Genomic DNA, 72,089 nt, shown 5'->3' on the forward strand with positions numbered 1-72,089 from the left:
GAAAGTGAAGTAATTAAGTTTGAGTTTGTATTTGTTGAAACAAAGATCTAACTTTAGGTTTATTTTGAAGTTAATAATTTAAGTTAATTAATTTGAAAAATAATGTTTAAGTCGATTTTGAAAAACAATTTTAAGTTAATTTGAAAGATAATTAAGTTTGAAAAAAAATAATTAAGTTTGATTAATTTGAAAAGTAATTTTAATTAATTTTGAAAGTTAATTTTAGGTAATTTTGAAAAGGTTTTTAAATAATTTTGAAATTGATTTTGAAAATAATTTTTTTTAAATAATTTTGAAATTGATTTTGAAAATAATTTTTAAATAATTTTTAAATTGATTTTGAAAATAATTTTGAAAATAATTTTTTAAATAATTTTGAAATTGATTTTGAAAAAAAAAAATTAAATAATTTTGAAATTGATTTTGAAAATAATTTTTAACTAATTTTGAAATTGATTTTGAAATTTTTAAATAATTTTTGAAATTGATTTTGAAAATAATTTTTAAATAATTTTGAAATTGATTTTGAAAATAATTAAATAATTTTGAAATTGATTTTGAAAATAATTTTTAAATAATTTTGAAATTAAAAAATAATATTAATTACGAATTTGATTTTTAATTTGAATTTCAAATTTGATTCTCTTTTAAATTCCTTAGTCATCTCACCCGATCTAAATTTTCAATCAGGTACTCCTATAATTGTTGTGAGATGAATTGAGGTTCAATTTAAGGGTTTGGTTTAACTTTGTGTTAAATTCAGGTTTAGCTTTAGGTTCAACAAGTAGGCGTTCTTTGGATAAACTTCTGGGCTATGGTGAGTCACAAGGACATCATTAAAGTAACCATGCCTTCGAGATTTTCTAAATAGTCCTACCCATTAAACTTAGTACAAAACATTGGTCTAACTAGTTAGGATCCATAAAGGGTAGCTTCGATCAGTTCCACTTAGCCAAATGCACCAGATCGAAGTCATATCTTCCTAGACATGCGATGACTAAGCTTCCCCAACGTACTATCATCCAATACTTCACCAGTACCGTGGGTCAAGTTAAACCTAACTCCTTTTAATCTAACCTTAATTACCCTGCCAAGTAGTCTACTCTTGTTTACCCATTTCGGGTAGATTAAGTTCGGTTACCCAATCGGGTAGTTTAGTTGGGGGTGCCAGCTATTCTGGATCCTCCTTCTATTTTTTTATTTGATTTAAGTTGAATTTGAATTAATTTGGAATTGAATTTCAAATTTTTAATTTAATTTTGAATTTTGAATTTTAATTTAATTTTGAATTTTTTTAATTTAATTTTAAATTTTAATTTAATTTTGAATTTTAATATAATTTTGAATTTTTAATGAATTCTTAATTTTTAATTTAATTTCAAGTTTTTTTTAATTGAATTTGAAATTATGTTCATTTTATTAATATTATTTTTCTTTTTGCTCCCCCTGGATCATAGCCTCGATATGGTCTATCGAGGTAGTGTATTTGATCCTTCGGGATCCAATATTGACCAAGTCCAACTTGATTAATCAATTTGGACTTGGAGACTCATGCTTGGACTATTTTTCTATTTGTTCTTTCTACAAGAGATAAGTAAGATTTATATTTCCTTTTTGGTTTAAATCCTAGACCAGTTCTATTGTAAACGGCTCTTTGTGTCCCAAGAATTAGGTCAAGATTCTTGGAACCTAAAGAAAACCGTTCTAGTGTTTTCTCCAGATCCTTGACTTGAGTTTTCAGGCTAGAATTCTCTTCCTCAAGTTTTTGGGCTTGAGTTGAGTTTCCAGTCTGAACTGGTTCAATCAAAAATTCAGAGTTAGTCACTTCTTTAAGGACAGCTACTTCCTTTAGAAGTGACTTAATTTTAAGATTCGACTTAGCTAATTTTCGTAATAAATAATTAACTAAGTTATTAAGTCTAGAAATATTCACAATGGGGTCTGGCCCTTCGAAAATGGATACGGATCCGTGGCTTCGCTCGGACTCAGCCTCCGACTCACTCTCGCTCTCGGACACGTTGATCTGGTCCCGGGTCATCAGTGCGAGGAGACTCGTTTGATCGAGTTCATCGTTGGTATCTTCTTCTGAGGATTCATCCCACGTCACCTTCAGGGCCTTCTTCTTTCGCTTCTTTGCATCCTTCAGACTTGGGCAGTTGGCCTTGATGTGTCCCTTCTGGTTGCACCCGTAGCAAATAACCTCGAACTTACCCTTCGAACTCGGTTGAACCTCCTTGGACTGTACTGCCTTCTTTAGATCTCTCTTGTGGAAGCCCTTCTTCTTCTTGTAGAGCTTCTTTACGAGGTTTACAAGCTTGGTTGTTAATTCATCTTCTTCATTGTCTGAGTCGGGTTCTTCTTCCAACTCTGGTTCAGTTCTTTGTCGTGATCTCGGTTCAAGTGTTCGACTGGTACCTACAACCAAAGCAACCCCCTTCTCGGTTGGCTGTGCTTTAGTCTGCTCGTGAAGTTCGAATTCTAAAAAAAATCATCTAATTTAATACAAGATAGATCCTTAGAGACTTTGTAGGCATCTACCATTGATGCCCACAATGTACTCCTTGGAAACGAGTTAAGAGCGTACCTTATGATATCCCTATTTTCTACCTTCTGCCCGATTCCGTGGAGGGAGTTGAGGATGTCTTGAATTCGAGCGTGAAGTTGGCTGGCCGTCTCGTCTTCCTGCATTTTCAAATTATACAATTTATCATTGAGCTCCTCCTTGGTAAGTCCGCACTGGAGGGTGCAGGTCGCTTTGGCATCAGCTTCCACTTTCTTGATTATGGTCGGTTCCATTTTTCGCAGGGTGTCGGCTTGCCGTCTTCGTCGGATGGGAGTTGTAGTCCGGTCTTGATTATCATCCACGTATTGAATTGCGTCTTCAGGAAGGTTTCCATTCGCCCCTTCCAATAACCGAAGTCTTCTCCGGAGAAAAGTGGGGGGCGAATGGTGCTGAAACCTTCTTGTTGGGCCATTTGTAATTTGTAACAACAAAAAGTAAAGAATGTTCCAAGACTAGGTCTTCGATTAGTAGTGCGGGAAATAGAGTTAAAGATTTGCGACCTCGAGTGGTGTTGCACCAGTCTCGAGCAAAATTCGATTCGAAAAATTAATTAGAATATAGCTATTAAGCTAATTCTAATTGACTCCGTAAAAACTGAAAATACTATGAAAAAATGTTTTGAATAGCGGTTGCACTGATTCAAAACGACCCGCTCTGATACCAAATGTTGGATCGAGAAGCGCTAGAGGGGGGTGAATAGCGCTCATGGCTATTTCGCTTTTCGAATTCGTAATTCGTATGAAAAACTAACAGAGTAATAAGCAGCGGAAAATAAAAACAAGTAAACACAGAGACACGAGGAATTACTTCGTTCGGAGCCTGTGACGACTCCTACTCGAAGGCCTACGATCCTTGATCATTTTCCGTGGGCAACAACTATAAGTTTGAACAGAGTACAAATATTACAATTAAGTACAAAAACCAGTTATACCGACAACAGTATAGTAATCTGAAGATTTCGGAGCTCCGGGTCATCGGTGTCAAGTCATAGCACTTCCGGGTCATCTTTATAGCAGCTAGTTGCAAAGGAATCGCTTGGTATAAGTTGTGTAGAGCTGCTAGTCGAGACCCTCTTATAAAGGGTGTTCAAGGCACCTTGAAAGTCATCCAAGGCGCCTCCATGCTGGCCGAGTCACACGCTGAGATAAGGGCTGAACTGGTCGAACCTTATCAGGTTCAAGGCGCCTTCTTTGCTCTCCAAGGCGCCTTCATCCACCAGTCCAAGGCGCCTTGAGCTTCCTTCAAGGCGCCTCCAAGCCTGCTTCGTAGCCAGCTTATCTTTTGCACCCGAGGCGCCTCCAAGCTCCATGGAGGCGCCTCGGACACTGTTTATCCGAGGCTTAACGTTGTTCTTTCATACCTGCAAGACATGTTAGATCCAAAACACAAACATATCCTGCAAAACAAAAGTTATCACATATAATATCATAAATATGAAGTTTGACAGTCATCGGACTGTCCGGGTCTGATTTCAGATTTCCAACCGGAAACCCTAGGTCGACCCGACGCCTACTGTTCCCTCTATGGGGAACGCGTCCTAACCTACTCCACTTAGGAGATTTACCTGTTGTCAGTGCGATCCTCCAGATCGACTGGACTTTTGCTCGGTGCTCGATGCTTCCGGACTTTCTGCTGGACTTCCGCTTCCCGGCTGGTCCAGTCTTTCACCTGGTTCGCGACACCAGGACTTTCCACCTAGGGTTACCCCCTAGGACTTTTGCCTGAAGCACTCGACCCACAAAGACTTTCCGCATAGGGTTACCACCCCCTAGGATTTTTACCTTGCCTAACCACAGTTAGGGCTTTTGCCTAAGTACACTTAGGACTTTCCTGCAATCTCATTCAGACTGTTAGATCACCACACACCTTAACTTTGAATCTTTTGTCATTATCAAAACTCAGGTTCGATCGTCGGATGCTTCCCGCACCAACATGGTCCATATCTTGAACTTCTTCAAGAACGAATGTACTCCCACTAGTTTTTCTAGAAACAAAGTCTCTTTCTAGAAATATCCCAGCCTTAGCCACAACCACTTTGTGTTGACTGAGAATGTAGAAGTAATATCCCTTCGTTTCCTTGGGGTATTCTATAAAATAGCACTTATCATATTTGGGTCCTAATTTGTCCGAGACTTGACGTCGAATGTAAGCCTCACAACTCCAAATCCTCATAAAAGACATCTGGGCATCTCTCCCAGTCCATATCCTATATGGTGTCTTTATCACCGCCTTGGATGGAACACGGTTAAGTGTGAAGGTTGTTGTGTCTAGAGCATATCCCCAAAAAGACATAGGAAGATCTGTGTGACTTATCATAGACCGTACCATATCTAATAGGGTACAATTCCTCCTTTCGAATACACCATTCCACTGTGGTGTTCCAGGAGGAGTGAGTTGGGATAGAATCCCACACTCAGCTAGATAGTCACAAAACTCATGGCTAAGGTATTCACCACCTCGATCTGATCGAAGTATCTTAATACTCTTGCCTAGCTGGTTTTATACTTCATTCTTGAATTCTTTGAACTTTTCAAAGGATTGTGACTTATGTGTCATCATATACACATAACCATATCTACTGAAGTCATCAGTAAATGTAATGAAGTACCTATAACCACCTCTAGCAGCGACATTGAAAGGGCCACATACATCACTATGTATAAGTCCTAACAAGTCAGTCACTCGTTCGCTGTGTCCACTAAAGGGAGTCTTGGTCATCTTGCCTAGTAGGCATGACTCGCATGTCTTGTATGATTCAAAATCAAATGAGTCCAGTAAACCATCTTTATGGAGCTGGGATAAGCGATTCTCATTTATATGACCTAAGCGATAATACCAGAGATAGGTTTGGTTCATATCATTTGACTTGAACCTTTTGGTACTTATGTTATAGATGGGGTTCTCTAAGTCTAGAATATAGAGTCCGTTCATCAGAGGTGCACTACAGTAAAACATATCTTTTAAATAAACAGAACAACATTTGTTCTTTATTACAAAAGAAAAGTCTTTCTTATCCAAACAAGAGACTGAAATGATGTTCTTTGTAAGAGCAGGCACATGACAACATTCATCTAATTCTAGTACAAGCCCAGAGGGCAGAGATAGATAGTAAGTTCCTACAACAACAGCAACAACCCGTGCTCCATTGTCAACTCGTAGGTCCACCTCGCCCTTCGTCAATGCCCTGCTATTTCTCAGCGCCTGCACATTAGTACAAATGTGAGAAGCACACCCGGTATCTAATACCCACGATGCAGAAATAGATAGATTGACTTCTATAATATTTATACCTGAAGTATAAGTCTCACTTCTCTTCTTCTTAAGATCTTCTAGATATACTTTGCAGTTCCTCTTCCAGTGTCCGGTCTGATCGCAGTGGAAGCAGGTAGCATCCTTGGCAACCCCTCCTTTAGGTTTCATTATCTTGCCTTTGCCCTTGGCTTGGGACTTTCCCTTACCTTTAGGCTTGCCCTTGCCTTTATGCTTTTGCACCATCAAAATGGAGTTGGGCTTTACCTTCTTAAGGTTGAGCTGAGCAGTTCGTAACATGCTAAGCAACTCAGGCAGTGGCTTGTCAATTTCGTTCATGTTGTAATTCATGACAAATTGACTGTAGCTCTCTGGCAAGGATTGCAAGATCAAGTCAGTGGCCAGCTCTTGGCCAAGTGGGAATCCCAACCTCTGTAGGTTCTCTATGTACCCAATCATCTTGAGCACAAATGGACCTACGGGAGTCCCATCTTGCATCTTGCACTGAAACAGTGCTTAGAGATCTCGAATCTCTCGTGCCTTGCTTGTCCTTGATATAGTTGACGAAGATGTTCAACCATATCATAAGCAGACATCAACTCGTGTTGCTTCTGAAGCTCAGAGTTCATGGTCGTGAGCATGAGGCATGACACATCTAATGCATCATCTTGATGCTTCTTATAAACATCTCGGTCGGCTCGCGTAGCAGTGGCAGGAGGTGCCTCTGGAATGGGCTACTCCAAGACGTACAATTTTCTTTCTTGTGTGAGAACGATTATCAGATTCCTGTACCAGTCTAGGAAATTAGCTCCATTGAGCTTGTCCTTGTCAAGGACGGAACGCAAGGAGAAGGTGTTCGTGTTTATCGACATGGCAATCTACAACAGAAATAATGCAGAAAGTAAATATCATATTCCATTTATCATTTAATTAGGCCTTTAACTAAATGATGCTCCCACTGAATTATAGAGCTTTTGTATAATTAAGTCATGGATGTGGTCAAACCACACTACAAGATTCTTACCAATTAGCTATAATTTTCGTGGGACAAGATCCACATCATACTATGACTTGAGTTAGCTTTGGCTAAATCACCCAAGACTTAGTATGATCGGTAGATAACGAATTATCAATTACATCTCTATGCAACTCTTGTTTATAAGATCAAAATTATCATTTATAAAAAACCTTGAGTTAGCTTTGGCTAAATCGCTCAAGATTTAGTATAAATGTGATTTGTATCCTATCTTCCAACTGTTGGAAAATTCCTATAGTTATACCCGATCCGATTGAGTTAACTAGTTATACTCAATCTAATTGAGTTTGTACTCACCCAAGCTTTGATAGGCGGGACCAAGATTGTTCCTCCGCACCCTACCAAAATAATATGCATTGCTCTGCTTTGGCAGATTCAACAACAACAAATGATCGAGGTAGTGATGGGTATCAAAACTTGGTAGGCATCTCGAGTTGACTTGATTAAGATCTAATCTAATCGTTAATGTGTATCATATACGCATCAAGGCACTAATTACCCTACACTAGCATACATCATATACACACAAGCAAATATATCAAGATATATACATATATTGTGATGAGGTCATGGCACTACTACGATCTTCTCAAGCCAATGAGAAGATCGGACGGTCAACCTAGGATCAACGGCTTCTTCAAGCGCTTCCTTTGACCGCCATGTGTTGATAGCACCCTCCTCGTAACTCCTTCTTGAGTGGACCTTCCATCGCTTCATTTTGTACATTACAAATATGAAACTCGAGTTACATTCAAGTCTAAAATATAATTACAACAGGAATATAAATAAAGGAGGCACAACGCGTAGGTCGCAAATCACATACAACATGCACAATACAAAAATGGCGCGCAAGCCATATTATGAATTACAACACAATTTTTTTATCCAATCAAATTGGGATTTTTGGGCCATGATCATCACAATATCATACATAATTCTAAATTATGTATTTTACATAAATTTCTATAATTTTACTACTATTTTTATGAATTTTATGAGTTATAACTTCTCGGCGGTCCCGTTTAGCGGTTTTCGGGCGCGATCGCGGGACAATGCCCCTTGCGGGGTTAGGGGCAGTGCCCCTTCTCGCGAAATGAATATCGCGAGTGTCCCATCTTGATATAACAGTGCCTTAAGCCGCTATCCCAAAATAATTTGGGTGAGACCTTGCCGTTTCAGAAGATTTTTCTCGGTAGGTGAAGCCTACAAGTGTCCAAGCACTTGTTGCTTCGCCTCTACGAGAAAAATACTCAAAAAATCCATAAAAATAGTAAATTTATAGAAACTTACAGATCTGAAATCTTTTCATAAAAACAAAAACAAAACATGTACACGCTTCGCACGTGACTCTGATACCACTGTTAGAAGTTCAAGCCGCAAAAACTGCTTTTTGCGTTGCGGAAACCTTGAATTCTAGCCACGGATCCGTGTGAAGATATATTTAAATTAAATCATGTACATGTTTTTACACTAGATCTACCTTAGATCTACATGAAAAGAGAGTATACCTTTGTAGCGAAGCCCTTTGCTTATCCCGCTCATCCAAAAGTTGTCGGATCTCGTAGAGTGTCAAGTAAACACTCCTCTACAAGTATCCACACGGACAAAAGGTGGAGAAGAACCACTTAGAGTGTGCTAGCACTCTTGGGTGGCTCGACAATGGAGGAGGAGAGGGAGACTAGAGAAGAGAGGAGGAAGAAGATGAATTGAATGAGAATTCAATCACCACAATAATGTGGTCGGCCACTCAATGAGAGGTTTTAAACCTCCATGTAATACCAAGAGTCATGGCTCTTGGTCTTACTCATGAGGTGGCACACAATGATGTGGCCTTGATGATGTGGAACACCATCATTGGCCGGCCCATGCCAAGTCACAAATGAGGTGGCATTTGGTCAAGTCAAACTTGACCCTTCATCTTCCCTCTCAAGTCAAGTCAAACTTGACTCATTTATCTCCCATGGTTGATCAAATCTAACCATTGATTCAAGTCAATTTAATTTAATGAATCTCTATTCATTGAATTAAATTGATTCAATGAGTCATAATCTAAATTAGACTCATTCAACACATGAATCAAATTGAGTCCAACTCAATTAGTCTAATTTGGATTACTCTTAATCCAATTTGGTTCATCATATGAACTTAATCCTCTTAGTCCATCATATGAATCTATTCTCCATCTAATTGCCCTTTGTGTGTGATCCTATAGGTTCTTGTAATGTTGGCAATGCTCCTAAACCCATTAGGAGCATAAGTAATGAGCGGTATCTAGCAACACATCATTACTACCCAAGTTACAAGAATGTTGAGATCCAACATCACCTTTATGACTACTAATTGTGACTCTCACAATATGTGACAATATCCTTCTATCCTTGACATTTAGATTGATCAATTGAGGCATAGACCGTATCATCCTCTAATCAATCTATATCTTGAACTCCAAGTAGACTCATTCTAATCAAATAAGCTCAATATCTTATATTGACTTATTTGGGCATGATCATGCACTTAGTGGTCTCACTCTATCAAGAATCATGATGTCTCTCCCATCATATAGGAGGAGATCTCATCTACATCACTCGCATCCCTCCGTATAATTTGTTACATACCCAGTAATCGCCTTTATAGTCCATCCAGTTACGGGTGACGTTTGACGAAGCCAAAGCATGCAACTCCTTATGTAGGGAACCATGGTGACTTCAGGTCCAAGGACTCATAGTCATACTAATAGTCACATGAGAAAGTATATGACACTCATATAACGATCCATGATACTTTCTCATGGCGGGTCATTCAGTATACATTCTCCAATGCATACCCATGTGTCAACTTGATATCTCTATATCCATGATTTGTGAGATCAAGTCATCGAGTTGACCTACATGCTAGTCTCATCACATTAACATTGTCCCTGAATGTTAATACTTGACTAGGAATGATTAAGAGTAGTGTTCTCTATATCATCTCACGATCGATTCAACCAATCGATTGATGTAGATAAGAACCTTCTACTCAAGGACGTTATTATACATAGTTATTTGGCACTAAAACAAGTAAGTATAATAACCATAAAGAAATGCCTTTATAAATATATAGGAATATGATACATCGAGTCCATACAACAATCATCATATGATTGGCTCTAGGGCTCTAACTAACACAAAGTTGGATGGAACTAAAGTTGGTGACGGTCGGAGTCTGTTCGCCACCAAAAAGATAAGTGTATATGCGGTCTAAAGTGATATTAGAATAGGGCTCGGGAAAAGGTAGACTGGTATAAGGAAAGCAATAGAATGTAAAGGTCGAGGGATGCAACTCGAGATGGTCCCAGATAAGGTCAAGTGTGAATATGATATCCATGCCTCCAGCCCTAAATGAATAAGTGAGGTCGTCCATCTTGGCCAAGTTGTTATAAAACTCAATACAGAGATCGATGTTTACTGCCTGGTGGCAGTAAACAAGCCTGGACAAACCATAATATGCTATGACCTCTTGGACATCGGCATAGTGGTCAGTAAAGAATTTCCTACTAAGTTATCTATTAGGTTTGGGAAGGTATATATATTGATCATGCCTACACCTATGGTCCTTAAAGGGAAACCTGAGGTCAATGGAAGGCTGCTGAGAGGTACTAGGCTCAGTCGTTCTATGTTTAGGTCTAAACAATTAAACAATTTATTTAAGCATACTAGGAAAGCAAGAAATATTATGCTTAAATGAAAGGAATTGAAATATATTAGTTAAAAACATATACCACGGCATGATGAAAAAGTAATGAAACTTGAGCTCGAGAAGAGGGTTGGAAATGGGCTTGAAGAAGGACTCAAAAATGAGATTTGGGGAAAGAAAATAGGTCTCGGATGGAGTTCTTGGTGGCTATTCGCAGTCGCCTATATAAAGGCTTACTGATTGACCAAGTGGGTATACGGTCGACCCCATACATTTAATCAGGGTCTTCATTCGAGGTTATGCAAGTGACTATATTAGGTATACAAGCAATCATATACCTGATTTTTACTGTCGTAATTAATTCAGTTTTTTGAATTTAGGTGACTGGTAGGGATAACGTCGACCGTGTATGGATTTTTCACCTAGCTTGGTCAATGAGTTTTGAATGTAGGTCGGTTGGCTACCAGTCACCTATAACCATGTCTGAGAGATTGAGAGTTAACAATGTTGATGTTTTTGAATTTTACCTTTCTAGATAGGTTTCTTCAATCCTGCCTTAGGTTTATAAGTCGAATTTTTGAAAGCAAGTTAACAGGTAATTCAAAAGAAGTGAAAACATGGAAAATGATATTTTATGAAAATATCTAAGTTTTTATCAAAATAAAAATTTTATACCATTTTCAAAATGTCAAACTTGATTTTGAGCTTGACTATTTATAGGATAGAAGCTGATAATCGATTGATCAAGTTAAGTAAGAGTCTCCTGTTGGAGTTACAAGGTTACAAACAAAATCCACATTGAAAATACATAGGAAAAATCATGGACTTTATAATTGAAAGATATCTCCATTGGAATGAGGTATTTTGGATAAAGTCTAAAAATAAAACTATGAGGGTTTAGGTTCAAAGTGGACAATGTTATACCAGTATAGAGATTTCTAAATTATTTTGGTCCTAACAATTGGTATAAGAGCTTGGACTGACAAAAGGTATAACCGCTGACTTTGCACAAGAATTATGGTCTAATTGAGTCATGTAAGTAGAATATTGACCTTGATCAAAGGAAGTAGGGGCTCCCATGCTTAGATCAAGAGGACCAAACACTAGGCAGGAAGTCCTAGTGGACAACCAGGCAAAGAAACCCTAATTGAAGCTAGGCAAGAAAGACCTAGTAAGTTAGTTGAACTGAGGGCCAAGGAAGTCCTAGTAGGTCGGATGGACTGAGGGATAGGAAAACCTAGTAGATTAGTCAGACCGAGGGGCAGGAAGACCTAGTAGATCGAGGATCGGATGTCAAATGGATAGACTTTCCACTTGAGGGGGGCTCTGTGGTCTTTCTTTTGAGGAGGAGATTGTTGGGGTTGGAAGGTTGCAAACAAAGTTCTACATTAAAAACATATGAGAAAAATTATGAGCTTATAAGGGAAAGATATCTTCATTGATATGAGGTCTTTTGCATAAAGCCCAAAAATAAAACTATGAGGACTTAGGCCAAAAGCGGACAATATTTGTAACGCCCGAAAATTCTCAAAACTATTTTAGGAATATTCTATGATTTTTCTGGAATTTTTAGATATTTTTCCGGAAAAATTCGAGTAGCGGAAGTAGCAAAAATAATTAGAAGAATAAAAAGGCTTAAGCGGGAATCGAACCCGGGACCTCTCGGGTCCGCTAAACCTTTAGTTAGCCTTAGTAATCGGTGAACCCAGCATGGTCGTGCTGAGAGAAAGGAGAATCAAATATATTTATAATTGAGTTGGGCCAAAATACCCACTTAATATAAATTAAAAACTTAAGTTGGTTTGGGTTATTTTTAAGTTAGTTCGGCAACCTCTTCCCCTCCAAACTCTCACGCCGAACACCTCTCCCTCTCCTTCCTTCTCTCGGCGCCAACACCCAAGCAAGCCTAGGGTTTCATCCCTAGGGCCAAAGGAGTGCCTTCCGGTGACATCTCGGACACAAGGACGTTCCCCTCCGCGAGTAGAGCACGTGGACATGAGCGAATCGTCGAGAAGTCGTCTCCACCAGAATTTCTAGCGATTAGATTTGTAAGAAATCTAGCACACAAGGTAAGAAACCCCTCACCTGCGGTATAAGTAGCTCTGTTTGGTTTTATACGCACTAGTTTAGCTATATGCAGTTTTTATCGACGCATAGGGTGAATTTGACCCTCCTCGCAGATTTAGGGATTTAGTGAGTACTTCTAGATGGGTCGGACACGTATTCCCTCTTCAGTGGGGGTTCCTAGACGTTGTCGGGTGCCTAGAAGTGGTCTCCCTAATAGAGGGGAGAGTTGGGGCACACTAGGTGTTCGATAAAATAGCTAGTTAAGAAAAATACAAATTAGACATTTTAATAGCTCAGTTAAATGCATTAGAAGCATCTAAATCAGTAAATCAGTTTATTTTAGCTTATATGGGACCACGGTCCAATGGGTGGGCTCCCACAGTCGCCTCTAGGTTCAGACAACCTAGTTCTAGGTTCAGATAACCTAGATTCAGCAAGTTAAACCAGTTAGCTATATTCAGTATTTTATTTTCAGTGACACTGTACTGGATCAGATATCCATTGGGTTGGACTCCCACAGTCGTCCCTAGGTTTAGATAACCTAGTTAACCCTACTAAATTCGGGACTTGCAAACCCGGGTCTAGTTAGGGATGCGCGCACAGCAAGTACAGTTGCCGGGCCCAAACAGCATGATTATGTATTTTCACTTATTATGAATTAGTTTTCAAAGCTCAAATTAGTTATGTTAGTTGAGTTGGAATTCAGTATCAGTTTAGCTACAGTTTAGCTTATTATATGTTCAGTTCAGTTATCTTTATTGATTCATATGATTAGTTGTCATGCCATGATTGTATGCTTATATGCCATGCCATGTTTAGTTTATTCAGTATACTCAGAATATTCTTTCAAACAGCATGATTTAAAGTCATATTTGCATCGTATGCATGTTTTAGTGAGGTAGATGGTTTCTTACTAAGCTTTTTAGCTTACAGATACTATTTTCCTTATACTGCAGATACAGGTAAAAGGAAAACGGACTAGCAGTGGAGGCTAGAGGTCAATACAGATCGAGATGGTGTGTGTGGCAGGAACATGGAATAGAAGATCCTTAGGGGATCTAGCAAGCTCAAACAATTGAACTTTTAGTATTTCTATTTACACGCACTTTTAATTGTTAAATGCTACGAATTAGTAAACCATGCTTTATATCCAGTTTAGAATGCCAGCTTTATGTCATTAGAATATATTCTATGGATTGTATAAGTGAGATGTGAGATTTTGGCACGAACAAGTGCTGAAATCAGAGCTTAACTACAAAATCAGAAACCCCAATCGATCGGTGGATCGATTGGGGAGTCCCAATCGATCAGCTGATCGATCGGGCAGATTGCTCTGCGAACAGTAGGTTTCTAGATCGATCAGTCGATCGATCCAGCAATTTATGTCGCGAACAGAAGGTTTGGGGATCGATCACTGGATCGATTGGTCAGTCTGGATCGATCAGCCGATCGATCCAGAATATCGTCCCGAGCACAGTAGCGTGCTGGATCGATCACTGGATCGATCCAACCTATGTCCCGCGTACAGTAGCCGGCTGAATCGATCCCTGGATCGATCCGACGTTCCAATCGATCAATGGATCGATTGGGAGGTCTGATAACAGCTGGAAAACATTTATTTCAGTTTCTTGACCATAGGGGATGTAGTATACGCTAGGTATACTTTAGATTACACCCTTTAGCATGTATAGGATCAAGAAATGTTAGCAGCTTAGAAAATTTCAAATTAGTATAGCTTCCGCATCTAGATTTTACGATGGTCCGCGAGTAGTTAGCACAGCTTAATGTGATGATCGGCCTTACAGCCTAGTTAGTAGAAGGCGGGTCGTTACAATATTATACCATTGTGAAGATATCTAAATTTTTTCGGTCCTAACATCTTCAACTCAATCTTGTGAAACAACTGAGTTATTAACATGTGGAAATAACCTAACTTGATTAATTTTTAAAAAAAATCCCCAATTCATGTTGATGAACTGATATAAGAATCTGGAATCAAAGGTTGTAACCCTAAGCATCTCGCACATTTCTATGTTTTTCAAACACAAGTTATCTCTTAGTGTGTTTGTGATATGATGGTTATCTGGATCTATAGGTACATGTTGTCTACGGGAGAGCCTAGATTAAGTCCATTTATGCATGAATTGAATAAAATAATATATTTATGAAGATAAAATATTATAATTTTGAAATTATATTTGAAAATAATAAACATGTAGATATGGTTTGAAATGATCCTAGTCTAATAGTTCTAAGAGAAAACTTCCCATAAGTTGGAACTCTAATTGATTTCAATTTGGCAATTGGGTTAACATAGCAAACATTAGCATTAATCACATGTATATATTGTTTGGGGTACCCCGATAGTAATTATTTTCAATTTGATTAACTATGTATGATTTAGGAACCCAGACAATCTTATTTTTAGCATTTCTTTTAACTAAGGTAAGGTAAGAGACATGATTTTAGCTCGAGCTAAATCTAAGTCAAGTCTTGTTGTATGCAGACCATCTAGTTCTAATCATCATATTTAAATATTTATACCCAAACGTAAACTTATTCAAGGTAGATTTTAACTTACTAACTTAGTTTTTCAAATTAAAATTCTCTTCATCAAGATTTGACACCTGAGTTGATTCCAACTTGACTAACTAGAGTCATTGAGTCCAAGTTAGTCATTTCCTTAAGGTCTTTGACCTCCTTAAGCAAAGTCTTAACCTTTGACTTTTATGTAGCTAGGGCCTTAATCAAATAATAGATAGTAACATACAATTTTTCAGTTAATGGTTATGCTACCTCATCAGATGACTCATCTGAGTCGTTGTTATGACTTGAGTCTGATGCTGAGTTGTATTATGATTTGGACTCTGAACTTAATCTTCTTTGATTGTCATTAGTGCCAGTAGGTTAACTTGGTCTGAGTCTAATTCAAATTCTAATGATGGCTAATCCTAAGTTACTTTTAGGGCTTTTTTGTTCTTGTTCTTCTTTTTCTTTTCAGGTTTATTCTCTTTTTCTTCTAATAAAAGGTAGTTGGTTATGAAGTGTCATTTCTTCTTGCATTAGAAGTGTCGAATATTTGCTTGACCCTTCTTGAAAATTTTCTTTTTCACAAATCTCCGAGTGGACTTTTTTTGTCAGATCATCCTTTTAACCAAGTGTGCAACTTCTGAAGAGAGACTGTCTTCATCATATGTTAATTCGGACTCTGATTCTGACTCGGTTTTTTCCTTGGGTTTGGATTTAGACTTAAATTTCCCTACAATCAGGGTTATACCCTTCTATTTCTAACCAAGATTAGTTTGTTCATGAAGTTCAAAATCATAAAATAATTCATCTAACTTAATAATAGACAAGTCCTTGGATACTTTAAAAGCATAAACCATTTGCGCTCATAAGGTGGTCCATGGAAATGCTTTAAGTGTATGCCTAATCAAGTCATGATTTTCGACTTGTTCTCCAATTATGTGGATACCATTTAGGATACCTTTGAAGTGGATGTGTAGCTGACTAACCTATTTGTTTTTTTCCATTTGAATGCTTTGGAGCTAACTTATTAGTAAGTCTTTCTTAGCAATTCGTGAGTCAGCTGAACATTCGTGCAATTCAATTAATTTTTCCAAAGCTACTTAGCATTGCTGAATTGTCCAACTTTACTCAGTTGATCCTGAGTTAGCCCACACTACAATGTAGTTGTGGGTCTAGCATTGACTTGAGTCTTTCTTTTATTTTCACTTATCCAGTTGTCATAGCCAACTAGGGTGTCATCTGGATTTGTAGGCAGGTCAAAGCCCATCTTGATTGCAAGATAGTTCTCAATGTCATTCATAAGATGGTATTCCATTCTCTCCTTCCAATAAATAAAATTGTCACCATTAAAGAAATGAGGGAGTCTTGTATTGAATCATTCCTACAAAGACATTTCTCACAAATAAATTTATTCAAGTTGTATTAAGGTCTAGGACAGGATATGAGTTTCATTCGAGTTTAGTATTGTTGTAATTAGGATTTGGATTTGGGTTTGGGCTAGGCTTAGATTATTAATCAATTTTACTGTTTATTCCTGACTCAAAGTACAAAGTTCATCCTATGTTAGATTCAGGTTTTGCTTTAGACTAATTGAACAAGAGTTTCTAAAATTATCTTCTAGGTCGTGGCAAGACACAGAGGTCTTATTGAGTATCAGAACAACGACCACTTCCTAAGATAAAGCTAACTTAAGAATTTGGAGTTAAATTAACTTTAATATAATGTCTTGGTCTAACTGATTTAGAGTGAGATGAGTTAGCTTCTTTTAGTTCCACTTGATTAGATGCACCAAGTAGGGTACTCCTTACCCAGCCTAGACATGCAATTACTCAAACTTTCCTAGCATATTATTAGCTCAATTTGCTTTGATACCAAATTGTAAGATTGAACCTAATGCTAGAGAGGGATGAATAGCGTTATGAATCTTAAAGAGCATATAGTAAATAAAAACACTTGGATCAATAGAGTATCACAGCAAAAATAAATATTACTTAAACTAATTTAATCAAATAAGACAAGGCAATATAAGCATCCAAAGGATTTAGCTAACCGTTAAGCATGCAAGCAATTGATTAGTTAAACCAAAAGTATAAACACACGTAGCAGTTATAAAATATAATTTTTATTTCTAATTTATTCTTTCCAAAGAGTTTCTTGAGATGGGAAAACCTTAGAGAAAAAAAATTTAAAAAGTTAAGCACAATAAAACAAATAAGGCAACACTAAAATAAATAAATATGTTATTCTAGGTATTGCTGATAAGAAATAAAGCACAAGTCACAGTGTGTCACAAAGTAAGAGAGCACAAGAGAATGTGTGAATGAATGATTAAGTTGCTTTCAAGGTCTGCCTCGAAGCTCCTTTTATAGCACTCCTTTGGTTGCCTGTATTAGTGATGATGTAGCTACAACATTTATCCGTAAGATGTTAACAAAGCTCTCCGATTGACTAGAAGCTCTATGACTGACTGGACAAGGGTTAAATCTAATCTTGACATGACCCGCTCGAATTGCTGATAACGCCATCTCCCGGTCACCTAGAGCTGTTTGGGTCGCATGTTTCCTTAGGTCATCTAGACCCTCCGAAATTCCTTCATCGAGAGTTATCACCAGTCAGTCGCCGTGGAATCTCTCCAGTAGCCTGGAACCATCTAACATGTTTTCCTGTAGTTGTTACTTGTAATGAATAGGATACAAAATTTAAAACTACTCGTACTTACATTGGGTATAGACACTTAGCGTCCGAGTGCTTCCCTATAGTGGTTACACGTAATGAGTAGGATACATAATTTAATGTTACTCGCACTTAAGTTGGGTCTAGACGCTCAACCTTTAGTTGACTCATCTAGACTGAGTTGTCAAACCACAACTTGCGATCCAACTGCTTACACTTGAACTTATTTGCTAAGTCTTTAGCTCCCATCTGACTCCACCTGGACTTGAATCACCTAGCATTCAACTATGACTTTTGTTTATCAAGCCTTCACCACTTGGATTTGATTCACCTAGCCTCCAACTAGAAATTTGCCTACCAAGCATTCACCACTTGGACTTACTTTCTTGGTTCTCAACCAAGACTTCAGTTGTCTAGCTTCACTCACTAGGACTTTGTCTCTACCTAACTTCACTCAACTTTGTCATAGTCAAGTAATCTGCACTTGCACACTTGACATCAACTTATTATATCACAACAAATTTAACGTTAACTTTAGCCATACATTAAAATTCTGGGTTAAAAAATGAGCTCCTAGTACCAACAATCTCTACAATGATACGATATTGTTCACTTTGAACTTAAACACTCTTAGATTTATTTTTTGATTCTATTCAAAAAATCTCATATCAATAGAGATATCTTTTGTTTTATAAATTTATGATTTTTTTTTATGTATTTTTAATATAAAATTTTGATTGTATACCTAATAATTTCTACATCCATTATGTATTGCTCCACTAATTCATATGAACTCTAAATACGAGACTTTAGAGGGGTCCTATTCCACTATTGCACATATCAAAATCATCTAATCCACATCCTTGACTTTACTTGACTTGAGCAATGCAATTGATCTAATGATTGAGAAATCTCCTAAATTCCTCGATCGATAGATAATGTTGAATTTACTCATTTACTCATCAAATGGTATTGGTTGTTGCGATCTTTATCAATCTACTAAACAAAGACATATTTAATATATTTAATTAACATAAAAACAAATTGGACGTCTCATCGAACCTCAAAATGATCTTTAGCCGCTCGATGAATTGTCTGTCACCTTACTACACCAACTATGATAATCTCAAAGTCTCGTAGCACTCGATGCGATTACATATATTGCCTTCGATAGGATTAGAAATCATTCTAGCACCACATGCTACAACCTATCGCCTCGAATCATAATCTTTTAGATCCAAATACAGTGATTTAGGATGAAAAATCTTCATATCTATCTCCCCTAAAAGAATAATACAAAGAAGTGTGGACTTCTCTTAAGACTTTTGAATATACGTTAAACTTTTTGTTTTTTTGGAGGTCATTTTCTTTTGTTTTTTTCAATAGTTTTCAGCCACTTGCTCTAATTCCTGGTTTAAAAATAATATATATATATATATATAATAAATTAGATAATTCCGAATTTGAAAGTACGGAAACCTGACTGAGCAACCAGATCCATGGTCGCCCTAGCTAGAAAGTAAATTTTCTGAACCGTATTTTATGATTAAACGATGAATCACTTTATTCATTAGTTTATTTGAATAAATCCTACCAATTAAATAAGTAGGATTCGTATAAATGGATCAATTATTATTTTATGTCGCGTGGGCAGGCTGAGCGATCAGGACTCCCGGTGGAACTGTCGCGGAATAATTTCTCATATATTTTATTAAAGAAAAGTATAATTCAAAAACCAACACCGGCCCAAAAATGCCGTAGTTTAGGGGTCAATTTCTACCATCTATAATTTAATGGCCTCGGTAGTCGTGTATATCTCGTGAGTGCTGAAGAATCGTCGCTGTGCGTGTTTTGGCACTGCCCTCACCCCTCACACAGGGGTGGGCCCCACCGACCCCCGGGTGGGTCCCACCCACCCCTTGAGCGCAGTAGGGTCAGGGTCGAATTAATCGTCGCGGTGGGAAGAAAGTTGAATTGACAGGAATTAGATGATTTTTATCTTTTCTTGATCGTGTTTTTGGTTTCTATAAATACGACGGTGCCCCCGCGGTTGCAGTCGTGAAGGAGCAGTCGTCGGTTAGAGATGGATCCGAAGACGGCATGGCATGGCGCGGAGGAAGAGCAAGGAATCGAAGAGAACGCCGACCGGGTGCTCCATGGCGACGTCCTCGACGCCGTCGTCGCCCGCGTCTCCGCGCTGGATCTCCTGCCCGCCTCCTGCGTCTCGAAGCAGTGGCGGGCGGCGGTCCTCGCCGCCGCCCGCCAGTCTCCCCGTCGTGGTGCGCCGTGGCTCGTGCTCCGCGTCCACGGAGGTAGAAAACCAGTCGTCCACGCCTTTAACCCCATCTCCCGCAACTGGCGCTCGGTCGCGCTGCCGTCCGGTGGTCCTTTCGCCGGCCGAGATGGCTCGGCGGTCCATGTGTCCAACTTCCCCTGCTCCGCGGGCGGCGGTAGCACCGGTGGAGCCGGAATCTACGCGCTCTCTTCCACCAGGATAGCCCTCGCTGCCGACCTCTTCGGCACCACGTGGCGCGAGCTGGAGCCTCTGCGCAGCTGGCGAACGGACCCTGTGGTGGCCCTCGTGGGGAGGCGCCTCGTGGTGGCGGGCGGCGCAAGCGAGCTCCTCGAGGACGACCCTGCCTCCGTCGAGGTGTGGGAAGGCGGCAGCGGCGGGTGGGCGCCGTCGGACCCGATGCCGGCCGCATTCCAGTGGTCGCCGGCGATCTCCGCCGCCGCATCGGAGCGGCGGCTCTACACGGTGGAGAAACAGCCGCCCTTCAGCGCCAGCTGGTTCGATCCCGAGGCCAAGCGGTGGGGCCCGACGAGCCGACTCCAAATCCCCGACCCCACAGTCAGACACGTTTCCGTCGCGTTCGCGTGCGGGAGACTACTACTAGCGACGGTTAGCGACGATGGCGGCGGGAGGCTGGATTGGCGGCCGCAGGCGGTGCGGCTCTGGGCGATGGATCAGGAGACGCTGGAGGTGGAGGCGGAGCAGGTGGCTCAGATGCCGCAGGAGATGGTGGCTGCCCTGGTGGACGAAGACGGCTGCGGGATGCGCTCGTTGGGGTTTCTCTCGTCGGAGCGCTTCGCCTACTTGTACAACCCCCTCTTCATGAAATTCTTCTTCCTGTGCGAAATCGACGAGGGCGGCAGCGGCGGCTGCAGATGGGAGGCGGTTCCCAGGTCGCCGTCCGCCGACGACCGCCCTATGCACAGGGTGCTCTTCTCCTGCACCCAAGTCAACGCCGACGAGTCCGGTCCCACAAAATTTTAGCCAATTTTGTTTTCCAATCTTCACCTCCCTGTTTTAAAAATATTAAAATCACACTCTATTTCGATGTTGCATCCTGAAAATATTTTTATTTTAATATTACTTTAGTACTTATTATAATATATACTAATTTTCCAATTTGCAAGCCTTGGCTTTGATTTTGCTTTTTTTAACACTTTGTCAACTCTTTTTGTCATTTTGCCATTTTTTCAAATGGCATGCGTGGATTTTATTTTGTTTTGTTTTTGATGTTAAGGGGAAGAAGAAACGAAAACAAAAAAATAAATAAATAAAATTTATTACCTCTTACATATGATTTGGGCACTTGTAATTGCAAATAACATAAACTAAGTACATTTCAAACTAAACTAAATCAAAAGATTCTATTTAGCTTAATTTTGTCTTAATCTAAATCAATATAAAACCATAAGTAGGCACAAATTTCATTCGTTCGTTCGAAATCTTATCAGAGTTTTTAATGACGATGTAAACCTAATCAAATTGACATATAAATTACATCGAAAGCAAATCAAAATTATTTGGTTGGTTCGAATCCAATTTGCGTGGCAACGAAATCTTTTGAAAAATTAGTTTGTGATAATATCTTATATTAAAAAATAATAATATACTCATAATGTAATAAAGACACCACTGAAGCTAACCTAATTAGACCTCCGTGGCAAATACCTGTGAAAACTAATTATTTAAAATAAATCTCAATTATCATATTCAATTTGTTTTGGTTTAAAATTAATCAAAATGGAAATAGAAGTACATGTCTCCATGTGATGTGCATTTAATAGGAATCTCATGTGAAGGAATAAAATTGAATTGAGATAAGGAATAAGATATTGTCAAGGACCATGGAAGAAGTGAGCTCTATCATGGAGGACGTAGGTGAAATTTGAGTTCCGCATGGAAACAAGTCATCCATATCGATCACCAATAGTTTGTTTATTCTACATTTCCCCACTAATGTTTTCATTTGAGAGATTTATACTTGGAGATATGGATGGAAGAAGAGAAATCCAAGCTGAAAACAAATCTCTAGAGAAAAAGAAAAGGAAAGTGAGGCTGCCCACGACTTTCCGACCGTGAGCATGATTACCCATTATTTTATAATAGATAAACGAAGAAAAAAAATATACTAAATAAGGGTTAAAGTGATGATAAATGAGTCGGCCTGCGAAAGGCTAGTTCAGTAGGACACATTCTACTCGATGGAGTTAAATTACTAAAATTTTAAAAATGAGTCTTTTGTTTTGTTATGTTCTTTGATCGGATGGAGGCATTTTTTTTTTTTTTTAGCTCTTTTAGTTTTAAGAAGGCCAGCTAGATGTTCCGATCAAAACTTAATAGTGTTAGACCCGTGAGAGGCAGATCGAAGGATAACATCGGACTTACAAATACAACTCTTCGCTCCTAATAAGACTTACAAGGCCAATTAAACACATCTAGATGCAACATAGGCGAGATCAATGCTAACAGACTGATTTACGAGAACAATAAATAATGTTATCTTATCAAATCTTTAAAGTCAAGGTTGTAATTTGATGAACCTTTACAAGAACTACTTGGAACAAGAATTAATTCAATCTCACTGTATGCATAACCACATACCTACATTTGAATGAGCACTATGATAATTTAATGCAACTGAAAATCAAGATCAACCACAAAAGGATTAGTCGATGAAACAAACACATTATTGCAACTGAAAAGGGGAAAAAAACTAATGGTTAATGTACTAAAATACAAGCTTCAGAAGTAAACGAGCATCTCTGAAGGGCAGAAGCTAAGCTCTCCTCTCATATTTGATTTAGTAGTAGAAATGCTCGCTAGCAAGAACATGCGCCCAGAATCACATAGAAGTACGATGTGGTTTTATGTCAGAGGGAACCGATACAGGGAAATCAGGTGATAAACTTGAGGTACACATTTAATGAAAGGAAACAGGGAAAACCCTCGAAAACTTCACAAAAGAAGTTACTGGCAAACTGTGCACACAAAAAAACTTCTCCCGAAATAAGGATAGATGGTTAAAGAATGGTGCAGCGGCCATTTTCTTCCGTCTGGGATGCAGTAGCTTGCTGGTATCTGGTTGGATCTGAGGGATTGTATGTGAACTCAGAGGTATCAAGACCGTACTATCACGAGCAAATAAAAGGAAAACAAAGTTTAGGAGAACATTAGCGACAAGTAGCTAATAAGATATTGACATGGTTGCACAGTAAAGACTTTACTTTTTCTCTCATTCTTTGGCTCCAAGCATCATTTCTGCTAGGACGATGGTCGAGATTGCCAAGCACAGGTGCTCCGGTTGCTGAAGCTCCTTGCCGATTCACTAACGGCTGTCGGACTGAAGATCTTGCAGCAATATATTCATCGTCGCTATCGTACTCCACAGGTCTGTTTGCAGCTCTCACTATAAGAGCTAACAAAAATGCCAAGCCCTGCAGGTGATACTCATATTATTCATGAAAAGTACAGATCATAAGAATAGTACAAAGTTTATAACATTCAGATGCAAACAGACTAAAAGCCAAAAAAAAATTTAATGACTACTATGGACCAGTGGGCAAGAGTTTTATTAAATAAGTTTCTAGGATGGCATGGCAACATGAAACAAACATTATTATCCAAATAAAGCCTAATTCATAAAAAAAGAACTACTATCTCTTGCATTGGGAAATTTTGCCGTCTGGTATTATTCTTCATAATTGGCCCAGAATAAAAAGAAGATTCGTTAGCACAAATAAAAATGCATAGACATCCCAAATACTTTGACTTATCTGACTTAATGGAAATGTTAATTATGATGAATGCAGAGACAGAAAATTAGCACTATAAGCATGTATGATCACAACAGATGTCTTCATAAAACCGTGTCAAAAATAATTTTGCATAGGTCTGCATTTTAAAATTCCACCCAAAAACCCAATATGATCATCAGGTTGTTTGTTCCAAAACCATGTAGACTTCCAATCTGAGTCCCCACCCTATTATCTCCAAAAGGAGAATGACTACCAACAAATAGGGCAAATTTTTTGTAAGATATTGTGGCAAAATCTTAAGACAGGAGCACCTAAAAAGCCATATCTACTGTCAAGAATCAAAATGTTATATTGCCTCACTCTGTCTAACGTAATAGTTTTTCTTAATTGAGTAAACTTGTGAGTTGACCAACATGCAATTTCAAATGGATTTCTAGAATATGGAAACTGTACAGTAGTCAAAGTGTAGAACATATGAATTACAAATTGCAAGTTATCAATAACATTCATAAATGTAAGAGAAGAAATAAGAATATAATATTGATACAAAGAGCAAAATGTTATTTAAAAGTCCAATAAACCAGACCTACCTCTAATATGACAGCTCCAAGAGCAACCCACCTAGCTATCTTCCAATTATCATCCAGAAAATCATATATAATGTCAAAGTTCCCAGTTTTATCATCAGGAATAAGCTGCAGAGTGTCTAATGTCAGAATTTACCACAAGGACAAAGACACAAGAGGATAGAGATGTTAAGGAGAAGCTCACATCCTTCCAGCTATGGTCGAAGAATATGAAAGCTGCAGCAGCCAACTCAGCTACAATCAACAAAAATACTAAGAAAGCATACTAATTTGTATTAAGGAAAGCATTCCCTCCGACTTAAAAATGAGTTTCAGAATAGTAAGTAAATTTGCCACATAGTTTATCATGAAAGAATAAAGGTCTCTGTTCCTTTTTGTGTTTGTATGGATGCACATGTTGAATAACATAATCCATTTTATGCGTTTTTGCCAGCAATACAAACCCATCTATACAGAAACTTCAGTATTACTAGAGCATAACTGGGGATATCTTTCAAGCACAGGCAGAGGAGCAGGATAATTTAATTTGGTCATAACCTACCTTTAGCAGGAACCCTCATTGATTTTATTTAAAAACATAAAGAATCATCCACTTGATCATTTACAAGCAAGCAATCTGATAGCCAATCATTTTCTCTCAATAAGTTAATCTTCAAAATTATTCATTATGTGTGTGTGAGTAAATAATTGTTGTGTGTGAGCAAATAATTGCAGTTTAGTCCAACAAATGGACTGCCACTGATGCTTCTATAATTCATCCAATCCTTGCTCATGTTAATGACAATTTAACATGAAGCGTGACTCTGAATATATATATATATATATATATATATATATATAGAGAGAGAGAGAGAGAGAGAGAGAGATATGTTACCCTGCACACCCTATGAGCACCAAAAAAAAAATTTTTGGTTTAATTTTTCTTCTTTTTTTTTTTTTTGCGCTTAATACTATAACTCAACCCCTAAACCCTAAAGGCAAAATCTTATTGCCATAACCGGGAGCTTAAAAAAAAATTTAAAAAATCACACACACAATTCTATAGATTACACAAAATCTAGAGCCAGAGCATATTAACTTTCTGCACAATGACGATGTATGTAAAAGAATAGCCTTTGATGAACCAATAAGATTGAGGGGGCGTTTGGTTCTTTCCTAAGAATAGGAATCGGAATGGGAATCAATGTATTGTGGAATGGGAATGGGTATGAGCATGAATATCACTCTTAAAAGCAATGTTTGGTTAGTTGCATTTTTTCTATCGGAATAAATCAAAATTTCCTTTTTTACCCTTAAATGAAAATAAGAGAAAAAATTAGATGTGAGAGAAAGATGAATGTGAGAGAAAAATATGATGAAAGAGAATACTGAGAGAGAAAGTGTGATGAGAAAGAATGAAGAGAGAGAAAGTGTGATGAGAGAAAATGAGAAAAGAGAGTGTGATAGGAGAGAGCATGATGAGAGAGAAAATATGATGTGATAGAAAGTATGATGGGAGAGGATGAAGAGAGAGAACATATAATGAGAAAAAATGAAGAGAGAGTGTGTGATGAGAGAGATTGAGGAGAGAGAAAGTATGATGAGAGAGAAAGCATGATGAGAAAAAAAGAGAACAGTGAGTGTGATGGGAGAGATTGAGGAGAGAGAAAGTATGATGAGGGAAAAATATAATGAGAGAGAAAGTGTGTTGAGGAAAAAAAGGAGGGAGTGTGACAAGAGAGATTGAGGAGAGAGAAAGTGTGATGAGAGAGAGTGTGATGAGAAAAAAAAAAGAGAAAAGAGAGTGTGATGGGAGAGATTGAGGAGAGAGAAAGTATGATGAAAAAAAAAAAAGGAAGAAAGTGCGATGGAAGAGCTTGAGGAGAGAGAAAGTATGATGAAAAAAAAAAAAAAGAGAGAGCGATGGAAGAGCTTGAGGAGAGAGAAAGTATGATGAGAGAGAAAGTGTAATGAGAAAAAAGGAAAGAGAGTGTAATAGGAGAGATTAAGGAGAGAGAAAGTGTGTGATAAAATGATGAGAGAGAAAATATGATGAGAGAGAACAAGGAGAGAGAAGTGATATGAAAGAAAAAATAAATAAATATATTTTGATATTTGATATTAAGGGAGAAAATTTTAGTTTTAGGTCAAGGGTATTTTTGGAATAAGGGAATATTTTGATTGATGAAAATAGGGTAATGACTCATTGAAGGGGAGGTACATGGGAATGAGTTATTACCCAATTTCAAGGATTCATTCTCTTATTTGTATTCCTATTCCTATAATTCAAACATTAACAATGGCAATCAATAATTCTCATTCCCCACTCCTATTCCCCTAAACCAAACGTCCCCTGAAACTGAAGAATAAGTATCAAGTAGGGATGATAAGCTATTGAAGATAATGTCAAGCCAGTGAAATTCCAATAACTTTCGAAGAAAAGAAACTCCAAATAATTCACTTATTTTGTTTCTCATATGTTTCAAGTTGATCTACAAAAGTTGGAAATGCCTGGTGGACTACGCCTAATGGGTGGATATAATATAAATAATACCCTCATATGTAGCGAGAAATTCAACGGGTTGAATCATGATCTTCAAAGAGTAGTCTCTAGGCAAATTTGTAAGGTGGCCGAATAGCATCCACATATGGTTGCAGAGGGTTGTTTTGTTGCGCGCCCCTCCGTGCACGATAGCGTAGCGCATACACTACCGTGCATGGAGGGGCACGCAGCAGATCAGTTCTGTATGGTTTCTTATGGCATATGCAGTTCAAATATGCAATTGAAAAAAAAATCCTATTTAAGCATATTTAGACCGAACCAAATTGACTTAAAATACACATTGTTGACTAATATTGATTATTATATTTCACATATTTTGTATGGGATGATTGATAAATATTTTTTTCCAACTGTAAATTGCACGTGTTGATTAATGACCTTTGTTGTATATATATATTTATTCTCAATACAAATAATTTTAATAATGATTGTCGGAACAAAATAATTTTAATAATGACAATTGTGTAGCACCCACACAAGCTCTTAAAAGTTTGGATATAATGCACACAAGAACAAAGTAAAGATAAAGAAATAGATTTCTGTGATGTGAGGATACACAAGACAAGCAGCAACCATTCCTTGAAACTGCTCCTATACAGCCAAAGCATGATATAATAAGCATGATAGCCCCGACACCTATAAACAAATAAATAAACCTGCAATACATGCTATTTTGTCAATGATAAGCAGGAAAAACAGGTACACAAAATAAAAATGAATTATCTAAGATACAATATGTTACTTAGGTAACACATCTGAAACCACAACAAGGAACAACCGAAGAAACCCAAATTCTCACTCTTCCAGAAAGACAGTACATGAATCAAAGTCCAGAAACAAGACAAATCTAACATCACAGACAACAAATACAATAATTATGGTTCTAGATGAATGGCACTATGAGGCACAACTGGAGAATACCCGATACATCCTGTAGAGATTAAAGATATATGATGATCCATGAGTAGGAATATGACTGCAGGATATGAAACAATAAGCATTTATCATCTGGCTTTCCGTGCTTATACAAATGATTAAAACAAAGGCTAGTATTACAGCACAGAAAACTACACTGCCAGCTAATTAATCTTTCAATTACTGTACAGCACAATGTTGTTAAAAACCATGTCAATGCACCACCTTATGAGTGTAAAAGGAGCTCTGGATAGAAAAGCTTTAAGTTGAATACAGGTTTCATCTTATGCAAGTACAGGTGGTTTGATGATAAAATGGTCCAATAGTTTGGTCAAAAACTGCTCAAACTTAATTGCAAACCTTTGTGGACACTCAAATCAAGGTAGATCTTCTTGTTTTCTATATTCACAAATGTCGTGTTTTTCCCTTCAGAACTAAACTGCTTATGTATTTTAGCCAGACCGGTTGAACGACTCAAGAACCGTTGGTAGGCTTGGTTATTGACTGAGCACATTTGGGTATTTATCATATTTAATGTAGAAAAAAGTTCTAGAAGGCTGACAAGGAAGTATGTTGAAGCTATCCAAGAACCATCAGTGGTCTTTGTTTGCTTACTGATCCAATTTGAGCTTGAACACATTAGTTTATTTATTAAAATATATTTGTTTATTAAACTTAATTCAGAGAAGACTTCCACAGGGCTGATAAGGACTTCTGTTGCAGCATTTTGCCTGATTCTTCTTAGGAAATGCAAGATAAAACCTTTTTCGATTATGGTGAATCAAGTACTACACACATGAGACTGAAGGCTTTAGGTTATACTTGGTTTAGTTGTCCCCTGGATTGATACCAATCAAGGTTCTTCTAACTCCTTACATTAGGGTATGGCTTCTGATGTACATCATCCATCCTTTTGATAATAAGATAATACCTTTTACCATATAGCTTGCAAAGGGTTTCCACATAGGTCTCGGTAGACTTGTTCTGTTATCTTCTATCATACAATATTTGACAATACTAATATGTCTATTGGTGCCATTAGGTGAAACATACTGACTACTCTCGATTGGACATATATTGTAAATGTCAATGAACAAAGACAAGTTCACATCTAAAGGCATCCTTAACAACATTGTTTCTCTCCAACTTGGAATACTAACATTAAAAAGATAGCAATTATATGCACATAGTGATTAAGATGTTACCAGTACTGGTGTCTAATTGTGTTTACAGCCAACAAAGAACACAATACATACTTCTGGCACTATATTGTAGATTGCTGGATGATCAACATAGAATTATTACATTTGGACAGGTAGAGAGCTGACATTAAGATTTCAAAATAAAGGAAATGAAAAAAAAATGAGTTCAAATGTAAAATCAGTTATCGTCTTCAATTTTAGCAGATCTGAGCAAAAAGTACACAAACTGCCAACGATTTGCCTCAGGGAATTCAGAACACAAGTATCAATAAAAGAATAATTCATCAGGTTGAAGAATTGCCAGTAAAATTTCTTTAGAAATCAATATCAATAATATAAACCATCTCAAAAATTAACATAATAACTTGATTCCTTTTCCCATCATAGTCAGGATGTTCTCAGAAAAAAAAAATCGAAAAACTCATAAGATAAATCAACACAAAATTTGAATCAAAGTTGAAAAACGAATCAGATGCAGAACATACCAAGCTTTCGGTAAATTGTCAAGAAAACTGGACGAAGAGAACAAGGCGACAAGCATAGGTCGCCCAAGCTTCAAAACTTCCAGATCGTTGCTCGTCGGAGGAGCTGGATCATCGCTGCTGCCACCAGAAGCGATTTTATTCCACTGCACCAGCAAGTAAACCCCATATCCCACCATCGCCAAGCCGGTGACCGTCAAAACAAAATTGAAAAGTTTCAACAAACATTCCCAGAACCCCTTGCACGCCATGCTTGATCCCTAATCCTGGTCTTCCACCAATCGCCGGCTCCCTTACTGGAGACGCCTCTCCGGCTATCTCGTCAATCGAAAGTCCCGATCCCAAGGAAAAGGCCCCAAACAAACCAATCTTCAAACTATAAGAAAAAAAAACTGAAAATTTTCAGGATTATGAACAAAACATCTCGAAATGAACATGAAATTTCACCGACTCAATTGCGAAAATAATCATGACTGCGAAAAGAGAAGATAGAGAGAAGATTTGCCTGAAGAAAACTTCGAACCCTCGGCGATCGCGAACGCTCGAGGTAGAGTTGTCGTTTTGTTTCACAAAAGCGGTATTCGTTCTGTCGCCCAAAATTTACTTTTATTTAGTTATTTATTTTCGCAAGGCGGATCGCTAAATATTGTCCAACCACGTGGCGAGCGAGGGAGGGGGGCGAGTATTCGATGGACGGCCGAAAAGGTCGAGCGAGACGAAGAGCAAACGTGACTGGGCGCCACGTCACATGTTCACGATAAAAAGGAGCAACATTTTCAAATCTAGACCTCCCATTTATATAATTTTGAATTTTAGATAAAAATTAAAAGCTACAGTTTTTTTTTATTATCATCAAAAGATACTTTATATTAAAAAAATAAATGAGTGCCCTTCATAAAATTTCTTTTAATTCTTTTTTAATAGGGTTGTAAAATAGAGTAATTTTGTAGTTGAATGGATATTTAATTTATGCTTAATTAATTTTGAAGGTAATGAATCCGTCCTTTTAGTATTTTCCATAGGACTCGATTCTTAGACATCTAAAAGAAATTGAAAAAGCGTCGCCACTGCCGCTGCATCATTTTCTTGGGCTAATTCAATGTACCGTAGTTTTGATTATATTTAAGATTTTAATTAAGTTAAAATTGTTTTAATTAAATTGAAGTAATTTTAAATAAATTGAAGAAGTTAGTTAAAATAATTGTAATCAAATTAGAATAATTTTAATTACTATTGAAATAATTTTAATTGCGATTAAAACTATTTTAACTTTAATTAATTTTAAAGTGATTTAAACTAATATTAAAAGAGTTTTTACTAAAACTTTTAAATCTTTTATCTTTTCTTTGTAAAATCATTAGATTTATAAGTTTCTTTACTCCTCTCCAAAAAGACATACCTTTTGTTTTTTTTTTTAACTTTCCATAAAAATAGAATACAGAGAATAATTTCCTAGTATACATACACCTTTTTAGAAAAAAAACTTTTAAAAAAACTTGTTTCAAGTTTAAACCTTTCCATTTTTTATATTGCTATTGAGGATATGTTTAGAAAGTTGGTCTAACCTATTAATTGATTAGCACTAACCCTAAATTTTTTCCCTCATAAATAAATCACTATAGAAATTAGATTCCTAATGGAATGAAATTTGAGACAGGAGCATCTTCATTTTAATGGAAAATGATGGATATTAAAATTCAATATTATTCTAGTATAGCAAAGTGAAATATATTTTAAAAAAATCAAAAAGTTTATTTTTATATTTCTTTAATATAGGATTCTTTTATGATAATGGAAAAAGTGCCCTTTTGATTATTGCCTGGATTTTATTTTATTTTATTTTATTGAAATGGATGCAAAATTTTAGGCGTTTATAAATTAGGCCATCTTCTTTGGAAAATAAATGAATAAAATTGAGTGCAGTTTTTCAAAATTTTGCCAAATAATGACAAGAAGATTATGTTAAATTGCACAAGGACAAGGCATATTAGCCATCAGCTATATTTTGATTCCACCACCATCAAATTCACAAAGAAAATATATATTTATCTCGACAAAATAAAATGGCATATCAAAAAGGGGACGGGACAGGCTAACCAACTAGGGCACTCCCAAATTATTAAGGCAATTAAATTACTTTTTTTTTTAAAAAAAATCTAATCTTGAAGAAAACTACTAAAAATTTCGATATCAGAGCTCCTCTCCTAGCTCTAGAGGCACAACCTTTATCCCTATAGCTTCTACCCAATGTTTACCATCTGAACTCCAACCAAGCATCTATATTAATTTCTATTTCTAGTATCTTTAAAATTTAAAATAAATCATCTAATTTTTAATTTAAATAATTATTTTTTATTACACACTCCATCAGTTATCTTAAAAAAATTTATTCTTTATTTTTTATTATTTTCTTCTCTCCTCACTTTTTTTATTATTTTTTCTCTCCTTATGTAATCTCTACTATTACCCCGTCTTAGGAGTGTCAAAATAAATCCGACCCACTCAACCCGAGTCGATCCGAAAAAAATCAAGTTCAGATTGGACATTTTTAGATTTGAGTCAGGTTTAAGTTGGAGCATTTTAGGATTAAAAATTTTCTGATGAGGTCGGATTAGGTTCGAGTTAAATCGAGTTACCCCAAATATAGGATTTAGTGAATTTTTTAGAGTGTTAAATAAAATTTTATTTTAAAAATTGAGATGTTTTATGATATTAATATATTAATATCAATGTTAGTATAATAATGATAGAATATTGAGATAAAAGTGAAAAATTATAAGAAAAATAGCCAAAAAAAATTATTTTGAATCAAGTTTTCGAGTTATCCGGATCAAATTCAGGTTAGTCGAATTCAAATTCGGGTTTAGGGGTTTCAAGTTCGGGTTGAATTTGGATTGGATTTAAAAAAAAAAAATCAATTCGAACCTGATCCACCCGAATTGACACCCTTACTGGCCAATCTATTCCTTTTATTTTTCTCTCTCATAAATTAAATAATATTTTAATATTTAGAGAATAGATTTCGATTCTCTAAATTTAGAAAAATACAATTCATAAAATCTAAATTTAAAAAATGAATAGGTAATGCAAAAGTTTTTTTATATAAAATTTAAAATTTAAAATTTAAAATAAATTATATGTTTAGGGAAGATATGTGGACGCTCTTATAAAAAAAAAATTAAAAAAATGATAAACTTAATTAGTCTCATTAACTAGTCCTGGGATGACCAGCCCGACCCCATAAATTTTCTCACCAATCACCAGGATAAATCGAAAAATACAGACAACGAACAGCTTAGAGACTAAGTATCTTTTGATTGTACATCCCATTTCAAGAAAAAATTCCTACAAATACATTATAACTGAGGATCAAACCGCGAGTATCTAGGTGACAACTTGAATATTCTACTACGATACCATAACCCCAGGATCATGATGCAGATGTAAAAGGATATACAAGACGTCAAAAAGGCGAATACGCTCGCCCCCAGCGCTCCGCCAACCCATCTCAAGACCAACACGGAAAAAGTAAATCACGAACGGATACTAACATTTGGAATGTTACTAGCACATAAGGGAGATATTTACCTAAACCCCAGACCTCATGATGACAACACCTCATGGACTATCCACTAGACCGTCCCGAAAGAACTACAAAAGGATATACAATTGATGACAAAAAAAAAGACGAATACACTCGCCCCCACTATATCCTTGTATATACAAGGACCTATATTTGAAGGAGTGCAAATGCAAGATCTTTTCATTTCTCAAGATCTAAAAAATTTGAACATGATTCCATTCACAAACAAAAGGGTATTCTCAACAATCTACAAGATACCTAGATACCTTGTTGAAACTTTTGCTGCAGATGGTTGAACAGATCCACCAAGAACCAGAGATTATTGGCTCCAAATAGTCAAGTAGCTCTAAAGAAGCTAGCTATCTTCGAATCATGAAATAGTTACTAAATTTGGAATCAAATGTTAGCAGGAAAATAACACAAAATAACCCACACAACTGATTCAAAAGTCCGGCAATGGGTTGCAGCACATCTCTTGATAAACTGTAAACTATAATGATTTATGCAACAAGGACATGAACAATGAACTCTATCCATTGCACCTATAAGCCAAGTTAAAAATGATGTGACTGTTTTCTAGTTTAAACTACTTTTGAACTAAAGTCAAGCACAACTTGCAGCAATTGCAAAATATACAAGCCCTACAACCTGGTCTGGTATGAACATGTTGATTGTCAAATTATTACGTACGAAAAGGATACTAGTTTTTGCACATCTTCCTACAGGAATTTCCTATTTAAGTAGGCTGAAAAGTATTGTCGGTCGATAGGAGCCCACAATTCCAGGATCAACCCAAATGAATCTCAACAACTACATCCTCCAGACTGTGACTGTGACTGAGATGAATTTGTGTTTACGGACTTCAGGTTTACATCAACCATGTCATCCTGTTTCGTTGAAGAAAGAGTTTCCATCCCAGGTAGGGCAGCAGCAATTTTCCGAAACAGAGCCTAGAGTTTGCAAGAAAGATATTAGAATTCAATTCACATCCAAATAAAGCAGAGGAAGAAAACATAATAAAGTACCTTTATATTGAAACCAGCTTTTGCACTTGTTTCAATAAACATGACACCAAGTTCTTGTGCATTGCCTTCTCCTTCCTCTATCGACACTTGCCTGTTCAACAGAAAATGTAACACGACTATAAAAATCAATAACTTTGGGATATATACAATTAAGATTTTGTTAGAACAACTGAAACTACAGACTAGAAAAGACTCGGAATGGAAGGTAACTTGCAATTACAAAATAAATTATATACCCAGTATTTATCAAATTAAATAAAAGTTAGTAATGTTCAGCATTTTTCTGTCATTGATGATAAGTAACCATTAGGCAACGCTTTCACTGTAGATTTTGCATAATCATACCTCATCAAATTGACATCAATCTGGTAACATCTTCATCTTAACATTGGAAAACTGATCGATGCATGTACTAATACACTAAGAATTCTAATCTTTACAAAATTATGTTCGTATAACTTGTTCAGCAATGACAAGGTAAAATATAAAGCCAGCTCAATACTGTCAAACAAATGCCAGGAAAATTTATTATCTGTCTGAATCAAATTGTGAATTGGCTCTCAATCTATTTATGTTTATTTTAGATATTTGCATTTCAAATTGAAGGGGGATCACTCCAACCAGAATCAACACTATAAATAAATTCTTAAGGGATGACTTTTGGCATTCAGCTTCTATGTATTTACACACTACTTTAGGTTGTCATGAAATACTTCACTATAATCCAATATGTTTTACTAGAAGCCAAACACTATTTTTCATGCTTACTGATTTTCACGCTGGATTTCCCTTGTAAATTTACCCATGAAAATTCTTCCATAATAGAGAGATTTTTTTTATTAGTTGCCTCAACAATGGTGAGAGAAGGGTTTCACTAAATCATGTAATAATGCAACACAAGGCAAATCACCTCTTGTCAACAAGGTCAGTTTTGTTTCCAACAAGGACAATAATAACATCACTTCCCCTCTCTGTGCGAACCTCTTCAATCCATTTTGAAGTATTTAAGAAGGATTGTCGGCCTACAACACAGATAAAAAATAGTACATTAAATCACCAAGAAGTTAGAACCAACGACTTCGAAAGCTGAAAGGAGAAATAGATCAAAAGCTTGAATCTTGAGAAACTAACAAAACAGGGAGAGAATTAATTAAGCCCTTCTGAACAATATGAAAGCATAATCCAGATTGACTACAATATGAAAGCATAATCCAGATTGACTGGCAAATTTTGACAGCAAGTCAATAGAGCATCATACTTGCTACATCATATACAATGACAGCGACTGAAGAGTCTCGAATATAACTAGGGATCAAGCTCCTAAATCTCTCCTGCCCAGCAGTGTCCCTGTGAATCATAAAATAACAAAAATGAAAATTAAGTATTCCCTAGAGAGTTTTAGTAAATGCACAGGACAATCCAAAAAATTAATCATAATGAAATTTATTCTGGGAAGTATCTCAAAACACCTTATAGAAAAGTCAAACATCGTTATGAATTTGATTACCTCTTACAATCTTCTTTTTGACATTTTATTTGCCTGTTGGTTATCATTTAATTTAATACTTATAAAAATAAATAAAGGTTTGAAAATAATTCCATACCTCAAATCTAGGTCGGAATGCAAAGTTTAAACTACACATTAAGCAAGACAAAGCAGAAGCAACAGATTTTACAATCCATACAAGAAATTTTAAAGCTGTTGGTGGTGGAGCAGAGAAAGAGGTAAAGGAAGAGAGAGGAGAGGAAGACGGGAAAAAGAGAAGTTTGAGAAGGGGGAGTCAACAACATTGGTAAGCGTGGAGTGGATATATTCAAGGCTTGAGTGAACGGGTTAGGTCGATTGGATGTTTGATTAGGTTTTTTAGGCAGATAGGTAATTGATTTTGGTTAGCTAAGAGGGCAGTTAGGTATCCGTAAAAATAATAGATGTTGAATTAGACTTAAATTCTAATAACCAAGGATGATGAGAAAGAAAAAACATCACTAGATTTACTAAAATGTTGTGATTGTATATGATAGAAATGGTGTAATAGTGGTAACTCTAAAAATCACTACTTTCATCTTGGCAATCAACTCAACCTATAATATCTATAGTAGAACATGACAATCAATGTCCTTTTAAGGACCTAGAGTACGAAATAATTGGTCAAATTATCATGTGTGCCAAGATTATAACAGTATTGATATGCCGGATTGAGATAATAACCTACAATAATTAAACATATATAATTATTAATAATAATATTAAAAAAATTATCATTAAAAAATACGTACCTGCCAAATGAATATATTTTCTCATTTAGTTGTCTCATCTTGTAGTAATTATATCAATGTAATCTTGATACTTGGTTGGTGATTGTAGACGTCTCTTAATTTTCTCTTTTGCTTCATGAATTGGGCAGTAAACGTTGCCCATTTGTAGCTTCTTGTCCATATCAACTTTACATAGAACAACATACAAGGATTGTACTCTATAAGAATATTTGCGATATAGTCCCAAAATCTAACAGATATAATATTTTTTTGCACCTCCTTACTTTCGGTCGTGTTAGAATATCGAGAGGCTTCCCAATCCTCAGAAGAAAACATGGGCCTTCAATCCATCTTCTTTTTTATTCGACGATTTTAACAGGAGAAAGTGAGTGACAAACCTAGTAGATCCTTGTCACAGAATCTCTCCATCAAGAAATTTCCTCATTAATCCGTGAACCCAATGATGATTGTATTGGAATTTTATTAAAGATTGACCTTTTTCACTTCCTTCTTCACTATATTGAGTTTACCGATATCTATCATCATCAAATCGATATAGTATGTTGCGCATGATGTCTAAAATAATATTTGATATTTTTCCTCCAATAACTCTCCAGCCCTCTTAAAGTTGACACTATTATCTGTAATCACCTACACTATATCTTCTGCACATATCTCTTAAACTACACTATCCATCGAACGATATATATAGGATGCATCATGATAATATGTAGTTGCATCAATAGATTTATGAAATATCACCTTTCTATTGTAGCATAGTAGAAAGTTGATAATGTTCATTCATGTATATCTTGTCCAACCATCACACATCAATGTAACCCTAGGTAAGCTCTATTGCTTCTTGCATGATAGGATCCCAGTCTTGATCTCCTCCACTTATTCATCTAAATATGGACCGGCAATTTTATATGCAATCGGAGGTTGAATATCACGACAAAATTTTTAGATGTTGCACACCATGCTACGCTAGTATGTGTTGTTTGCTGCATTAGGGGAAATATGATTAAAATGAAATAATTTAACAATACTTTGACTGATTGTTTTTATCTCTTCTTCGTATATCTCTTCTTCGTATATGCATCATTAATCCTAGTCTATTTGCTAGCTTGGTCTAGGAATGCTAGTGTATCAATATCAGCAATATCAATTGCACGTCTTTGTCCCATAAAAAAAAAATGACCAATACCACCTTGTGCTGAAATAATATCAACACTTGCACTTCTTCCCAATGTTGTTACATAGTTGAGTCACTTCTATGTAGCATATTTTGCTCATATTGATATTGAGATCAAAAGGCAATGAGAGGTGCTAAAACATTTGTCATTTGGAACTTCACTATGACCTTTAAATTCATCATAGATTGGTTCTTTAGAACTTCAGCTATCAATAAATTCACGTTGTTGTTGTTTATACTTTAAAGCTTTTTTGCTATGTTCCTCTTTCATTGCATGATGAACTTCTTCAAAAACTATTAGACAATTAGAAACATCCGAATATCCACTAGCAAGATATTATTTTAGATATGTGACCCCTCCATCCCGTCTAATATATCATAATGCAAACATTGCCTATGTAATCGATTCTCTAATCGATGTGCATATCTCTAAACTAAATCATAAGATTATTGTTTTTGGTGCTATTATCTATACATTATAAAAATTTAAGAATAATACACATGTCTAGTAATGGTTATCATTTTATAATGTCAAAAATGTCTTTATCATTATAAATTTACAAATTAAGTAAATAAAGAGCAACTTTCAAAAAGCAATCTTCTATAACACATTTTTATAAAGTTTATAAAGTAAACTTGAAACAATATCTGAAGAATATTAATTCAACTTTCTCAATTTAGAATAATCAGAAGTACACAAGATTATAATTATTTTATTAGGAATTATAAACTTGACAGCATACCTTTATCAAAACTTCTAAAATAAAGGATAGTTAATATTTCCTAGGTAGATCAGGCAGAGACTTTCTAAGACAAAAATATATGTTTCATACGTTTAGGAAACAAGAATTCTAAAAGTAAAAAACTAAATATGTTAATATTCATTGATCCAAATTTTATATTTATTTTAAAACAAAAAAAAAATATTATCTATAATAAGTATATAAATTAACACAAAGATGCTACTTTATATATAATAATTATATAAATTAATTATTTATTCATTTAATTAATTATTAATTTAAATAATATATATTTAAAATAGTAAAAAACATCAAATACCCAATAAAATAAATATAAAATAATAAAAAAAAATTATCAGATTATAAATCTGACTTATAAAAATTTTTAGAATTTTTAAATAAAATTTAAAACAATAAAATAAAGAATTTTTAAAATATCAATTAATAAAATTTATTTAAAAAATTAATTTTAGATATATTTTTATATATTTTATTGGGATAATTTAATTAGGATTTATAAAAACCTATTTGAAATACCGTTGGGAATTGAAATGTCATTTTTATATATTTCAATTCCCTGCTGGAACACGCGCGATGTCATTCCTGTTCATGTTACGATCGAAAATTAAACCGATAATTTAATTAATTCAAATAATTATCAACTTAAGTGTGATATTTCGAATAAATTTTCATAAACCTAATTAAATTATCCAAATAAAATATATAAAAAATAAATATTTAAAATTCAAAAAATAATAATAAATATATTAAGTGATATTTAAAAATTCTCTTTTTCCTGTTTAAAATTTTATTTAAAAATTCTAATAAATCAGATTTATATTCTAATAATTTTTTATTATTTTGTATTTATTTTACTGTTTACTATTTAATTGATATTCTGATTTTTTTACTATTTTAAATGTATATTATTTAAATTAATAAATAAATAAATAGTTAATTTATATAATTATTATATATAAAATAACATCTTTGTGTTAATTTATATATTTATTATAGATAATTATTTTTTGTTTTAGAATAAATTTGAAATTGGATCCATGAATATTAACATATTTAATTTTTTACTTTTTGGATTCTTGCTTCTAAAGCATAGTCTCTCTACTTGATCTGACTAGGAAATATTATTTGTCCTTTATTTCAGAAGTTTTGATAAAGATATACTGTCAAATTTATGATTCCTAATAAAACACTTATAATATTGTGCACTTCTGATCATTCTACGTTGATAAAGTTGAATTAATATTCTTAAGAAATTATTTTAAGTTACTTTATAAAAATGTGTTATGGAAGATTGCTTTCAGGAAGTTTCCCCTTATATACTTAATTTGTAAATTTACAATGATAACGACATTCTTGACGTTATAAAATGATGATCATTACCAATTAATGTGTATTATTCTTAATTTTTTATAATGCATAGGTAATGATACCAAAATAACAATCTTATGATCTAGTTTGGAGACATGCACGTCGATTAGAAAATTGATTCCATTGGTAATGTTTGCATTGCGATATGATTGGGCACGACAGTGGGGTCACACACCTAAAATAACATCTTGCTAGTAGATATCATGATGTTTCTAATTGTCCAAAAGTTTCTTAGGAAGTTTGTCATGCAATGAAAGAACTTAATGGCAAAAAAGAATTAAAATACAAACAACAACGACAACGTGAACTTGTTGATAGTTGAAACTCTAAAAACCCAATCTATGATGAATTTGAGGGTCGTGATAAAATTCCAAATGACGAAGATTTTTTTAACAACTCTTAGTGCCTCTCGAACTCAATATGAATATGAGCAAAATATGTGACATAAAAGTGACGGTGCAAGTGGAAGTGGCTCAACTACTGCAACAACATTAGGAAAGAGTGTAAGTATTCGTATTACTTCAACACAAGGTGGCATTGGTCATTTTTTTCTTCTATGGGACGAAGACGTGCAGTTGATATTGCTAAAATTGATCCACAGACATTCCCACACCAAGCTAGCAAATAGACTAGGATTGATAATGCATATACAAAAAAGAAGAATAAATCAATAAGTCAAAGTATTACTAAATTTTTTTCATTTTAATCATATTCCCCTTCATGTAGCAAACAACACGCAGTACCGTAGAATGGTGTCCAACATTTAAAAATCTAATCATGGTATTCAACCTCCGACTGCATATGAAATTGTCGGTCCATATTTAAATGAGCAAGTGAGGGAGATTAAGACTTGGATCCTTTCATGCAAGTAGCAATGGAGCTTATATGGGGTTATGTTGATGTATGATGGCTCGACAAGACCTACACGGATGAGCATTATCAACTTTCTACTATGCTGCAATAGAAAGGTGATATTTCATAAATCTATTGATGCAACTAAAAACTATCATGATGCACCCTACATATATCGTTTGATGGATAGTATAGTTCAAGAGACAGGTGCAAAAGATATAGTGCAGGTGATTACAGATAATGGTGTCAACATTAAGAGGGTTGGAGAGTTATTGAAGGAAAAATATCAAAATATTATTTTGGACACCATGCGTAGCACATTATATCGATTTGATGATGATAGATATCGGTAAACTCAATATAGTGAAGGAAGTGAAAAAAGGTCAATCTTTAATAAAATTCCAATATAATCATCATTGGATTCATGGGAAGATTCTGTGACCAGGAGCAACTAGGTTTGTCACTCACTTTCTCATGTTTTAAATCGTTGAATCAAAAAAAAAGATGGATTAAAGATCATGTTCTCTTCTAAGGATTGAGAAGTCTCTCGGCATGCTAACATGGCCGTAGGTAAGAAGGTGCAAAAAAAATTATTATATCTATTAGATTTTGGGACTATATCGTAGATATTTTTATAGTAGTAGAACCCTTGTACGTTGTTCTACGTAAAATCGATATGGACAATAAGCCACAAATGGGCAATGTTTACCACCTAATTCATGAAGCAAAAGAAGAAATTAAGAGATGCATACAATCACCAACCAAATATCAAGATTATATTGATATAATCACTACAAGATGAGACAACAAAATGGAAAAATATATTCATTTGGCAGGTACGTATTTTTTACTAATAATTTTTTTTAATATTGTTATTAATAATTATATATATTTAATTATTATAAGTTATTATCCCAATCTGGCATATCAATACTATTATAATCTTGGCATAAATGATAATTTATTAATCACCCTCAGAAATATAATATCAAGACTACAAACAAATAAAGAATCAATTGTTGAGACTATGGTTCTTATTACAATATGGAGGATCAATTCCAAATTTAAAAAAGATTATAGTACGAATTCTCTCACAGGCAACATCTTCAAGTGGTGGCGGTGAAAAAAAATTAGTCAACTTTCTCCCTCTTCATATAAAAGTACAAAATCGTCTTTCTTATCGTCGCGTGGAGAAGATGGTTTACGTTCATTATAATATGCAGCTTCAACTAAGAGCAAGACTCATCTGATATTGGATTTATCTGAACTAAGAATGATCCAATGATGAATTGGTGGAGCGAAAGCTGAGAATACATTACTTGATGAAGTAGAAGACCCACCACCACCATCTCAATTTCTTACTCAATATATTGAAAAAATACAAGCTAGAGGAGATATCGGTGAGGAAGAAGATTATGATGAACCTTTTGATTAAGAATTTCGATTTTCTAGATCTCGGTCTAGACATTCTCAAACATCCCAACCCCAAACCTAACCAAAGGACATAGATAAAGGTAAAAGAAAAGGCATTTTTACTTAAAAAAAAAAAGGCAAACCTCTTGCTTTTACTGGAAAGGTTAATTGAGAATTAGTGAAAATCCACTCGATGCAATTGATGAGCAAGAACATTATGACAGTGATGAACATCATCACCTTCTGACACTATAATCTTACGAAAAGTTCAAAATGAAGATAGTGATGTTGATAGCAGCGTAAGTACTCATGGAAGTGATGACATTGGTGATGCATTTGGTGGTAAAAATTATGTTCCCCCTACTCTAGCACCAGAGTCATGGATATGTGAGACAGATTACACACATGCAACTCAAGATTATGATCATGGAGCTAGAAGTATTCAATATCAATTATCAAGATATGCGGAGAGTTTAGCTGAGATTGATTCTGATCGAAATTCATTATACTCTCATCCTTCTTATTATAACTCTCGTGCATAATCATACTAGAGCTCAGGATGTATATTTATCTTTATCCTATACTTGTACCCATTCCGATTTCAGTGGTGTCGGTTTAAATCCAACTTCTAGTGATGAATCGAGACACACTGAAGAAATTAATATCAATATTGCATGTCATGGGATGATTATTTAATCAAGGCGTTAATAAACTATGGAGCTGATCTAAGCAGAATATTACAAGAATCAATGTTTTCATCTAATTCACGTCACTCCTTTTGTTATTAGCAAGGCAACATATTATGATGTATTAATTTAATTTAAGTTATTGATAAATCAATTTTATTTAAAGAAATCTATATTTAATTATGTTTTCTAACAATATTAGGTTGTTCAATAATTGAGAACTTATATAAAGTCAATATACAACTTATTTTTAAATTATACACAATAAATATATTTATCTGATAATTACTATATATAAATAAAAAATACCGAAACTGTATTGGCACGACACGATACAATACTGAAACTGTATCATTCAAATCTGAGACCGAAAGCTAGGCACAGATCGAGATTTTAAACCTTGATCTCAACTACTTAGGGTGGTTCAACTACATGAATCGATCCCTCTATTTGACTATGTGTAAGATAGTATCACTAGTAATATCATATCTCTTAAATCCTTTTTAATTAAATGGACAAGAGTTTGCTTTGGTTTCCACTTCCGTTCACACTTCCAACTTCAAATATCGCCTTCAATTTCAATGTATTCAACCAGTTTAACTTAGAATCTTTTGGTTTCCTTTAAAAATGTTCAACTATTCGTTCTATCTTAACAAATTTTCTCGTATTCCAAAAGCTACATCAAATTGCTCCTATCCAAATCCAAATATCAGATCCAAAGCATGACTTTTCATTAGCACGCACTTAAAAGAGATTGAGCTTTGTGTCTGCACTTAAAATTTTATTTCCTGCAAAGATAGAGAGTAACTATGCAATAAAAACAATAACCAGTAAGATCAGTAAACGAAAGAGGCATGAAAACTGTAATTATCATTGTGCAAGGACATAAGCAACGAATTAAATTGCAGCAGTGATGAATCTTTAAACCTACCAAAGTTGCAGCCTGACTGTTCGGTCCTCAAGATACATAGTTTTTGATAGAAAATCTATTCCAATTGTAGCCTGTCCAACACACTAATGCTTCAGTTTCACAGAAGAGAAGCAAATAATAATAAGGATAACAAACACTAACTTGTATCTGTCTAAGTTAAATTTTAATGTCAGCCTATTAGAAGTTAAGAACTTATTTTCTAGGTGGTTAGAAAAATACAGGATGAAGAAATTCCAAATTCTCCGATTGGACCACTTGGGTAAAACCCTACCTTTGTTCATTGTGAGCTCCTTAATGATAAAAGGTATTAGCAATTTCAAAAGAAATTATAGAATGATATGATGTGTTGACAATAAACAATGCCTTGAGCTTTTAAGAGACTTATCCAAAGAACCCATATTGTATCCGAGAATTAAATATCAAGTAGCATCAACTTAACCCATATGAAAGTAGCCTACCCAAAAGTATATAAATGTGTGTGTAACCTTATGCACCTAATCTAAGTAAGAATAACCTAGAAGTCAAATTCAGAATAGCATACATAAGGTGGCATGAGAATATAAGATAAACTGAGTGCAGCAATTCAAATCAATTATGTAGCCAAAGGTTCTAGAATTAAGTGATAAGATTTAAAAAAATATGATTGCCAAAAAAAAGTCTGATCAAGAGACCAGAAAAAAGCATTTTTCCATTCCAAAAGATCATAAGACAGTGCAAATACTATGATCCTGTCCGAATACTGAATCAACGGACGCTGGGCACGTGGCGCTCCCCAGCTGCTGACGTGGATCTTCGACTGGTTGCACAAACCTCCGGCGATCCTGCACAGAAGTCGGGCCGGGAAGGGGTTCCCGGCGACGACCCTCCGACGCTCAAGTCAGGCAAGCAAGCAGTAAAAAAAGTGGCTCCAAAGGTGTTGAACCCTTAGCTCCGGCGAAAGATGAGGGCCTTTATATAGGGCAGCGGAGAAGCGAGTGTACACATACCGAGGTGTACACGTGTCCGTGGCCCATGCCCAGTAAGGGCTTGTGAGTGAGCTTACCTGACCCATACTGCTACAGTCAAAGCATGTCCTCGATGGGATAGCGGAACCCCCTGTCATAAGATTTGGAGTATGGCCTACATGTGGAACATACCCGCTGTCAGAAAAAGATGTCCCTTGTCCTTTTCCCCTTGGTTCCCGAACTAGCGTCCGGCCGGCTTGCCTCCGAGCGTCCGGCCGGCTCGCCTCCGCCTTACGTCCGACCAGGCACATACATATAACGGTCTAGGAAGATTCTTGGTGGTGTGCTTTGTGGAGACTATTAGCAGTATGCTACCTCATGTATTCGGCCAAGCGATCCGCTCGGCTATGTGATATTGTTCGTTGAGCGTCGGAACCCTGACTTTCGATAGGGCGCCTCTAACCATCAACTAGACACCGGCCAGCCACCTGCCATTTTAACTTCCACGTGGCGTTGACCCCACCGGACGGGGGTCCCCTGTTCTTACAACCGGATCACTTGCCTCCCCTTCAAGTCTAGTCGAAGGAGGCGATTTGTTCGACTGACTGGACTGCGAATTTAGCCGGGCGGCTCCTCCGTGCTAGTATCCTCCGATCGGCCTGCCGCAGAGATGGCCTTAAAAGTGAATCAACAATGGCATTCACTGGATCTCCTCGTGTTCTGCGCCAATCTTCGACATTAAGGCTGAGCATGCGTTCATTAAATGCTTCGAATGGTCGAATGCCACGTGGCGTACTGCCATCATCGTACAGCGGCGGTGGCATGGTGCTTTGATGTGATCGAAGCGATTCGAAATGGACGGCACGATGCATGCTTTGATTCCCGTGACCTGGATCCAACGGTGGAGGCCGCCCGGCCTCCACCCTATAAATCCTTCGTTTCCTTCTCTCTCGCATTTGCCTCTGCGATTTCGACCCCTGCCCCAGCGCTTTGGAGCTCCGACGATTGCGTTCTCCTGTTTCCGGCGATCCCCGGTGTCTCCCTTCGATCTTCCTTCTTTTTCGTAAGGTTCTCCTCCTTCCTTTCTTGTTTCCGGTGCTTTCTTTACATTTCTTTCTCCCGTTTTTGCTCCCGGATACTGTTCCGGTGCTCTCTTCTTGTTTCTGTCTGTCATCTTTCCTGGTTTCATTCGCTCGGCCAATGGCTAGTTCTTCTCACCCTGAAGACCAGTCCCTCGGCCCATGGTACACCACCATGCAGTCCCTATTCGACCAGCGTGATTTTGATATTCTGACAGACAATTTCGAAATCCCCGAAGATTTTGAACTTCTTTTAGCCGGTCCTTCCACTCGGCCGCACAGACCGCCGCGCGGAGCTTTCTGTGTCTTCCGCGACCAATTTACCGCCGGTCTGCGTTTCCCTGTACATCCTTTCATCATAGATGTTTGTAATTTTTTCGGTGTGCCGCTCGGCAGTCTGGTACCTAACACTTTTCGTCTCCTCTGCGGTGTTGTTGTTTTGTTCAAGATTCACAACATCCCCCTCCGACCGGAGGTCTTCTTTTATTTCTATTACCCCAAGCAAGCCGAGCCGGGCACCTTCATATTCCAAGCTCGGCCCGGATTAGTCTTCTGCAACAAACTACCTACTTCCAATAAACATTGGAAGGATTATTTTTTCTACATCCGTATGCCCGATCAAGCCAACTTCCCGACCAAGTGGCAGGTCAACTTGCCCCCCACTCCCGAGCTGAAGAAATTCAAGACCCGACCGGACTATCTCCATGCTGCAAATATGTTGGTCGGTCTGCGACTGGACATCAATAAGCTTCTTCACGAAGGAGTGATGTACATCTTCGGCCTGAGTCCCATACGGACTCATCTTCCGACCGGCTTCGGTAAGAATTGTACTTGGGCATTTGCTTTGATTGCTAACTGATTTCTTTTCTTTCCTTTGCAGCGGACATCGTCATGGATTCGGTGATGGCCGGCGTTATGAAGAGAAAGGCGGCGTTAAAGAGACGGAAGATGGGCGGGTATCCGGCGGATCCAGTGGGAGAAAGCGGGACTCGTTGAGTCGAGTCAACCGCTTCTCAAGCGTGGCGGTGAGCCACCCAGTGAGGAGCAACTCCCGAGGAAGGTTCCGCGGGAGGAGGAGCCAAAAGAGGCGCCGAGTGGAGACTCCCCTGCGGCATCGGCGGTCCAACCATCCGAGCGGGCCACTGCAACCGCTCGAGGGAAGGCGCCAGAGGCCGAAGCCATTTCGTCCGACCGGACGCCTTCTGAATGGGACGAGCCGGCTGCGCCAATTGAGGCTACTCCGGTCAGCACCCTTCCGCCCGCTCGTCACTCAGTCCAACGCTCAACCATTCATTCCCAGTTTTCTGCGCCGGCTTCTGATCCTCTTCCGACTGCCGGTCTCCCTACTGAAGAGCTGCTTCCAGAGGCCGACCGGTCAACCGCGCCCGAGCACACCATTACCTTGAAAGGGCCCCTAGCTGAGATGTGGGCCGATGCTCGGGCGCGCATCGCAATGATCCCCCTCCGAAACTTGGCCAATAGCCACATTTAGGAGGCCACGGGGGTAAGTTCACTTTCTCCGAAGTTTTGTATGCCTTCTTTCCGACCGGGCACTAACAACTCTAATTTTCTTTTGCCAGAGATGGGTGGAGGAGATTGCAGTCTCCAACCGCCTAGCCATGGTGGATGAGGAGTTAAGGCAACTGAAGGCGGCGTGCGGTCCGTCCGGCTCTCAAGGCCCGTCGTACTCCGAGTTGCAGAAGGAGCTTAAGAAGGCTCAAGATATGCTGGCGGCCGAGCAGAAGAAAACAGCCGACCAAGCTCATCATCTGGTCGAGCTCGAGCGGCAAGTCAAGTCGCTTGACCAAAAATTTACCCTGACCACCACTCGGAAGAATACGGCCATTTCTGACTTGGAGAAAAAGAACATGGAGGCTCGGGGCCTGGAGCTGAAGGTCAAGGAGTTGATGGAGCAACTTGACCAAGAGAGAGTGAGCCGCTCGGCCGACGCAACCAAGCATAAGGACAAGCTGACCACTTTGCAGGAATCCCTCGCTGCAGCTCAGTTGGCCTTCAAAGAGTACCAAGAGGCCGAGCCGAGTCGGGTTGCTGCTCTGAGACAGGGTTACATCCGCTCGCCCGAATTCTCGGAGAAAATCTGCGAGTGGATGTACACAGCCTTCGACTTGGCTATGACCGCCACCATGACATATCTGAAGTCCAAGGGCCTTCTTCCGGAGTCCACTACTATTCCGGTCGGCGATCAGGTGACGCTTCTAGATAACATCCCCAAGACCCTTTATGATTATATCGAGTAGTTTCTGTAATTCAGCCACTCGACTGGATATCATCCTTTTTTGTAATTAGGCCACTCGGCCTAAAGTTTTAACTTTAATGCAATGTTTTCCTTGTATTTGCTGTCTTTTTACATAACCAAAATGTGTGTTTATCCGCTCACCCATTATTACTTCTCGTGCCCCCAAAAGGAATTTTCACAAAGTAATCATCGTGATCTCCCCGCTCGGCGAAATATACCATGTTCCCCGCTCGGCGAAATATACCATGTTCCTCTCTGATAGTAGAGATCGTTTACAAAATGCCAAGTACCTTTGGATACTGGGCCAATCGGAGCCAGTGTTGCAGATTTCGGCCTAGGCGGCCGCCTAGGCGTCGCCTAGGCGCTAGGCGGCCCCTAGCCGAACCGAAAACCTCCTATTCGGCCAAACTAGGCGGTACTATTTATGTGCGGTCCTAGGCGCCGAATAGGCGGTCTGTTCGGCCTAGGCGCCGCCTAGACCAAACAGATTTCTTTTTTCTTTTGGACCAAACCCTTTTTTTTATAATTATTTATGGCCCAAAAGCCCAAAACTACTATGTTTCTTTCCAGTTTTCCACAACTCCAACCCTAATCTCGCTGCACATCTCTCTGCCGCCCACCCATCTCTCTGCCGCCCACCTGCACATCGCTGCACATCTCTCTGCCGGCGGCGTCCCTTCCACTATTCTCTGCCACGCCTCACTGGAATCTCTCCGGCGCCCTAATCTCTCTGCATCAAACTCAAAGAAGCAAGAATCTGCACCACTGGTGAGTTCTTATTCTTCATTCTTCCATGCTTTTTGCTTGCCTTCTTGCTTCCTCTTTGATCCTTCTTGGTTCTTCAATGCTTCATCTTGCTGCTGCCTTCTTGCTTCTGAGTTCTTCACTTCTTCTTTGCTGCTTCTTGTTCTTGGTTCTTCTTTGCTGCGTTCTTCTGCCTTCTTTGCTAGTTGTTACTTGCTTTGAATTTTGGTATTTTATTGAGATCAATGTGCATTTCACATTTTCACTAAAAGATGATATTGTATCTAGAGCGCTTAGGCGCCGCCTAGGCGCTCTAGGCGCTAGGCGCCAGTCGAGCGCCCGACTGCCGCCTAGCGAAATCTGCAACACTGATCGGAGCGTAGAGACGGTCGAGCGGTATCGAAATCGCGTGCCTCGGGACACTTGCCGTCCTTTTTATTGCCCTATTCCGCTCGGATGATTTACAGACGCCGGCTCGTCTCTCGATATTTAACGTCGGAGCTCGACGGTCTTCCGCTCGGAAGTTTATAGACGCCGGCTCGTCTCTCGATATTTAACGTCGGAGCTCGACGGCCTTTTTAAGGCTAACTTTAATACTGTCGCTTGGCGAAACTACCAGCCATCCTTTAAACCATTTATGCTTCCTGCATTACAAGGACAGGGGCGACCAAAATATACACAGAAATGAGTTACATCAATGCACCTTTCACCCAGCTCTATAAGGCTGGAGATGACTCGCGCTCCACGGTCGATCAAGCTGCCGTCCGCCTTCATCCTCCAAATAGTAAGCGTCCGAGCGGAGCTTTTCGATAACCATGAAGGGGCCCGCCCAAGGAGCTTCAAGCTTGCCAACGTCGCCGACCGGCTTGACTTTCTTCAAGACAAGGTCGCCGACCTGGATTGATCTGGGGATTACGCGCCTGTTGTAATTTTGCTTCATTCTTTGACGATACGCCATCAGCCGGACGGATGCCTTGGCTCTTTCTTCCTCGACCAAATCCAGCTCTATGTTCCTCCGCTCGGCGTTGTCCTCATCATAATTTTGGATCCGAGCGAATTCAATTCCAACTTCGACAGGAATAACCGCTTCGCCGCCATACACCAAATGGAAGGGCGTGACGCCAGTTCCTTCCTTCGGGGTCGTTCGGATGGCCCATAAGACGCCTGGCACCTCCTCCACCCATATGATCGAGCCGAGCGCGCAAAATACGAAGAATTTCCCGATTGGCTACTTCGGCTTGACCATTGCTTTGGGGATATGCCACGGACGTGAAGTGTTGCTCGATGCCATAACTTTTGCACCAATCTTCGAGCAACTTTCCTGTGAATTGCCGCCCATTATCGGAGATAAGTCGACGGGGGATGCCGAACCGACAGATGATGTTCTGCCAAATAAATTTCTTGATCATCTGCTCGGTGATCTTGGCTAGCGGCTCAGCCTCCACCCACTTGGAAAAATAATTAACCGCCACCAATAAAAATTTCCGCTGTCCGGTTGCCATAGGAAACGGACCCACAATATCCATTCCCCCTTGGTCGAACGGGCAAGAGACAGTAGCGGCCTTCATTTCTTCCGCCGGTCGGTGAGAGAAATTATGATACATTTGACAAGAAAGACACGTCGCGACGGTCCGAGCGGCGTCTACTTGTAAAGTTGGCCAGAAGTATCCGGCCAGCAGTATCTTTTTAGCTAGTGATCGCCCGCCCGGATGACCCCCGCACGATCTTTGATGCACTTCTTGAAGGATGTATGCCGCATCTTCTGAACTCACGCATTTCAGAAGCGGACGGGAGAAAGCCTTCTTGTATAGCTAATCTCCAATGAGCGTGAACCGACCGGCTCTCCTCCTTAGTAGCTGGGCCTCATCCCGATCGGACGGCATAGAACCCGAGCGGAGAAACTCCATGATGGCCGTCCTCCAGTCGCTCGGAAACGTGAGACCCTTCATACGGTCGATGTGCGCCACCAACAATACTTGTTCAATCGGCTGCAGAATGGCGACCGGCGTTATTGAGCTCGCGAGCTTGGCTAACTCATCGGCCGCTTGATTTTCCGCTCTGGGTATCTTCCGAACAATGACTTCTCTAAAATTGGCTTTAAGCTTCTCAAAGGCTTCAGCGTAGAGTTTGAGCCGATTGATTTCAAAGGTGCCAGAGAGCTGCCAACTGCGAATCCGAGTGAAGCGTTACCGGGCTCCACATGCCGTCTTGCAGTGGCCATGAGGGCCTCGTACTACCGTTGTTTGTAGCTTTATAATCCGGTAGGACGGATAAGTCGTCTTTTCTTCTCGAGGGAGAGCATCGATATTCGATCCGCTTTCGGTAGTGGATGACCGTCCACAAATAATTTCCACATAGCTCGGGCTCAGATTACGCACCTCGGTCACAAAAGCGCTTTGATTGCCGGGCGGGGCTGGTATTGGATGTCAAATTCACTCACTCCGTCGTCCGTTTGATGAGTCGCCCGGACGCTTGGATTGATATACTCGCGGCGGGCTATTGGTTTAATGATGATGGTATGTGCGGAAGTATGGATGAAGGCGTAGCGGCGAGGACGAGCAAGCCGACTTCTCGAGCCCGGTGTAGCGAGATTCAGCATCTTTAAAATATGACTAAGAAAATACACAGGCTCTTCCCGCTCGCCTTCACTAGTGCCGAGTCGATTGCTTGCTCGGTTGAAGACAAGTAGATAAAGTGGCTCACCTTGCAGCTATCTGGGAGAGAGTTCGAGATATGCTTTCAAATCTTGAGCCGATCGCATTCTTCGTCGGTGAAACTTAGTAGCCTTGCAAGATTTTGAAAAAGGAAGGCTCGGTCGGCGGTTTGGATATGAATCGACAAAGCGATTATCAGGCCGTCGACTTCCCTCGTATTTGGAGGCGCATGTCTTAGAGCTTTCACCTTCTTTGGGATTTACTTGATACCCCGATCACTATGTATCCTAAAAACGCCCTCCTTTTGCCCGAACAGGCATTTACGAAGATTTAGCTTGACTCCGTATTTCGTAACGTTCGGAAGGTTTCCTCCATGTCTTTGAAGAGATCGGCGCTCGGACGGACTTGATAAGAATGTCGTTCACATAAACTTCTAGATTCCGCCGATCCGCTCCTTGAACACTTTGTTCATCAAGCGTTGATAGGTGGCTCCGCGTTCTTGATCGAGCGGCATCACATTATAGCGATGGGTCGTCGGCCACCATCACGGCTAACTTTTTGATCTTGCGGGCGAGCGCGATCACGATATCACGATAGGCGTCGAGTATGCATATCAACTCGCAATGGTCGTGAATCCACCGGTTGATCGATTCGGGCGAGGGTAAAGTCCTTTGGCACGCCTTGTTAAGGTCCCGGAAATCGATGCACACTCTCCACTTGTTGCCGGGCTTGGAAACTAGCACCACATTCGCCAACCAGCTCGGGAACTGGACCTCGCGTATATGGCCGGCCTCCAAGAGTTTCTCCACCTCCGCTCGGATGATGGCATTCTGCTCGGCGCTGAAGTCCCTTTTTCTTTGCTTTACTGGCCGAGCGTCCGGTCGGACGTGGAGCTCATGCTGCGCTATACTCGGTGAAATTCCGGACAGCTCATGTGTCGACCAGACGAAGACATCATGGTTTCTTCGGAGGCATTGGATCACCTCCTCTTTCTGATTCGCCTCCAGATCGGACGCGATGAATGTCGTGGCCTCCGATCGGGTCGGGTATATCTGCACTTCCTCTTTTTCTTCATAAACTAAAGAGGGAGGCTTTTCAGTTATAGCGTTCACCTCGATCCGTGGCGATTTCCGCGCGGAATTGGCTTCAGCTCGGACCATCTCGACGTAGCAGCGCCGAGCTGCAAGTTGGTCTCCCCGTGCTTCTCCCACTTTGTCCTCCACGGGGAACTTGATCTTCTGATGGAAGGTGGAGACGGCCGCTCGGAACTCGCTGAGCGCCGGTCGTCCCAAGATGACGTTATATGACGAGGGAGAGTCCTCCTGAGCGGCTCTTCTCCCAGCGAGATAGCCAGCCGGATCTGTCCGACCGGCTGAACTTCATTACCCGTAAACCCGTATAGGGGGGTTGTCATGGGTAGCAGCTCGGCCCAATCAATTTGTAGTTGGTCGAACGCCTTTTTAAATATGATGTGGACTGAACTTCCTGTGTCAACAAATACGCGGTGAATAGTGTAGTTGGCTATTACCGCTTTGATGAGGAGAGCGTCGTCGTGGGGTACTTCAACTCCTTCCAAGTCCCCGGCCCGAAACTGATTTCAGGTCCGCTCGCCCGCTCTTGGCTGCAGCCGACTGCATGGATTTGGAGCTGTCGGACGCTCGCCTTTCTTGCTCCGTTAGAGTCACCTCCGGTCGGCCCACCAGCTATGATGTTGATCTCGCCCCGGGAAGTGTTGTTTCTATTCTCTTCCTCCCGAGCGGACGGTCTGGGCCGCTCCCTAGACAGCCGGGGATTGTCTTCTCGTCTCGGTGCATGATGCCGCTCGGGAGTTTGCCTTTGCCGCCTGTCGGACATTGTCCGCTCGGATACCCGAGGCCTCTGTCGCCTGTCGGATGACGGCGATCTACGGCCACCACTTTGGGGAACGGGATGGGCAATCAGGGGCAGACTCCGACAGTCTCTGGTATTGTGGGTGTCCGTGCGGTGGTATGAGCAAAACATGGGAGTTCATTTCTTCTTTGGCTTGGGCCGCTCGGCCGCTACTTCTTGTACGTGGGACCTCACATGGGGGGAGCGGATTGCTTCGGCCCTCGGTCCTCTCGGCGGTTGATGAGCGGTGTGAGGCTTCCGCTCGGCAGGGGGAGCCCGATCAGTTGGAGTTTTCTTTCTTCGAGCCGCTTGGGCTTCCTCCACGCTGATATATTCGTTGGCCCGATGTAGTATTTGGTCGTAGTCTCGAGGCGGCTTCCGAACGAGCGAGCGGAAGAAGTCCCCGTCCACGAGGCCTTGTGTAAATGCGTTCATCATTGTCTCAGAGGTGGCCGTTGGAATGTCCATGGCCACTTGATTGAACCGTTGGATATAAGTTCTGAGCGGCTCGCGAGCCTCTTGCTTGATGGCGAATAGGCTCACGCTAGTCTTTTGGTAGCGCCGACTGCTGGCGAAGTGGTAGAGGAAGGCCGTTCGGAAGTCTTTGAAGCTTGAGATAGATCCGTCCGACAATCTACGAAACCACCGTTGAGCCGACCCGGAGAGGGTGGTGAGGAAAACCCAACACTTCACCCCATCTGTGTATTGATGCAGGGTTGCCGTGTTATCAAACTTGCCCAAATGATCATCCGGATCGGTGGTTCCATTATATTCGCCGATCGTCGGAGGCACGTAGTGCTTGGGCAGAGGGTCTTGTAGAATACCCTCTGAAAATTGGCGATTAATCCGCTTGGGCGATGAGTCCGCTCGAGGGGCTTTTCCTTTTCTGTCTTTTCTAGGCATTTCATCCGAAGAAGATCCCCGATCTCTATTGGTGGGTGCGGAATAGGGCCCGATGAAATGCAACGGTGGCCTGCGGTGCTTCCGCTCGGCCACCAGACGCGGACGTTGCTTGCTGCTCCGGCCGCTCGGCTGTTACTTTCTGTTTTTGCTCCACAAGCTTGGCGGCCCTCAACTCGATCAGAGCGTCGAATTCTTCCGAGGAAAGCGTCACCGTGTGTTGTCGTCCAGCCTCGTCCATTGTTTCCGTTCGGATGCAGGAGCGTTCCCACAGACGGCGCCAAATTGATCCTGTCCGAATACTGAATCAACGGACGCTAGGCACGTGGCGCTCCCTGGCTGCTGACGTGGATCTTCGACTGGTTGCACGAACCTCCGGCGATCCTGCACAGAAGTCGGGCCGGGAAGGGGTTCACGGCGACGACCCTCCGACGCTCAAGTCAGGCAAGCAAGCAGTAAAAAAAGTGGCTCCAAAGGTGTTGAACCCTTACCTCCGGCGAAGGATGAGGGCCTTTATATAGGGCAGCGGAAAAGCGAGTGTACACATACCGAGGTGTACACGTGTCCGTGGCCCATGCCCCAGTAAGGGCTTGTCAGTGAGCTTACCTGACCCATACTGCTACAGTCAAAGCATGTCCTCGATGGGACAGCGGAACCCCCTGTCATAAGATTTGGAGTATGGCTTACATGTGGAACATACCCGCTGTCAGAAAAAGATGTCCCTTGTCCTTTTCCCCTTGGTTCCCGAACTAGCGTCCGACCGGCTTGCCTCCGAGCGTCCGACCGGCTCGCCTCCGCCTTACGTCCGACCAGGCACATACATATAACGGTCTATGAAGATTCTCGGTGGTGTGCTTTGTGGAGACTATTAGCAGTATGCTACCTCATGTATTCGGCCAAACGATCCGCTCGGCTATGTGATATTGTCCGTTGAGCGCCGGAACCCTGACTTTCGACAGGGCGCCTCTAACCATCAACTAGACACCGGCCGGCCGGCCGGTCGGCCCACCCCCTCTCCGGCCGGCCACCTGCCATTTTGACTTCCACGTGGCATTGACCCCACCGGACGGGGGTCCCCTGTTCTTACAACCGGATCATACTACTTTATAAGTAGAGCAAATTTAACAATTGTACTGATTTAAGTGTAGAGAAGACATAAGTGCTGACCATCATATATTAAGGGAGAATAACTGATAAAAACATTACAGCTCATAATGGTTGTTATCTATTTAATTATTGTTAATGCACAATTATAAGCATTTTTTGAGCAATCCGTGTACTTAAACATGGACCATAGTAAGGAGTCAAAAGAACAAAGATTTAACAATAACAATGTTCTCAAAATTTGATCAGGGAAAATAAGGATTGAAAGACAAGCAAAAAATCAAGAATTTTTTGTTTGTTAAAAACACAATTTTTAACCTTATTTACGGCAACTATCATGGATTTGGATATATATTAGATGAAAATAAAACTCAAGTATAGCACATTAATATTAATAGTTTAATGAGTTACGTAGAGAATCTTGAGATAAAGGAGATCTGGAAAAAAAAAGCACCTTCAAGCAGGTAGGTTTACCTGCTAAAAATATTATAGTCAGGGTGAAATAAAGTGCGCCTAGGAGCTTTTGAAAAAGCCAGTTCTGATGCCCTCTAGGAATCTTAGGTTATGTGTATTTGGATGAAAGGGGAGGAAAGATGCACTTGGTATTAGATCCTTTCCCCCAAACTCCATCAAAATGCTAGTAAAGGGTGGCTCATGGGCTTTACATATAAGGGATTTGCATAGATTCGACATCCGCCAAAAAATGGGCAGATGGATAGATGCAGGTAGATGAAATGGAGTGAAGGGGAAACCTAAGTTTTACGCTCATGTCGAAAGCTACAAGTTCACATCATGCATTGTTTCCATCTCCTTTGTGAAAGGGGAGATGGCAAACAGCATTCGGCTTGTGCAATGTACTCACATCCATCTTTCAGCAACACGCTCGCGTCCTCTGATGAGCTAGCATCCTATATCCGCAACAAGCTTGTGTCTGTCCAACTAGTGTCCAACTTACACCTAATGTCGATGATGAGCTCGCATTTGGCATATAGATTCAACATTTGAGTGGAGGTCATAGGCGATGGATAGTATGATGATTTTCCATTTTTTCCACTCCTTTCCCTCACCTCCTCCCACCCAAGCACACAGCTGGATAAATTTCCTTTCTCTTCCTCCTTGTCCATTCCTCTCCCTTCCCTCCCCTTCCCCTAGCTTCCCTTCCCCTAGTGTATGCATAACTTTAGACCACTACTTGTAGGATTACAGATTAGTTAGGATAGTATATGGCCAGGAACATGGAGATTACCACCGACTTAAATTGTATTATTAAGGAACCTGAAGTCCTCATATCTAACTTTTTGCTCTCATCTCTATGAATTCTCTTCTCTATAATGCCTATTTTTCCAATAGGTTCATTGTTTCTTGAGAAATCAATTCTGTAATTTTCTTTTTTATTTTAAGTTGCTATCCATAATTTTTAAATCAATTAGTTCTCTAGATCATATGATGTACCTAAATCTGGACGCAAATACGCTTCTTAGTGTATTCTTTTTCTAAGGCATACTGATTATTTCTTGTTCCTGAAACTTAACACTCCCACAAATTACAATTTTAGTCATAATTATACGAAATAAGTAGATTTACTGTCCTAAGAACTATTTAAAACGAGCAGATGAAACCATGAAATAATCATTAAATTGAATCAAATTTCTTCAAGCATAAACCAGAAGTGAACTGCTTGCTTTACTTCTTGACTAAATTAAAAATGCATCTTGACTGCGGCATAGTTGTCAAATGATTAAAGAAATCAAAATGCAGTTGACTGGATCTGGGAACACGAAATTCTCTTAGCATATTCAATCTAGAAATGATAACCAACTTGAACCAGAATCCACTTTCTTCACTATTATGCACAAATAAAAAACCTCAAACCCTAGCTTCTAACCCTCGCGCAACCCTTCCTAATAAATCCACAGCAATTACTCCATCTTTTAACCATCTAAACCACGACAGATCTACTAAACTTGATTCCAGAGAAGATAGATCAAGACAGATCTAAGATCTCCACAGCCAAACGATCCCTAGTCAAACTATCTTCATCCGAAGATTGCAAAGGAAACCGGATCTTCAGCAGAAAACATCTAAAAATCAGATCCCGTATTTCAATAATACAAGATCAACGAGAACAGATACCCACCTGGTACGTGTTATCGAACTTATCGTACATGAACCGAGTGATGATGCTCGTCTTGCCTACCGACTGATCCCCCAGGAACACCAGCTTGTACTTTGCGAGTGCCGACACCGGAGCCATGTCGATCCTTCCAAGGAATCCAGGCACAGAGAAAGGCGTAGAAGAGGATACGGATCGAGAGAGAGGAAGAGGAAGCCAACGAGGTCGAGATCAAAATCTGAGTCGACGCCGTTTCCGTCACTCTTCTCCACTTCTCCCTTGTGTTTCCGTTTTACTAACGCATGGGAAGAAGGAAGTCAGGTCCGATGTGCCGCCAGAACAGTTTACTTCGTGGAGACTAGGGCAGGTAATTGGGTCCAGAAAGCAAGTATGCGTTGCGTGCTCCTGTTATAAATGCCAGGGAAACTTCTAAAACACCCCATAAAATTTAGACTACTTCTAAAATACCCTCTAAATTGTTTTATTCTGACTTGATTTGAATTTTATTCCTTTAAAACGTTATTAAACTCAGACTACGTTTAGTTGGGTGTAATGTAATTTTACTTGTAATGTAATGTAATGTAATGTAATGAAATCTTGATTACATTACTACGTTTGGTAATGTAATACGTTTGGTTGGATGTAATGTAATCATGCTCGTAATGTAATCAAATTTGTAATGTAATGTAATGTAATCAAATTACATTACTACGTTTGGTAATGTAATGTATGTAATCTTTGATTACAAGTATGATTACAATCTTTTGTTTGGTATCCATTATTTTTTTATAAAGAATGTAATTCATATTATTATAAAATGACAAAAATATCCTGCGACCTCTACCGATGGTCGCCGCACCTCTGCCGGAGCTTGCGGCAACCAACGGGCGTCGTCGTTGACCTCCTCCGCCGGCAACCGACGACGGCGACAATCGCCGTCTGCGGCCGACGGTGGTCGCCGGTGGCGGCGGTGGTCACCGGTGGCGGCGGCGGCGGGCGGTGGTCGCCGACGGTGGCGGTGGTCACCGGCGGCGGCGCCCGGCGGTGGTCGCCGGTGGCCAACGGTGGTGGTGGTGGTGGTCGGCGACGACCGGCGGGCGGCGGTGGTCGTCGACGACCGGCGGTGGTCGCCGGCGACCGACGGTGGTCGCCGGCGGCCGACGGTGGTCGCCGGCGGCCGACGGTGGTCGCCGGCGGCCGACGGTGGTCACCGGCGGCAGTGGATGGCAGCCACGGTGGACTAGGGGTATATTCGACATTTAAAGTTTGGTTAAACGGTGACCTCGTAATGTAATCCGATTACATAGTATTTGTTTTGTAATCCAGATTACAAAACTTCACTACCTTCTGTAATCTAGATTACATTACATTACAAGTTTAAAATTAAACCAAACAAAATAATGAATCTTGTAATATAATCCTGATTGCATTACAAGGCAGATTACACCCTACCAAACGTAGCCTTAAGGCTATGTTTGGTATGTCGTAATCTGCCTTATAATGTAATCGAGATTACATTACAAGGTGGATTAATTTGTTTGGTATAATTCTAAACTCATAATGTAATGTAATATGGATTACAAAAGGTAATAACCTTTTATAATCCAGATTACAAACCAAACAGCACATAATCTGATTACATTACAACCCAAAATTTTTTAATACCAAATCTAGCCCTAATCTCATCTCACTGATTCATCCCCAAAATCGCCGACACAACTCCTCTCCCCTCGCCTCGCGACACAACCCTCCCTCCTCTCCCTCGCCTCGCGCCGACACAACCCTCCCTCCTCTCCCTTGCCTCGCGACACAACCCTCCCTCCTCTCCCTCGCCTCGCGCTGACACAACTCTCCCTCCTCTCCCTCGCCTCGCAAAGACGCCGACACAACTCTCCCTCGCCCTCAGTAGAACCTCTCCCTCGCCTCGCAACGGCGCTGACAGAACCTCTCCTTCGTCTCGGCAGAACCTCTCCCTCGCCTCGCAACGGTGCCGACAGACCTCTCCCTCGACTCGGTAGAACCCCTCTCTCGGCTCGCAACAGTGTCGACATAACCTCTACCTTGCCTCGCACATCCCTCATCTCGCGCACTCATCCTAGCGCCTCCAGCGACAACATCAACACCTCCTCTCCCACGCCTTGCGCACTCATCGCAGCGCCTCCATAAGAATCGGCGCTGACACCACCTCCATCTAAGTATATGTAACATTGTAAGGTATAAATAAAATGTCGTATCCTTTTCTCGTAATTTTCTATATATACCATACTCCAAAATGGACTCTGTTAGTGCAAGAGATATAATAATAGTTACAACCATTACTCCCACTGTTTTTAGGTTACTACTTTGTATATAATCTATATCGAGTGGGTCTTTTATTTACCCTCTAAAATGGCTTATCTTTTTCTTTTGCAGCCATGACTCGTCTTAGTTTAAAGACCAGGAATATAATGAAAAAAAGGAAACTAGTTGTTGTGTTAATGCATTGGTTGGATATCTTAAATATAGTGAATTGGTTTTTTCAATTGTGTTGTATTTTAGTGGAAAGGCGTAATAGATCGTATTGCTTGAAAAAGCGATATGTGAATGATGTTTTTGCTAGGAGAGGGATGATATATAATTTAGCATATGAAAGTGACGCTACTTGCATAGCACAACTAAGAATGAATAGGAGTAATTTTACAAAGTTGTGTTGTATACTCGAAAGTGAAGGGGGCCTGAAAGGAACAAGATTTATGGAGGTAGATGAGCAAGTAGCAATATCATTACATTTGCTAGCTCATCATGTCAAGAATAGAACTATACAATTTCGATTTAAAAGGTCTAGTGAAACAATAAGTAGGCATTTTTCCTTATTTTTGAATGCTGTTATTCATCTACAAAATGTACTTTTCGAAAATCCAGAGCCAATTGCAGCAGACTCAATAGATTAGAGATGGAAATGGTTTAAGGTAATTATTATATTTGTTTTTAAAGTAATGATTTATGATTTTTTTTTTCTCATTTTCTTCTTGTTGTTCCTTTTAGAATTGTTTGGGAGCTTTAGATGGGACACATATTAAAGTTAGAGTACCAACAGAGGATAGACCTAGATATCGGACAAGAAAGGGTAAAATTGCTACTAATGTGCTTGCTGCTTGTTTCCAAGATATGCAATTTACATATGTGTTGTCTGGATGGGAAGGTTCAGCAGCAGATAGTAGAGTACTACGAGATGCAATCACAAGGAAAAATGGATTAAAAGTCCCACATGGTTTTCTAATTAATTTTTCAAAATATCCTAAATACTTTACTGTGTTTTGAGTTTGTGATATATTTTAATACATTTATTCAATTTATAGGATATTATTACCTTGTCGATGCCGGTTACACAAACTGTGAAGGTTTTATAGCACCATATAGGGGCCAAAGATATCATTTAAATGAGTGGAAAGAAGGTCGAGTACCTAGAAGCCCGCGAGAGTTTTTCAATATGAAGCATTCGGCTGCTAGAAACGTGATAGAGAGATGCTTTGGCCTACTGAAAATACGTTGGGCAATACTTAGAAGTCCAGCTTATTATCTGATCCAAACTCACAAACGAATTATTATGACATGTTGCCTTCTTCACAATTTTATAAGGAGAGAAATGGCTAGGGATCTTGCAGAAAGAAGGTTGGAGAGAAGGCTGGATAGTCAACCAGATGAAGTAGATGATATTGGTGAAAACATGGTGTTAACCATTGAGACTTCGAGTAAATTTAGCGATTGACGAGATAATTTGGCCAATGACATGTTTAATGAATGGAAAAGATCTAGATGAGATCATTTGTATAATTCTTATGGATTATTAAATTTTTGTAAATGGACAAAGACTATAGTCCTTATTCTGTTTCTTTGTAATTTACATGTGACATGTCTTACAATTTTTAATTATGAGTTTAACTTATTTTGAGTATGTTGAATTACAATGTTTCAAGCTTGCATTTCCTGATCAGCCCATTAAGAAACACAATAGTAACCAATAGAAGGATCCTTGCAGAAATAATTACATAAATGATTTCTGTAATTAGTAGGAGCACATTCTTTTTGGGTTCCTCATCAATCATTTCTATTTTTTCTTAGGTCTTTTCTGTAATTTTTTGTGCTATAGGTGAACATGGCTTCTAATCCTTCAGGAGAATCTTACAACCCAAAAAGACAAGGAAAAAACAAACATCAATGGTCTGCTATAGAAGATGCTGCACTTATTGAAGCATTGATGCAATTAAATAATGTTGGGGATCTTAGAAACAAGAATGAGAAAGGTTTTAGGCCAGGACATGGATTAAAGCTACAACAAATGCTTGAGGTTAGCTTGCCTGGACATGGAATTAAGGCAAAACCACACATTGAATCAAGGTTAAGAACTTTCCAGAAGCTGCACAATGTTGTGCATGACATGTTGTATGGAGTTGGTAGCAGCGGTTTTGGTTGGGACTCAGAAAAAAAATTTGTTACGGCTGAGAATTCCGTGTGGGATGAATATATTAAGGTAATTTATTTTATTATTAAAATGGTTTATTTTTATTTTACTTTGTTTAGTTAGTAATATAAATTTTATTTTATAGACTCATGGAGATGTAGAACAATTTAGATACAAGTCATTGGCTTACTATGAGGAACTTTTTGTCATCTTTGGTGGAGACCGTGCATCTGGGAAAGATGCTCAAGTTCCTGCTGATATTGTGGAAGAAATAGACAAAGTTGCAGTTGATAATGATGAAAGTATAGACATTGATGGGGATTATGCTTCATATGGCCAAGATTTTAATTTTGGATCAAACGAAGAGAATTCTAAGCCAAAAAGGAGAAAGACCGAGAGCACTAAAGATTTGTCTCAAGTTATTAGAGAGGCGACAGCTATTCTTGGGGAAGAACTTAACAATGCAAGTAACCGATTAAGTAAAGCATTGGAATATGATGAAGGCACTGAAAAAAGAATGAAAATCATGAGGTTTTAACAAAGTTACCTGGGCTTAGCATGTTGGAGCGACACAAAGCGACAAGAAAAATTGGTTGTGATCGTGAGACTACAGATATTTCTTTACCATACCAGATGATGAGAAAAAAGTTTTTGTGAAAGCATTATTGAATGGAGATATTTGAGGCGTAGACTTGTAGGTTTTGTTGTCATTTCTTTGGACAAGTTAAACTTGTAATTTCCTAGAGAATTTGGTGGTTAAACTTTGTTTTTAATGCAAACTTGGTGGTTAATTTTGTTCGGTTTATTAAAATTTGATTTGATTTAGTTTAGTTTGGTTTTGTTCCTATGATTAAATTTAGTTTGATTTAATTTGATCTTGTTTAAAAAATATATATGTGTTCATTCTTGGAATTCATTATTTGTATAGGTAGTAGAATTATGCTATCCTTGCTAGTTTTGTTGTTTCTTGTTAAATCAAATAGTTCATTGACTTATCCTGCGCTCTGGTTTATTCTTCCAGTGTTAGTTACCATCATTGTGGAGCTTCCAAAACATGGTATTGTATTGCTGGACATGCTGCTACAGATTTTGAAAAGGTGGTGCAGAATCATGTATATGATTCTGATATTTTGCAGGGAATTTAGCAGCTCGTGCATGCATCAAGTCAGAAAACGTATTGTATAGCATATGTAGACGCGACTGCTATGTTTCTCATGTTAGATGTATTTGTAACAACGTTCCAATTTGTTTTCGTCATGGTATGATGCTGGTCTGACCTGAAAAATTTAATGTCATTTTTGTTGGATCGTGAGAGTTCGATAGAGGGGGGGGGTGAATATTGATTCGAAAAATAACGTTGAAAAGAGTTAAGCGCAGCGGAATTTAAAAGAACAGACACAGTAATTTTACTTCGTTCGGAGCCTATGACGACTCATACTCGAAAGCCCGTACTCCGTGAGTACTTTCGATGGGCAATCACTATCAATTTGAATGATGATTACAAAATAATTAAGTACAGGAATTGACAGAAATAAAATACCGACAAGAGAAGAAGAATTAGACTTAAGAAAGCGCTTTGTCGGAATAGCCTCGCGGCGTCGCAAGAGCGTAGAGCAGCAGAGCAAGCAGTAGATTCTGAGTTGATATTGAAGCTCCACCCCTGGGGCTTCTTTTATATGCTGCTCCGGGGGCTTGGATCCCTTCCGGGCGCCCTGGTGCGACGTGGCAAGTCTAATCAGCGAACTCCACGTGGCGACGACTCAGCTTGGATAAAACTTGCCTCCGGGCGCCCGGATCCCTTCCGGGCGCCTGGACCCCTCTTCTCCAGAAAGTCCTTCTCCTGCAAGAAAAGATTAGTCCGAGGCAAATATACCCTGCAACACAGATTGTCAGCACAGTTTTATAGATAAGCAAAGTGAGTATGAATTAGTAAAAAGAGTATGACTTAGATTCCGTCTTTCCGAGACCGGAATCTAGTCACGATCTCGACTTAGATATCCGAAATGGATCTAAGCCGGATCGACGCCTAATGTTCCCTTCCCGGGAATGCGTCCTCGCAGTCACTCCCCTCCAGTGACTTACCTTACTTACCTGCCAGATGTCCGGTCAGCCCTTCGACCCGTCTGGACTTCTCGCCAGCTATCCGGTCAGCCCATCGACCTAGCTAGACTTCCTAGCTGGGCTTCGTGCCAGACATCTGGTCAGCCCGTCGACCTGTCTGGACTTCTCCTGCACACTCGATCAAAGTGTTAGACAACAACAAACTAACTTAACATGATTTGTCATTCATCAAAACCTGAGTTAGACCGTTAGTACTACCCGCACCAACAATTTTATCTAGTATTAGTCAGTATAATGGACTGATATTTTCACTTACTGGACCAAATATCTTTCTTTTTTGTTCTTGTTAACAATTGGTAGAATTTACATATGTGTAATTTGTATCCTTTCAAAGTTCTGACAAGCTGTCGTAGCTCAGCAATTCTGATGAAATCTGGAAGCTAAAGCATTTACAGTCGCTACTCCAGTTGATTCCTTTCAGGGGGTGCTTGGTTCATTGAAGGGAATGAGAATAAGAATGTGATTGATAGAAGTAGGGAATGGAAATGGGGGCTTTCCCATTCCCCTCCTTTTACTAGGGAATGGTTCATTCCCATGTTTAGGGTAATGAATCCATGAGACCCACCACTAATCCCCCAAACCAAATACCCACTTTCAATCCCTTTCCCATTCCTCACTCTCATACCATCCAACCAAGCACCCCCTCAGTCTTTGGCCCCTGTTGTAAAATGTGATGTAGTTGCAAGGTACATGACCAATTTATTTATCAATCGAGATATCTTATTATAATTTAATTAACGTTCATAGCATGGTGTGTAGTTGTAAGGTACACCCCATTTCTACCTCAAGAACTGTCAAGACCATAACATTGAGATCTTGCCATTTTGTATGATGAACGTGTGATTGATAATGGATTTCCATCCGGATAACAGCCGGCTAAGATATTATTGTAGGATCGAAAAGAATTTAGATATCCTCCCCTCAAACAAAGGACCATGGGCTTCCCACGTCTGATCCTTGACCCACCAGGTCTTCCTGCCCCTCGGTCTACCCGACCTACTAGGATTTCCTGCCTGGTGTCTGGTCCCCCACTTTCTTTGTTCGAGGTCAATATTGTACTCACATGGTTCAATCATACCATAGCTCTTGTGCACAGTCGGCGGTTAAACCTTCTGGCAGTCCGGGCTCTGATACCAATTGTAGGATCGAAAAGAATTTAGATATCTCCACAATGACATGATATTGTCCACTTTGGGCCTAAGCCCTCATAGTTTTGCTCTTGGGCTCTACCCAAAAGGCCTCATGCCAATGGAGATATCTTTCTCTTATAAACCCATGATCTTTTCCATGTGTTTTCAATATGGGACTATGTTTGCAATCTTGCAACCCCAACAATTATAACAGGACTAAAAAAACATTTTGAGAGACAAAAACATTTTAAGATATTATTTAATTTAGTCGGATTAAATTTGATTTAATTGAGAGGAAGAATAAAATTATTTAAATTCTGTTATAAGATTATTTTTGTCATTTTATAATAATGTGAATTACATTCTCATCAAAAATAATGTATACCAAACAAGAGAATGTAATCATCCTTGTAATCAAAGATTACATGCATAGTATATAATTATTTTACCAAACACAGTAATGTAATCCTGATTACATTACATTACATTACAAGATTGATTATATTACAAACTGGATTACATTACGTCATACCAAACGTAGCCTAAATGTAATCCTTGATTACAAGGATGATTACATTCTTTTGTTTGGTGTCCATTATTTTTTATAAATAATGTAATTCATATTATTATAAAATGACAAAAATATCATGCGGCCTCTACCGATGGTCGTCGCACCTCTGCCGGAGCTTGCGGCAACCAACGATTATCGTCGTTGGCCTCCTCCACCGGCAGCCGCCAACCGGCGACGGCGACGATCGCCAGCGGCAGCCGACGGTGGGGGGGGGGGGGGGGGGTCGCCGGCGGCGGCGACCGACAGGCGAGGCCGATGATGGTGGGCAGCGCCAGCCTACGACAGTGGATGGCGCCCATGGTGGAGTAGGGGTATATTCGATATTTAAATTTTGGTTAACCGGTGACCTCGTAATGTAATCCGATTACATAATATTTACTTTGTAATCCACTATCTTTTATAATCCAGATTACATTACATTACAAGTTTAAAATTAAACAAAATAAAATAATCAACCTTGTAATACACCTAGTAAACTTGATATTATTTTCATTCCGTAAACTTTTTTATTTATTTATTTAGAAGTTCGATAAAAAAATTTGTTTATAAATATATTTCATAAATATCCTTCATAAATCATAACTGTTTATAAACTTTATGCATAGTAAATATATATGTCCTCTGTCTATTTAATTTAATAAAATATTCAAATTTATTTACTTAATTAATCTTATTTACAAACAAATATAAATAAATTTTACCAATTTAAATATCAAACTGGTTTACAAACATTTGATTCATTTGATTTAGTATTATTAAAGAGTCGAGTCAAATTGAGCTTCAGTTCAAATTTGTATATGTTCTTATAACTTTGTTCAAGTTTATTTACTAAAAATATTATAGTTTTTAATCCCTTAATACCTATATAAACTGTTAATCTAATTCACAAAAATTATATTATTTTTTATTTTTAGCATATGATATACTTAAATTTTATAAATTATTATATTTTTATATATTTAAATAAAAAAATTATAATTAAGATTTAAAATAAGTTTTAAAAAATAAGTTTATTTATAATTGATTCACAAAGTTAATGATGTTTAAACTTATTATTAAATAAATATAAATGAGTTCTTGGGCCAAATGCCCCTTCTTTTATTCTAATGAATTGGGTTGGCCTAAATAAAGCCCACACTTGAGCTGATGGTTGCTGCTTATTGGGCTTCTTAGACAGATCCATTTGGGCCCAATTTCAAGCCCACTCATGAGTTCTAGTGGTTGTCCCTTGTATGGGGTTGTTGAACCTCCATCCTGTGCTATATGAATTTTGTTTTCCTTTCAATTTGTCTCAAGTGAATTAGCATTTACGTGCACTCATATTTGGCTCTTAGGTTAGAACAAACGCTATCAATAGCACCTTTGTTATGTGAGTCACAATGCGGAGAACACAATACTTACGATACATTTGATTTTTATGTGTTTTAATCACTAAGATAGACCTTGTTTGCTCGACAAGGTCTGTTTTTATGTGTTAAGCCTCTGTTTTTTCACATTGCCTATGACAATGAATCCTTGAAATACATACGAATTCCCATACTTTTTGCCTTTCATTACAACTAGGGCACCTCTAACAATTTTCCAAAGTCCACCTTCAATTGTATCTGCAACTTTTTCCTTTTAAGAATTCCTAGAGATAGGGTTGAAAAAAAGTTGAGTCGAGTTTTGAGGTATTCAAGTTTATTTGATAAAATAACTGAGTCAAGCTAAGTCGAGTTTAAAATGAACCAAGTCTTTGAAATGATTATTAAAGTTTGGCTTGATTTATTTTTTATGAGCTGGAGCTTGTTTGAACCTTGACTTAACTTGGTTCGTTTAGATGTTATCGAACTCTCAATTCAAGCTTGGCTTGAGCTTGGTTCAAATCTGGTTCGTTTAAATGTTATCAACCTCTTAATTCAAGATCGTTTGATTGTTTGAAATTTTTACTTGTTTGATTAATTATTGAGCTTGATAATTCAAACTTATTTGTTTATTTTATTTTAATTTTTATTTATTTAGCATATTGATAAGAGTTTTATTAATAAACATAGTTCGTGAACATTTTTCACAAACGTTATTCACGAACATTGTTCACAAACATTAACGAGCTAAACACATATGTCTTCAAGCTTATTTGTTTAGTTTAACTAGTTGTTCAACCTTATTTATTTATTTGATCTTGTGTATATTGAATGAATATAAATAAATTCTTACCAAGTCGAACACTAAGTTTGATCATAAACGTTTAATTCAAGAGATTTTTCTTCAAGTATGAAACATATTGGACCACTTTGCATGCATGGACCATTTGTTACAGCCTCAAATATAGTAAGTTATTTGAACTGTACCAACTCAAGCAAAACTTCCACAAAGTTTATGCCTTTTCATAACCTATTATATATAAAACTTGACCAAATGGGACCTGATCCTGTGACAAAACAGTCGGAGAGAGGTCTATCGGTGACGAGGTGAGGGTGTTGACGATTGCCACTGGAGCCCGCAAAAAGGAGGAAGTCGAAGAGAGGAACCACCGTCTTCTCAAGTCCTTGGAGAATTATAAAAACTGGAAAAGGGTTAGAATGACGTTGGGATACCCAGCATTGCCACTCTAATGCCTAGGTCAGAATCGATAGGGAGGTAAGAGAATAGTGTAGATAACAAGTAATAAAGTTCTTGAGATGAGCATACCCTTTACCTCTCCCCGCATCTATTTTTTATATTCTTCATTGATGGCTTTTTGTCATCCATATATTAATGCATGTTCTTTAATACATGTTTTTTATGATTTTGATGACTTTTAACCTTCTTTTACATTAATTATTAATAATTGTCTGCCTATATTAATGATCAACAATTAACAATTACTCGATGGACTTTAAGACAAAAGTATATATGTTTTTGTTAATTAGTTTGATCATGTAAATATTTGGTAATATATTATGGTGAAACTTGATTTTACCTATAATAATTGGTTTACCAAAATTGATTATAGATAAATTGATTTATCAATTTAGTTGATAATCTTGTGGTCAAATTTAAATAATTAACAAGAATCATAAGTTGATCAATTAATCAATTGTTAATTAATTGATATAAAATATTTGATATTATGCATACGATGCAAAAAGGATGATCAAATGACTCTCACTGATTGCTCATCCTTAAAATATGATATATTTGATATATAGTATTAGATATATGTATGTATGTTATTCTATAACATAGTTGCTTAAATCCGACAAATATACATAAAATATATTATATCTTCTGAGCGATGATATAAATATTTAAATTAAAATCCCTCATTTTGAATATGATTCAAAATTTATATCAAGCCATAAAGGGAAAAATAAAAGAGTATATTTTTCACTGCCTTCCATCAACGGTGGTTGCATAATGAAAGCTACCCGCGGTCAGTGTCTGACTCATATCATTGGGGAGGCCTGAATGTCGGAAAGTTGTGTCTTCCACTGACATAAATGATGTGGATTGGGTGGAACTCCCATGGCTTCAGCTCATATCATTGAGGGAACGCATGGTGACTGTCCATTACAATCTAACATTGATTGGTCGACTTGACACGCAAAGATAATCGACATCATATTATTGGGCCCTTATCAAATATGAGGCGAATTACATAGAGGTTGCATATAATGTAATTGAGTTCTACCCTTTGGGAATTATGATCGGCTGATATCATTCAGGGATCACAATTAGCTAATTGGGCTCTATGTACTCACTAAGGAAATATAACTTCCTGTTTCCATTAGAGGGTGATGGAAATGTCAAAAATAGTGGGAGGTAATTCAAAATATAAAAGTCCACATATTTTGTCTTATGAATTATTTAAAATAATTAGTAATATTAATTATCTATTTTTATTTCAGTATATTTTTGATATGACATCTCGAAATTTACTATCTGTGATACTTGATTAGAATAAATTAACTGGACCTAACTATTCTGACTGGCTAAGAAATTTAAAGATTGTTCTGGCATCTGAAAAGATTGCATATATATTGGATAAGGCATCTCCAAAAGAGGCTCCTGTTAATGTCATCCCTGATGAGTTGGAAAAGCTTGAAAAATGGTTAGAGCATAATCTTCAAGCAATATATGCTGGCTTCAATATTAAATGAACTGCAAAGACGATTCGAGGAGACTGTGGATGCTAAAGATATTCACATACACCTACAAGAGTTGTATGGTGCATATACTTGTTCAGTCAAGCACGCGACTGTCAAGGAGCTCATGACGGCTCGTATGCGAGATGGGGCTTCGGTCCATGAGCATGAAGTTAAGATGATTGAGCTTATTGAAAAGTTGGTGACCCTTGACTTGGTTATTCCACACGAGCTATCGACAAACATCATATTGTTGTCTCTCCCCTCCTCATTTGATAATTTTGTGGTTAACTTCAATATGAATAAGCTAGAGGTTAACCTTGAAGAGCTAGTCAATATGCTTGCAAATTATGAAGCAACCATGAAAAAGAAAAAATATGTTTTCCTTGTGAGTTCATCTTCTGGATCCAAGAAATGACCCAAGAAAAAGGGAAAGAAGCATTCTGCCCCTATGAAGAAGATTAATCCTAATAAGAAGCTAAGGTCCACAAAGCCTAATCAGTCAGAACATGTTTATTTTCACTGTAATAAGTTTGGACATTGGAGGCACAATTGTAAGGAGTATCTTGCTCAGAAGCGTTCTGACATAGGTATGCTCTATATAGAAGTTAATGTCTCTATTAACTCTACTTCTTGGGTATTGGATACTGGCTGTGGTTCTCATCTTTGCAATGATTTGTAGATGATGATAAGAAGTAAAAGACTCAAAGAGGGTGAGACCTTCTTGAGACTTGGGAATGGAGCAAGAGTTGCTGCGAAAGCTATAGGAGACATTACTTTGATCTTGAGCAATGATTTTAAGTTGTATTTAAGAGATATTTTATTTGTTTCAGACTTAGTTAAAAACATTGTTTCTATTTCTATGCTTAATAGATGTGGTTATTCTTGTCTTTTTGAAAAAAGGTGTTTGCAATATTTACAAGGATGAATATTTAATTAGGACTGGCGAATTGGAAAATAATCTCTATAACTTAAAATTGAAAGATATTCCAGTAAACAATATACAAGCGCAATCAACAACAAAGAAAAGAAGATAGTCAAAATCAAGCACGCATATGGCACGCTAGACTTGGTCATATTTCTCAAAGAAGGATGACTAAGTTAGTAAGTGAAGGATTGTTTAATTCGTCAGACATAAATCCCCTACCAACTTGTGAATCTTGTTTGAAAGGAAAAATGACTAAGACACCTTTTAAAGGTCAAGTGGAATGTGCACATGATATGTTGGATTTGATCCATACTGATGTGTGTGGTCCATTAAGTGTTAGCACGAAACATGGTCATTACTACTTCATTACTTTTACTGATGACTATTCACGATATGATATATATATTTGATGAAATATAAGTCTGAAACTTTTTCACTAGTCGCAAAGCTTAAGTCTATTCAGATATTGCTTGTCATAGCTGCATGGTATGACTATGAGATATGACAGATAGATGTGAAATGACGTTTCTTAATGGTGATATTAAGGAAGAGATTTACATGTCTCAACCTGAAGGATTCACATCTGTGGAAAGTGAGCATAAAGTATGCAAACTTCAAAGATTAATTTATGGTCTTAAACAAGCATTGAGAAGTTGGGACCTCAGATTTGATGATACAATTAGACAATTTAATTTTATTAAAAATCCTGTGGAACCATGTGTGTGCAAGAAGGTTAGTGGGAGTGCAGTGACATTCCTAATACTGTATGTTGATGACCTTCTACTCATTGGGAATGATGTATGAATGCTTCAGTCAACAAAAGTATGGTTAGCTAGTAGATTCTCCATGAAGGATTTGGGGTGAAGCATCTTATGTATTGGGAATACAAATCTGTAGAGATAGATCAAAAAGGATGCTGGGGCTGACCCAATCCACATATATGGATACCATACTCAGAAGATTCTCAATGGAAGAATCTAAGAGAGGATATTTACCAATGTGTCATGGTATAACTTTATCCAAGTCTATGTGCCTTAAGGCAGACGAAGAGATAGAGATGATGGCACGCATTTCCTATGCGTCTGCCATTGGTAGTATCATGTATAGTATGATATCTGCAAGACCTGATATAGCATACACTCTAAGTGTCACGAGCCGATATCAGTCAAACCACGGTCTATTGCACTGGAAAGCTATGAAAGATATTATTAAGTACTTACGAAGGACTAAGAATTTGTTCATGGCATATGGGGTTGGAGAATTAAAATTGAAAGGCTACATTGACTCTAGCTTCCAATCAGACGTGGATGATTCAAAATCAACATCTGGATATGTATTCACATTGAATGGTAGTGAAGTCTCTTGGAAGAGTTCTAAACAAGACACAATTACAGATTCCACCACAGAGGTAGAATATATTGTATCTTCAAAAGCAGCAAAGGAGCCAGTTTGGATTAGAAATTTCATTCAAGAGCTTGGTGTTATTC

General features: G+C 38.5%; 3 protein-coding genes across 3 annotated transcripts; 1 reads left to right on the forward strand and 2 right to left on the reverse strand.

Moving 5' to 3' along the window:
* Positions 1-19,829: 19,829 nt before the first annotated feature.
* Positions 19,830-21,188, forward strand: LOC121968436 (F-box/kelch-repeat protein At1g23390-like). The gene has a single exon (XM_042518812.1). It carries the CDS (start codon positions 19,876-19,878, stop codon positions 21,067-21,069), a length of 1,194 nt encoding a protein of 397 aa, XP_042374746.1. The 5' UTR covers positions 19,830-19,875; the 3' UTR covers positions 21,070-21,188.
* A 1,562-nt stretch (positions 21,189-22,750) lies between these two features.
* LOC122056746 (tobamovirus multiplication protein 2A-like) lies at positions 22,751-29,943 on the reverse strand. The gene is made up of 6 exons (XM_042618843.1): positions 29,572-29,943; positions 27,526-27,625; positions 24,612-24,692; positions 24,431-24,535; positions 23,310-23,519; positions 22,751-23,213 (listed from the first exon to the last, which is right to left on the reverse strand). The coding sequence occupies exons 1-6, from the start codon at positions 29,817-29,819 to the stop codon at positions 23,106-23,108; spliced, it is 852 nt and encodes a 283-aa protein (XP_042474777.1). The 5' UTR covers positions 29,820-29,943; the 3' UTR covers positions 22,751-23,105.
* Positions 29,944-33,626: 3,683 nt separating this feature from the next.
* Positions 33,627-57,679, reverse strand: LOC122056747 (ras-related protein RABH1b-like). Its single transcript, XM_042618844.1, has 6 exons — positions 57,330-57,679; positions 43,642-43,712; positions 35,435-35,523; positions 35,087-35,198; positions 34,177-34,267; positions 33,627-34,101 (listed from the first exon to the last, which is right to left on the reverse strand). Exons 1-6 carry the CDS (start codon positions 57,444-57,446, stop codon positions 33,955-33,957), a joined length of 627 nt encoding a protein of 208 aa, XP_042474778.1. The 5' UTR covers positions 57,447-57,679; the 3' UTR covers positions 33,627-33,954.
* Between the last annotated feature and the right edge of the window lie 14,410 nt (positions 57,680-72,089).

This window comes from Zingiber officinale, chromosome 3B (genome assembly GCF_018446385.1).
Source record: "Zingiber officinale cultivar Zhangliang chromosome 3B, Zo_v1.1, whole genome shotgun sequence".
Taxonomy (NCBI): Eukaryota; Viridiplantae; Streptophyta; class Magnoliopsida; order Zingiberales; family Zingiberaceae; genus Zingiber; species Zingiber officinale.

Bases quoted from the DNA above. Each gene is read 5' to 3' on its own strand.
- LOC121968436 (XM_042518812.1), top strand. From the start codon at position 19,876: ATGGATCCGAAGACGGCATGGCATGGCGCGGAGGAAGAGCAAGGAATC.
- LOC122056746 (XM_042618843.1), bottom strand. From the start codon at position 29,819: ATGGCGTGCAAGGGGTTCTGGGAATGTTTGTTGAAACTTTTCAATTTT. The intron at 27,626-29,571 runs GTATGTTCTGCA...CATGTATTGCAG, and splicing joins GACAATTTACCGAAAGCTTG to GTTTATTTATTTGTTTATAG. The intron at 23,214-23,309 runs GTAAAGTCTTTA...TGCTCGTGATAG, and splicing joins GCCAAAGAATGAGAGAAAAA to TACGGTCTTGATACCTCTGA.
- LOC122056747 (XM_042618844.1), bottom strand. From the start codon at position 57,446: ATGGCTCCGGTGTCGGCACTCGCAAAGTACAAGCTGGTGTTCCTGGGG. The intron at 43,713-57,329 runs GTGGGTATCTGT...TGTGTTGGACAG, and splicing joins AGTTCGATAACACGTACCAG to GCTACAATTGGAATAGATTT. The intron at 35,524-43,641 runs GTAGGTTTAAAG...TATGATTCACAG, and splicing joins ACAGTCAGGCTGCAACTTTG to GGACACTGCTGGGCAGGAGA.